This window comes from Musa acuminata, chromosome BXJ2-10 (genome assembly GCF_036884655.1).
Source record: "Musa acuminata AAA Group cultivar baxijiao chromosome BXJ2-10, Cavendish_Baxijiao_AAA, whole genome shotgun sequence".
NCBI lineage: Eukaryota > Viridiplantae > Streptophyta > Magnoliopsida > Zingiberales > Musaceae > Musa > Musa acuminata.
Window position 1 is genome coordinate 4,524,529 of NC_088347.1, and position 72,089 is coordinate 4,596,617.

Here is a 72,089-nt window from a genome sequence, read left to right on the forward strand (position 1 = left end):
CTTCGATCAGGATAAGACAATTAAAACAGGAAGAATCAAGTTGGCCCGGAGGAACGTGTTAGAAGATTGGACGTCAGGCCGGTGGATCGGTCGACATATCGACAGAAGGCTTCGGGCCGTGGATTCGAGCATCGGGCCAAGAAGAGCGGAGATTGTGCCAAGGATATCAGAGTTGCGGAGTCAACTGGCCGATTGGGCAATAGGCCACAAGAGAGGACGATGTTGAATCTTGAATTTTGATGATGAAACCACTTGATATGTGTTTATGATTTAAAATGCATTTTGAGCGATGCAGGTCTACTCGATCAAGTTTAGACAGTTGACGCAGGAGGAATTGACGTTGCGCCGGAAGAGATCACGTCAGGATATTGGATGGCTGAATGCTTCGGACGTCGGGCATCGGGCCAAGGAGAGCGAAATTGTGCAAAGGATATCGGGGTTGCGGAGGTCAACCGCCGATTGGGGCAACAAGCTGCAAGAGAGGACGATGCACCGAAGAATCGGACGAAGCGCCAACCAATGACGTGCCGGGCAACAGAATGTCAATTCGCGTTGTAATAATTATCTAGATCAGAGTTGAGTTTTGGTTTGTGTGTGCAGGATTAACTACGATAACGATGAAGACATAAAGTGAAACAAAGTGCTGGAGTCAAGCGCGAAGGATTCGTTGGGAGTTCGAGAGTTCGACGGAAGTCCGAAGGTTCGTCGGGAATGCTGCCGGAACTAGCCGAGAATGAGTAGGGAGCTTGCCGAAGGGTTTTTCGGAAGCTCGCTGGAAGGTTCGTTGGAAGTTCGCGGAGCTCACCGAGAAAGATCGGAGCTTACCGAATAAGCTCGTTGGAACTCGCCAAGATCAAATCGTGAAGTCTCTTGCCGGGAGTCCGCAGAATGGTTTCCGAGAGTTTATCGGAAGACCGTCGAAAGTTCACCGGAAGCTCGTCGGAAGAAGTCTTGACTTATGGACTTTGTAATAGCTTAGAAAATGTCTTTAAATTCGTAGTTAGCATGTTAATTAGGGTTAGGATTAGGTGTTAATCCTATAACCCAAGTAGGGGCCAATTGGGCCCGAGTTCGGACTGGTTTGGGCTAAGTTTGGAGCCCAACAAGTGAGATGAATTGGCCTAGGCGGTGGCACCTCCTAAGCTGGGCAGTGGTACCGCTTGACTGGGTAGTGGCACCGCCCAGCACTGTCAATGTCTGACAGTGACAGGCGGTGGCACCGCCACTGACAGGCGGTGGCACCGCCAGCATCGGGAACCCAAAGAGAATTCAAATTTTGGAGCCCAAATTTGAATCCTCTTGAGGCCTATAAATACCCCTCAAGTGCAATATGCTTAACGAAGAATCCTATACAACACTCAAGAACAAAACATATTGATATTAGACATCACTTTATACGAGATCATGTTACTAATCATAATGTAATCATAGAGTTCATTGATACTAAACATCAACTAGCTAATATTTTTACAAAACCTCTAAATAAAGAATAATTTGATTTCATAAGAAGAGAATTAGGAATGTTGATGTGTCCGAATACATGAACTAGTTAAAATTATTTTTCGGACTTTATTGAATGATCAAATCACTTGATTGCCATTACATGCCTAAATAACATGTTGGAAATTATGTGTTGAATACAAAAATTTCCATAACAATAAGCATGTTGTCTTCATGATTGTATTTGAAAATCAATAGCATAGTCTTGTCCGAATGCATGAAAGTGTTAATTTCATTTTCGGATTCGCTTAATAATTGGTATCTTAACAATCGGATTTTCTCATACACTTATGAAAAATATTTTTCTGAAATGGATTTGATGAAATGATTCCTGCTTATAAATTCCATCTTGAAATATGGATGATAGTGTTTTTACTTGCAAAGATTTGTTTCACATACATATCTTGATCAATGAAGCATGATTTAATCTCTCATCGATTTTAACTTCACTCAAAGTAAAATCACAAATAGCCTTCCTCCTTCATGCAAAAAGATTATAACAAATAAAAAGGAAGAAGTATTCAAAGCAATCTATGTATCATGCTTTCCTTTATATGCTTGGAAAATAACATGTAAAGGCATGAACAACTATCACACTTATGCTCAAAATTCGCTTATTGTTCTCCTACTATCACAATTACCATGCTTTTTGTTGATGACAAAGGGGGAGAAATATATGAGTATTAATGCCATGCTTGCATCACCAAGAGATATATGAATTGATGCTATGATTGCTATAATTTGCATTATGCCTTGTTTGTATCATGTAATGATATCAAAATCTTACTTCGTAGTTTTACATGTTTAAATCTTACAATATGATGAATTGCTACTATTACCATCATTCAAACCTGTTATGTAAAAATTTGAAAATGAATGTCAAGCCTTGACATCATCTTCAGAGAGAAACATCATGATGGGAATCATGATGGGAGTATTGATAAGTTTAAATGATTTTAACTTATCAATATGTCTCTTGAATTCAAAGGTTTTGAATTCAAGAATGACTTATCTCAAGTATGGCATATAGATAGAGGGAGTTAAAGTTAACTCTATTATCAATTGATTGTCATCATCAAAAAGGGGGAGATTGTTGAATCTCGGATTTTGATGATGAAGTCAATTGTCATTTGTTATCTAATCTATATGTTGAGATAAGTGTGCAGGATTAACTACGATGAAAATAGGAAATGCAACAGGAGTTACGCCGGAGTCAAGACAATGATCACATTGGGAGTTCGAGAGTTCAACGGAAGTTCGGACAATCGTCGGAGGTTCTGAAGGAACAAATCCGAGAAGTCCATTAGCTTGCCAAAGAAGCTCGTCGGAACTCGCCAAGTGGATCATCGCAAGTCCAGGAGTTTGCCAGAAGTCCACAGGAGCATCACCGAGGGTTCATCGGATGATCGATGGAAGTTCGCCGGAAGCTCGCCGGAAGAAGCGATTGACGCACCGGAGCAAGTTGCAGTAAATGTCTTAGGAAATATCGTAGTTAGCATAATGAACAAGTCGGAAATGGGAGGTGATCCCATTAACTTAATCTTGGGGCAATTGGGCCCCTGAAAAACCCAAATTGGGCCGAATGGATCAACCCATTCGGACCCTGATTTCTGCCAGGCGGTTGAACTGCCCAAGCCAAGCGGTGGCACCGCTTGGGCTTAGTCTCCGAGCGAGACTGGGCGTTGCAACCGCCCCAGCCAAGGGGTGGCACCACCTGGGCTCGGTCTCCGAGCTCTGGCTGAGCGGTGCAACCGCCCTAGTCAGGCGGTGGCACCGCCTGAGCTCGGTCTTCGAGCTTTGGCAGGAGGTGCAACCACCCCTGACAAAGGTGGCACCACCCAGAGGCTCAGTCTTCGAGCTCTGCTAGGCGGTGCAACTGCCTCAGTCAGGCGGTGCAACCGCCAGATCCCGGAATTCCGGGAATTGACAATTTTGAGCTCCAAATTCAAATTGGGTTGGGGCCTATAAATACCCCACCCATTCAGCACTGAAAGGCAACAAACATACACCGAAATCCTGATCTTATTCTGTGATTCTTAGAGCTCAAAATTGTTATAAAGGCCAAAAGTCCTTCTCCCTCTTTTCTTCCAAGTTATGATCTTTAAAGAGAGGAGAGAAAATTCTGTAAGGGTTGTCTCCTAAGCTCGTCAAAAGGAGTGAAACTATAAAAGGGTGGTTGGCTTTTGCCTATTGAAGGAAGGCCTCTAGTTGACGTCGGTGACCTCGTCGGTGGAGGAAGCCAAAAGTGGAGTTGGTCAAAATTGACCGAACCACTCTAAATCTCGGTTTGCATTTACTTTGAGCATCTTATCCTTACTGCAAATCTCCTCAAAAGCTTACTACTTTCTGCGCATATACGATTGGGTTTCAAGCTTTGCACTTTCCGAATCGGCGTTTAGACGTAAATCAGTTTTATCGTACAATCATCATATTTCAGTTTGTGTTTTCGTTTTGATTTCTCTCATAACTGCAAACTGCCTTTATATCCTTACTTTAACTGCATCTCGCTTAATCAAGTGATTTACGAATCAGCATTTAGACGTAAATCAGTTTTTTCGTACGAATATCATATTTCAGTTTGCGCCTACTATCTGATTTGAACCATAACTACAAACTGCACTTATATCTTTGCTGCATCTCGCTTAATCAAAAGTTAAAGTGCTTTACGAATCGGCTTTCTTACCGAAATCACTTTTATCGAACGAACGCGATTTTTATCGTAGAAGGTTTTCCGCTGCACTAATTCACCCTCCTCTTAGTGCTCTTGATCCTAACAATTGACTTTCGACATATGGCACACTCTTGAAATCACACACGAAGGCAAAAGTAGTGTAAAATATTCTAAAATAAATTTTTGATGCACAATTTTAAGATGGTTCGAATGGAACCAAGAGAGACTATTGGAGACATGTACACTTATTTTACGGATGTCGTCAATAGTCTAAAAGGACTTGATAAAACCTTTTCGAACTTTGAACTTGTTAGTAAAGTTTTGCACTTAGTCTCTAAAACTTGGGATTCAAAAGTAATCGCTATTCAAGAATCAAAAATTTTAAATACCTTTTTAATCGAAGAACTTATCGGGTCTTTGATGACCTATGAAATAACGTGCAATGCATGTGATGAACAAAAAAACCACCTTCCGAAGAATAGGAAGGATTTGGGACATAGAACATTTGAAGACCACACGAGCATAAGCTTAAGTGATGATGAACAAGAACTACTCACTAAGAAATTTAAAAAAATTAAAGAAACAAAAATTTAAGAACATAAAGAACGGAACTACTTGCTTTGAACACAAGAAGAAGAACACAAAGTAGGATGAATCGAGCTCCTCCGAAGACGAGGAGAAAATCAAGAAAGGCGAGGTGGCAAACTACGCTTTAACGACATTCAACGATGAGGTAATCAAAATGCCTTTAATTTATTTCAAAATTACATGATACTTTTCATGATGCATTTTCCTTTTTTATTTAGTTTAGAATTAATTTTCTTGAAAATTATATATTTAAAAATGAAAATGTAAAAATTATGATCATGCTAGTAATTTTGAAAATGAAAATGACAAATTGCATGTTTTATGTTAATGCAATAAAATGTTAGATATAAATCTAATGATTGTATACCTAGTAAGATTAATCTTATGTATGTGCTTGAGAAGCACGAATGTGTATTTTGATGATTTCCATATTGCTTTTTAATGACAATGCATGGCTTTTATATGGAAGGCTTGATGATTTTTTTTCTTAAACCTTGTCTTTGGTTTTGACATAAGAACAACATTTGAGCATGCTAATATAAAGTAAATCATATAAATTAAAACTAAAAAAGTTTTAGATATCTATAAGAATCATTCAAAATTATGTTCAATGAAACCTTGCTTGATGTTGTAATGAAAATATTGAAGTTTTCGATACCATGATTTGATGATTTTATGCATGAGATTTTAAAGTTATACATGATCATTTTTGTGAGTTATTGGTCTTGATGGTTCTTATGACAAAATTCTTTTTCTGATCTTAAACGTTGATGCATATTTTTGTTTGGCATAAATGAAATAAGTCACATGAATTGAAACAACTAAAAGGAGGAGAACATTTTTCTTGAAAATTATTTTTCTCTATCTTATTGATTTTGATGAATCCATTTGTATTATTTTTATGAATCTCATGGATTATAAAAATGATTTAAATTTAATGGGTTTTATCGAAATCATGATCTTGATTTCTCGCAATTATAATTTAAATTTTCTATTGAATGAATCAAGATTGTTTTCTATGTAAAAGGAGATGTGTGAAAATGAATCATGTCTTTTGGTATTCAAGTGATTTTATCTTTCATGACATGATGTAATTGTATTTATGGCTTGTATGCCTTGAAATGATTAAAATATTTTACACTATTTTGTTCTTCCCTTCTTCTTTCTTGTTTACAATGATAAAATAGGGAGAAATGTTGATCATGCATGGTAGGATATAATTGCTATAATGAGAATTTTACACTATTACATGCCTTAATAACATGTTCGAAATTATGGGTTTTGGATACAAAAATTTCCATGATTATGAGCATGTTTTATCTATTGCAAAACCATGTCCGAATGCATGAAAGTGTTAAATTTCATTTTTTAGATTTTCTTGATCCTAACATGATTTAGTATTTCTCTTCCATACTTAATGTAGCTTTCATAAGCATATGTCATATCGAGTTTGTTTCATATCATTGATTTTTGACATATAGAATCAATTAACAAATGCATCTCTCATAGACTTATCGTGTGAAAAATATTTTTTTTTGAGAAATGGATTTGATAAAATGATTCCTTCTTGAAAAAGGAAGATCTACTTTAACATTTGTAAGGATTTGATTCACATACATATCTTGATCCTTGCAAAAATGAAGCTTGATCCTTGCAAAAATGGATTTGATCCTTGCAAAAATGAAAATAAATATTTGTATCATGTTTGATGATTTTACATTTTAATAATATGCATGATGAGTTACAGTGATGATTGATTTAATTTTAATATCATGAATGAAAAAAAATGAAATATAAGGTTTTGAAAATGTGCATGTTTTAATTTGAAAATATCAGGATGCACAAATAAGATTGATACTTAACCCTTGTCATGATTTGAAGATTATAGTAAAGGAAAATGAATTACACTATTGTATTGTTATTCCCTTCTATTTGACAATGACATAGGGGGAGCAAATTTTGCTAGCTTGCTAGCTAGCTTGCAAATCTCAAGAGAAGCAAGTGTGCTAAATTACACATTTTGAGAAGAAATTGCTTTCTTGAAACATCACCAAGAGTTGCTATCTTGTCTATCTCAAGAGGCAAAAATGCTAACTTGCACATCTAGCAAAACTTGACAAACTTGCATATTTCAAGAGGCAAGAGTTGCTTTCTTGAACATCTCTAAATTGCTAGCTTGCATGTTCTAAAATGTTGTAACATTGCTAGCTTGCAAGATGTAGAGCTTGCTATCTTGAACATCTTAAGAAACAAAAATTACAAAAGTGTTATCTTGCCTATCTCAAGAAGCAAAACATGCTAACTTGCGCATCTAGCAAAGTTGACAAAATTTACATATTTCAAGAAGCAAGAGTTGCCTTTTTGAACATCTCTAATTTGCTAGCTTGCATGATGTAGAAGTTGCTATCTCAAAAGAAGCAAAAGTGCTATCTTGTATGTTGTAAAACTTGTATATCTAAAACTTGATAGCTTGAATGTTCTAAGCATGATGTAACACTTGCTAAATTTTCTAGCTTCAAAATTGCATGATGGTAGAACTTGAAGATTTTTCATGCCACAATTTGAACTAATATCTCAACACCTATAAGTGGAACTTTTCTTTTTTGTTGATGACAAAGGGGGAGAAGTATATTGATGTCATGCATGATTTGATCATGACATTTTGCTTAGATTTTTGAATCCAAAAGTTTCTATCAATATGGCATATTGATAGGAGTTAAGGTTAACTCCGTCGTCGATTGGTTGTCATCATCAAAAAGGTAGAGATTGTTGAATCTCGGATTTTGATGATGAAACCAATCAATATATATTTATGTTTTAATCTGCGTTTTGAGTGATGCAGGATGCTTCGATCAGGATGAGACAATTAAAGCAGGAAGAATCAAGTTGGGCCGGAGAAACATGTCAGAAGATTGGACGTCAGGCCGGTGGATCGGTCGACGTATCGACAGAAGGCTTCGAGCCGTAGATTCGGGCATCGTGCCAAGAAGAGCGGAGATTGTGCCAAGGATATCAGAGTTGCAGAGTTAACTGGTCGATTATGCAATAGGCCGCAAGAGAGGACGATGCGCTAAAGAATCGGACAAAGCATCGAGGGACCAATGACATGCCAGACAACTTAATTAGATTCTTAGGATTAATTGTCTAGATCGAAGTGTGTTTTACATGTGTAGGATTAGCTACGATAGCAAGACATAAAGCAAACTGAAGTCCCAGAGTCAAGGACGCGACATCGTTGGGAGTTCGAGAGTTTGTCAGAAGTCTGGATGTTCTTTGGAGGTTCTGGCAAAACCAGTCGAGAAGTCATGAAGCTTGCCAAGAAGCACATTGGAACTCACTAAGTGGATCGTCACAAGTCCAGGAGCTTGCCAGGAGTCCGCCGGAATATTACCGAGAGTTCGTCGAAAGTTCGCCGGAAGATCGCCGGAAGAATAGACTTACGGAGTTAGTTTAGCTTAGAATATGTCTTAGGAATCGTAGTTAGCATGTAATTGGACTTGGATTCGGCCAACCCAATTACGGGCCAAATAGGCCCATGTAAGAACTGTGTTGGGCCCAATAGGAAGCCCAAACAGTGCCCTAAGAAGACTCACTATCATGGCACAGTCTTCGAGACTATGTCAGGCAGTGGTACCACCAGTCTGGGCGGTTATACCGCCCCTGGCAGGGTGCCAGGCGTTGGTACCGCCTAGCACTGTACCCTAGGTGGTGGTACTGCCCAGGACAGTGTCAGTCAAACTGACATTAGGCAGTGGTACCGTCCAGCACAAGCGGTGGTACCGCCCATGCCCGGGGAACCCGGGATGAGATGTTTTTAGACTCCAAGTTTGAATCAACTTGAAGCCTATAAATATCCCTCTCATCCTTGGTTAAAATACACAAGCACAGAGAGTCTAAAAGCAAAGAAACGCTGCTGCAATCTCTTTAGAATTCCCTCCTCTACTCTAAGTGTTAGATTTATGTAAGAGAGGAGTGTGAGTGCTTGTAAGGGTTATCTCCTAAACCCGGTAAAAGGAGAAGAGGGGTGTAAAAGGTGGTTGGTCTTCGCCTATTGAAGGAAGGCCTCTAGTAGACGCCGGTGACCTCATCGGAGGAGGAAGCCGAAAGTGGATGTAGGTCATGTTTGACCGAACCACTCTAAAATCTAGTTTGCATTTCTTTTGTGCTATTTATCTTAACTACAAACTACCTTCCTTACTTTACTTCAAATACGTTTCTGTAAGCTTTCAAAGTTATTATCTGCACGAAACGACATTTATGTCGAAATCGGATTTCAACATATGAACGTAGTTTTAATCGTCAAAAGTTTTTCGCTGCACTAATTCACCCCCCCTCCCCTCTTAGTGCTCTTGATTCTAACACAAAGAAGAAGACGCTCCAAGCAACGTGGGATGACTCAAGCGCATCCGAAGAAGATGAGTCTAACACCGAGCAAGTTGCTCATTATGCACTCATGGCCATTGGAGAGGAGGTATCAAATTTAATTGATGCATATTTATCATTTAATGAATTGTTAAATATTTTTCATGATTTATTTGATGAATGCAAAACAATTAGTAGAAAATATAAATTATTAAAAAAGGAGCATGATATTCTTGTTAGTAATTTTGATAAATTAAAAATTAAACATAATGATAGTTTAGTTCCATGTACGAAATGTCATGACTTAGAAGTACTCCAAAAGGAGAATTTGCTACTTAAGGACACCTTGAAGAAATTTGAGGTTGGTAGCAAGTCCTTGAATATGATCCTTACCGATAAGGGTCACGTTCCTAAAAGAAGTGGAATCGGATTTGTGAGAAACTCTCACCAAAATCCAACCACTTTCATTAAAGGCCCTATCTTAGATCTTTCGCATCAAAACAAGTGCAACTTTTGTTGCAAACATGGACATAGAACTTATCATTGTCCATTCAAGAAAATTAGTCCTAACAAATTGATTTGGGTTCCTAAAGGAACCATAATAAATTTCATGCAACATGACAAATAATTTAGATCGATTTTTGAGGCACCCAAGATTAAATAGGTACTTAAAATTCATCCTCTTTTGTAAAAACATATATCATCATAAGCTATGAGCAAGAGATGGTACCTTGATAGTGGATGCTCAAGGCCTATGACCAAGAGATCCAAAATGACTCATAACATTCTCTAGCAAAAATGACAAAAGAGGATCAATAAAATTAAAACTATCAATTACAAAATGATACTGATACAATCCTGTTTGATCCCTCAAATTTTGAAACTCATGATTTTCCCTTCACACATCCTCTAGAATTTCGAATTCATTGGATACATTTCTTCTTCAAATTTTTCTAGATCCAACTATATCTTATAAGATCATGAACTTACGACTTGCAAGCCAAGTCTGCATACAAATCATGAACTAGCAAGGCTTACAAGCTTGCATGACAAGTCATGAACATATTGAAAACTCTATCATAAACACATTTGAGTAGAGTATGCATTTCACAAGATCTATCATGAACGTACAAAATTTCTCATCTTGTGATGAAAACTTTACATAATTAAGGTTGGCTGCTCCACAAATAAAAACTCTCTTCAAATTGAAAGCACTCACATCAGCCCACACAGCCCTGAAAGCAGTGCTCACTACCTATAGGCAGTGGCACCGCCCAACTGGCGGTAGCACCGCCGGCTGTCACGGGTGGCAGGTAGTTGCACCGCCTAGCCAGCGATGCCACCGCCCGCAACCTGCCCCTTTTTAAACCCGAGCTAGGGCCGACGGTAGAACCAACCCCAACTCATTCGTTTCTCCTCCTTGTAGCTCTAAACTCTCCTTCAACTCCATTCCTCCCCTTTAGCTGTCTCCTTCAACTCCATTCCTCCCCTTTAGCTGTCCAAAAACTACTTATTTCCTGCAAGATCAAGAATCAATCCTACTTCCTCTTGAAGATCTCGACTAAAGTATTCTAAAAAGAAAACCTTTAATTTCTCTTTTGTTTGATCTACTGTTACTCATTATTTATCTTCCTAAATAGCAGTATTTATAGGTTCTAGAATATCCTCTAGGGTCGAAGGAAAGAGGGGATTAGAAGAAAACTTTGATTCCACACTTTTTGATTCAAATCTACATGCCCAAAAATTTACTTTCATAGAATTTAGAAATGTTCATAAGGGAAAGTATGTTGATCTAGATGAACTAAGTGATTTAGAGCAAATTCAATGGTTTGCAAATCTAGATCTTCTCCTAATCCTACAAATAAGTGAACCCATCTACCCTAGACTTGTTAGGTTGTTTTATAACAATCTACATGTAGATGAAGAAGAAATTGTGGCTACCTATCTTCTAGGATATCACATATCCATTACGGATAGATCCCTTTGCGACATCATAGGCATCCCTGTAAAAGATAGAGGTTGTTATTTTAGAGGACAATGGGATGATGAAACGGTTGGGACCACGTATGTTGATGCCTTAGGAACAATTTTCGATAATCCCAACTTAATGGTACTTCCTAAAAGCTATGAACATCTATTACCATTAAACACCAAAATACTTCATCACATCCTAATTAGTATCATTTTTCCTAAATAATATCATCATGATGAAGTAAGTCAAATGGAACTAGGAACTATGTACTGAATCATGAAAGGATTTAACAATTGTTTTGGTTACCTTATCCAACAAAATATGATAGAGATATCTAAAAAGGATATGATGCTTCCATATGGTCGCATAATCACTAGAATACTTAATGCCTACGATATTGCAATACCACCTGACGAAGAGGTTATAAAGGTAGATAGATTTAGCATCATAAATAAAAATCTACTTCGTCGAATGAGATGCATATTTAGAAATGGTATGTGGGTTAGAATGCCTAGAAGAACCGATCCCCCTTAACCTGAACCAGAATCAGAAACACCAATCTTTAGGGGTAATCAATCTCTTCCAACTAGTCCCTTTAAGGAATCACACCCAATTGAGCAAACTCTTTCATCATCTATCGAAGACATAGGGATTTGGATGGATCGCTTTGAACAAAGACAAGATCGACTTGAACATCACCAAGATCATACCCTAGACTTGTTAGGTTGTTTTATAACAATCTACATGTAGATGAAGAAGAAATGGTGGCTACCTATCTTCTAGGATATCACATATCCATTATGGATAGATCCCTTTGCGACATCATAGGCATCCCTGTAAAAGATAGAGGTTGTTATTTTAGAGGACAATGGGATGATGAAACAGTTGGGACCATGTATGTTGATGCCTTTGGAATAATTTTCGATAATCCCAACTTAATGGTACTTTCTAAAGGCTATGAACATCTATTACCATTAAACACCAAAATACTTCATCACATCCTAATTAGTATCATTCTTCCTAAATAATATCATCATGATGAAGTAAGTCAAATGGAACTATGAACTATGTACTGAATCATGAAAGGATTTAACAACTGGTTTGGTTACCTTATCCAACAAAATATGATAGAGATATCTAAAAATGATATGATGCTTCCATATGGTGGCATAATCACTAGAATACTTAATGCCTACGATATTGCAATACCACCTGACGAAGTGGTTATAAAGGTAGATAGATTTAGCATCATAAATAAAAATCTACTTTGTCAAATGAGATGCATATTTAGAAATGGTATGTGGGTTAGAATGCCTAGAAGAACTGATCCCCCTTAACCTGAACCAGAATCAGAAACACCAATCTTTAGGGGTAATCAATCTCTTCCAACTAGTCCCTTTGATCGAAGACATAGGGATTGAGCAAGCTGAATCACACCCAATTGAGCAAGCTCTTTCATCATCTATCGAAGACATAGGGATTTGGATGGATCGCTTTAAACAAAGACAAGATCGACTTGAACATCGCCAAGATCAAATCCTATCTGAGCTGCAGCAGATTCATCAACAGTTTAACACTTTATTTAGACATTTTAACTTTCCACCACCTGAATTAGCATATGTATGTATTTAGAAAAGGTGGACACAATTCTTTCTTGTCATGTTGTAAAACTATGTTGTTGTAAACCTTTTTATGCTACTCACTTTGATCGCAATACAACTTAATTTGATGATCACAAGTCCTTGATATGTTTAACTATTTGTATCTATGACTTGATGTATTATTTGGTGAGCATTTACAGAGTTACGAATATTAATGTTGATTGAAATTAATTTTCAGATTTTCCTTATTCTTTGATCACTTAAATTCCGTGCTGAAAATTTTATATGAATTTGACATGATTGAATGCTTCAATAATATGTTTACTTTAAAGTTAAAAATTTTATGCCTTGGTGCTATAAGTTTCCATGATGAGTATGTTATATTCTCATTGTGATTTGAGAAGGTTCATTCATACATCGGATTCTTAATCTTTGAGTACTACAAAACACTAATAATTTTGTTTCATAATTGTGATTGAAAAGCTATTGCAAAACTTTGTCCGAATGCATGAACTTATTAAATTGGTTTTTCAAACTTTCTTGATTCTATAATCAATCACTTAATGCTGAAAATCTTATGATACAAATTTTATATGACTATATGCTTCAATAACATGTTGGAAATTGTGTGTCTTGATTTCCATGATGATAAGCATGCTTTACCTTCATAATTGTGTTTGACAAGCTATGGTAAAACTGTTAGGATCGAAGTGGCACTAAGGGAGCGGGGAGGGTGAATTAGTGCAGCAGATTAAAACGTCGGTTTTGAAAATCTTTCATATAATAAAAACCAAACTCGGAAGTGCTTAACTTGAAAGCGTGTTCATAAAAGTGTGCAGGAAAAGTAATGAGGTAGTAAAGCACGTATAAATGTTTGCAGTAAGGTAAATAGCAATAAGTAAATGCAAACCAGAGAACATGCCAATTTTATAGTGGTTCGGTCAAATGACCTACATCCACTTGCGAAGCCTTCTTCGATGAGGCTCCCAACTTCCACTAGCAAATCACTTTGAAGGGGAAGGACAAATACCCATTTTACAACCTTTTACAAGTGGTTCACACTCTTACAGATTTTCAAAGAAAATGAGGGAGGTGAACACTTAAACTATTGAAAACAAGACTTGCTAAAGACTTTGCTAAGGCTTTATCTCAATCTCTAACTTCTCAAAAGTTGTATTCTCAACTGAGAATTGAGGGGTATTTATAGGCCCCAAGATGATTCAAATTTGGGCTCCAAATTTTGAATTCTCTTGAGTTTCTGAGGCTGGCGGTGCCACCGTCTATCGGTGGCGATGCCACTGCCTGTCAATTTCAACATTAACAGAGTTCTGGCGGTGCCACCGCCGGAACTCTCGGGTTTTAGGCGGCGCCATCGCCCGAACTCTCGGGTGCTGGGCGGTGCCACCGCCTAGTCCGGCGGTACCACCGCTTGATACTTCAGGCTCTAGGTGGTGCCACCGCCTAGTCTGGCGGTGCCACCACCTACACTATTTTAGCTCACTGGTTGGGCTCCAAACTTGGCCCAAACCAGTCCAAACTCGGGCCCAATTGGCCCCTACTTGGGTTATAAGATTAACACCTAATCCTAACCCTAATTAACGTGCTAACTACGAATTTAAAGACATTTCCTAAGCTATTACAAAGTCCGCAAGTCAAGACTTCTTCCGGCGAGCTTCCGGCGAACTTCTGGCGGTCTTCCGATAAACTCTCGGAAACCACTCTGCGGACTCCTGGCAAGCTCCTAGACTTCACGATTTGATCTTGGCGAGTTCCGACGAGCTTCTTCGGCAAGCTACGATCTTTCTCGGCGAGCTCCGTGAACTTCTGACGTACCTTCCAACGAGCTTCCGAAAACCCTTCGGCAAGCTCCCTACTCATTCTCGGCTAGTTCTGGCAGCATTCCCGACGAACTTTCGGACTTCCGTCGGATTCTCGAACTCCCAACGAATCCTTCGCGCTTGACTCCGACACTTTGTTTCGCTTTATGTCTTCATCGTTATCGTAGTTAATCCTACACACACAAGCCAAAACTCTACTCTGATCTAGATAATTATTACAACACAAATTGATATTCTATTGCCCGGCACGTCTTTGGTTGGCGCTTCGTCCGATTCTTCAGCGCATCATCCTCTCTTGTGGCTTATTACCCAATCGGCGGTTGACCTCCGCAACCCCGATAACCTTGGCGCAATTCCGCTCTCCTTGGCCCGATGCTCGATGTCCGAAGCGTTCTGCCGTCCAATATCCTGACGTGATCTCCTCCGGCGCAACGTCAATTCCTCCTGCGTCAACTGTCTAATCCTAATCGAGTAGACCTACATTACTCAAAATGCAGTTAAACATCTAAACACAATCAATTAGTTTTATCATCAAAATCTGAGATTCAACAAAAACTTTGTCCGAATGCATGAATTTGTTAAACTTCATTTTCAGACTTTCTTGATCCTACCAATGTATGATTTTGTATTTCTCTTCCGGATTAAATATATTTCTTGAATGGAGCTTTCATGAGCCTATGGCATATCAAGTTCATTTCATATCAATGCTCCATGATTTTTAACATATGAAATTGTTTAACAAATGCATCTCTCATGGATTTACCTTGTGAAAAATAATTTTTAATCGAGAAATGGATTTGATGAAATGAATTCCTTCTTGATGAAGGAAGACTTTTTTTTTTAATGAACACTTGCAAGAATTTAATTTCACATGTATATCTTGATTCTTGTAAAAATGAAGCATGATTTAATCTCTTATCATTTTTAACTTCATTCAAAGTTAGTTCACAATGGCTTTTCTCCTTCATGCAAAACGTTAATGATAAATAAGGAAGAAGTAATGAAAGCTATCTCCTTAATAGACTTTTGAATGATACCATGTCATGATTGCTTGAAAAATAATTTGTATGAATGGGTATCTTATGGTTGAAAAATAACATGAATCTTTACCACATTTATTACTATGCTTGAAATACGCTTGAATCGTTCTCATTTTTGTTGATAACAAAGGGGGAGAAATATGTGGTAAATTGATGATAGAATGAATTGCTATGATTGCCATATTTGCATTAATGATAAGATATCTAGAGCTTACATTCTAATTTTACAATGTTGATATCTTGTCATATGATGAATTGCTATGATTGCCATATTTGCATCATGTTAAGATATCTAGAGCTTACATTGCAATGTTACAGATTGATATCTTACCATGTGATGAATTGCTATGATTGCTATCTTTCACATATGAAATATAAGACTTGAAAATGGATGTCAAGCCTCGACATTATTTTCAGAAAGATACATCATGATAGGAATCATGATGAGGGTATTGATAAGTTTAACTGAACTTAACTTATCAATATGTCTCTTGAATTCAAAGGCTTTGAATTCAAGAATGACTTATCTCAAGTATGGCATATAGATAGGGGGAGTTAAGATTAACTCCGTCATCAATTAATTATCATCATAAAAAAGGGAGAGATTATTGAATCTCGAATTTTGATGATGAAGTCAATTATCATTTGGTTATCTAATCCGTATGTTGAGATAAGTGTACAGGATTAACTATGATGGCAGTAAGACATGCAACAGGTGTTAAACCGGAGTCAAGACCAAGATCACGTTGGGGGTTCGAGAGTTCGTCGGAAGTCCGGACGGTCGTCGAAGGTTCTGAGGGAACAATCCGAGAAGTCCAGAAGCTTGCCAAAGAAGCTCGTCAGAACTCGCCAAGAGGATCATCGTAAGTCCAGGAGTTTGCCAAGAGTCCGCCGGAGTGTCGCCAAGAGTTCGTCGAATGTTCACCAGAAGCTCGCCGAAAGAAGCGATTGATGCACCAGAACACGATCTACAGTATTGATGTCTTAATTATCATAGTTAGTATGTAAATTAAGTTAGGATTGGGAGGTGATCCCATTAACTTAATTTGGGGCCAATTGGGCCTGACCCAAATTAGGCCGAATGGATTAGCCCATTCAGACCCAGAATTCCTAGCCGGCGGTGGCACCGCCTAGGAGACTCGATCTCCCAGGAGTTCTGGGTGGTAGTACCGCCCCTATCAGGTGGTGGTACCACCGGTAGTTATTACTACTAGCGGTGGTATCGCCCTTGTCAAGCGGTGGTACCGCCTGAGCTCGGTCTCCGAGCAATGTCAGGCGGTAGTACCGCCCAGACTGAGCGGTAGTACTACTCTATGACAGATAACAGGCGGTAGTACCACCCAGTTATGGTAGTGGTACCATCAGGACCCCGGAAATCAGAGAATTGACACTTTTGAGCTTCGAATTCAAACTGATTGGGGCCTATATAAACCCACCCTTTCCTGCATAAAAGTAAACCGAAAGCTTACTTTTATTCTGAGTATTTGAGAGCTTAAAAGTGTTGTAAAAGGCTAGAGTTCCTCTCCCTCTTTTCTTTCGAAGTCTTGATCATTCAAGAGATGAGTGAAAACTTATAAGAGTTGTCTCCTAAGCCCGTCAAAAGGAGAAAAGTTGTAAAAAGGTGGTTGGTCTTCGCCTATTGAAGGAAGGCCTCTAGTGGACGTCGGTGACCTCGTCGGAGGAGGAAGCCAAAAGTGGATGTAGGTCAAGATTGACCGAACCACTCTAAATCTCAGTTTGCATTTATATTCTTCTCTTTATCTTAACTGCAATCTGCCTCAGTTACTTTACATTAACTATATTTCCGTTTGCTCTCAAGTTAAAGATCTTTCCTAAATGGTTTTTGTACAAAGTCTTTTTGAACCGACGAAAGTTTTCCGCTGCACTAATTTACCGGCCCCCCCTCCTCTTAGTGCTCTTGATCCTAACATATGGTTGTATACCTTTTGTCATGATTTGAAAATTGAAAATTGATGTAAAGGGAAAAGAATTACAATATTGTATTCTTCCTTTCTATTTGACAATGACAAAGGGGGGAGTAAAACTTGCTAGCTTGCTTATCTAAAAAAGGAAGCAAAGATGCAAACTTGTACATTACAATGAGAGGCAAAACTTGCTAGCTTGCTCATCTCAAAAGAGAAGCAAAAAGTGCTATCTTGCATATCTAAAGAGAAGCAAAACTTATGTATCTTAAGAGAGACAATACTCATGATATATGTTCTAACTTGCACATCTCTAAAACTTGCTAACTTGCATGTTCTAAAATGATGATATATACAATGATGTTTTAAAAACTTGAAATTATGTTTATAATATAATTATTTAAAATTATATCTCGAAAACTTGCTAATTGCACTTCTCCTTTTTGTCGATGACAAAGGGAGAGAAGTTATTATGATGATATGAAATTATGCATGAAATACTCATGATTTTATTATGATGATGCATAAAATGAGAAGTTATGATCATGGTGGGATGTAATGTACTTTGATACCATAATGATTTGAAATATTTATGTTTTGGAATGATGCATGCAATACTCATGATTTTATTATGATGATGTATTGCATATGATGTGATTAAAATCATTTCAACTTGGATTAAAAGGTCATCATTTATTTGAATGATACTTTATTTCAATATGATATATTGATAGGAGGAGTTTAGTTTAAACTCCGTCATCAATTGGTTGTCATCATCAAAAAAAGGGAGATTGTTGAATCTCGGATTTTGATGATGAAATCAATTGATGAGTTTACAATCTAATATTCCTTTTGAGTGATACAGGACTAACTTCGATCAGAAAAGGTAAATTAATTAAAGCATGAGGAATCGAACATAAAGTGAAACATGTCAGGAGGTTAGACGTCGAGCCGAAGGATTGGTCAATGTGTCGGCCGAAAGACTTCGTGCCATAAAATCGGGCATTAGGCCAAAGGATCAGACATTGCTCTAAGGAGATCGGAAGTTACGGGAGTTAACATGCTGATTGGGCAATATGCCGAAGGAGAGGACAATACGTTGAAGGATCGAACGAAGCGTCAGAAGAACCAAAGAAATGTCGAACAACATATGATTCATGCTTTGTAATAATTTGTCTAGATCAAGTTAGTTTAGGTCTAATTGACTCAGTATTGGGGTGAAACAATATAAATTCAATTATGAGCCAATTGGGCCTAAATTATGGCTGAATTGGGCTTGCTATTTAACCTATTCAATGTCCAGTAGTAAGGTTTGGCAGTGGTACCACCCAAACATAGTCTTCAAGACTATGTCAAGAGGTGGTACTGCCAGATTGGGCGATGGTACCACCTAGACATAGTCTTCAAGACTATGTCAACTGATGGTACTACTGTTAGGATCAAGAGCACTAAGAGGGGGGGGGGTTGAATTAGTGCAATGGAAAACTTTCGACGATTAAAACTGCGTTCGTATGATAAGAGAGATTTCGGTAGAAAAGCCGATTCATAAATCACTTTAACTTGTGATTAAGCAAGATGCAGTTAAAGCGAATTTATAAGGGCAGTTTGCAGTTATGATGGAAATCAGAATGTAAGCGCAAATTGAAATATGATGTTCGTACGATAAAACTGATTTACGTCTAAACACCGATTCGGAAAATACTGAACTTTGAAACATGATCGTAAATTCGTAGAAGGCAGTAAGCTATTGAGGAGGTTTGCAGTAAAGATAATATGCTCAAAGTAAATGCAAACCAGAGAGCACTGCAATTTTAGAGTGGTTCGGTCAATCTTGACCTACATCCACTTCTGGCTTCCTCCACCGACAAGGTCACTGACGTCCACTAGAGGCCTTCCTTCAATAGGCGAAGGCCAACCACCCTTTTACAGTTTCACTCCTTTTGACAGGCTTAGGAGACAACCCTTACAGAATTTTCTCTCCTCTCTTGAAAGATCAGAACTTAGAAGAAAAGAGGGAGAAGAACTTTTAACTCATACAACACTTTTGAGCTCTAAAAATCACATAGTAAGATCAGGATTTTAGTGGTTTTGGTTGCTCTTTAATTACTGAAAGAGTGGGGTATTTATAGGCTCTAACCCAGTTTGAATTTCGAGCTCAAAACTGTCAATTTCCATAATTCCGGGGTTTGGCGGTTGCACCGCCTGACTGGAGTAGTTGCACCGCCTGGCAGAGCTCGAAGACTGAGCCTCTGGGCGGTGCCACCTCCTGTCAGGGGCGGTTGCACCTCTTGCCAGAGCTCATAGACTGAGCTCAGGGGTTGCACCTCTGTCAGAGGCGGTTGCACCGCCCAGCCAGAGCTCGGAGACTGAGCCCTGGGCGGTGCCACCACTGACCCAGGCGATGCCACCTCTAGCCAAGAAATATGGGTCCGAATGGGTTGATCCATTCGGCCCAATTTGGGTCTGTCAAGGGCCCAATTGCCCCAAGATTAAGTTAATGGGATCACCTCCTATTTCTAACTTAATCATCGTGCTGACTACGAATTTCTTAAGACATTTACTACAGCTTGCTTCCGGTGCGTCAATCGCTTCTTTCGGCGAACTTCCGACGAACCTCCGGTGATGCTCCGACGGACTTTCGGCAAACTCCTGGACTTGCGACGATCCACTTGGTGAGTTCCGACAAGCTTCTTTTGGCAAACTCCTGGACTTCTTAGATTTGTTCCCGCAGAACCTCCGATGACCGTCCGGACTTCCGTCGAGCTCTCAAACTCCCAACGTGATCATAGTCTTGACTCCGGCGCAACTCATGCTGTATATCTTACTTTCATCGTAGTTAATCCTGCACACTTATCTCAACATATGGATTAGATAACAAATGACAATTGACGTCATCATCAAAATCCGAGATTCAACAACTACTAAACTGGGCGATGGTACTGTATAGTGTTAGGGTGTCAGGTGGTAGTACCATCAGAGTTGGCAGTGGTACCGCCTAGTACTAGCAATGGTACCGCCCAGTACTAGCGGTGGTACCACCCAGTACCCCGAAAACCTAGGGATTTGATTTTTGACTCCAAGTTTTGAAGCTCTTTATGATCTATAAATATCCCACAAATTCCTGCTTATAATACACACGAAAATAGAGCAAAAACTTTGTGATTCCAAGGTTATAAACTCTTTTAAGTGTAGAGTCCCTCCTTCAAGAGCTAAGTGATAGTCCTAAAGGAGGTGTGTAAGGGAACACTTACAAAAGAAGGGTGTAAAGGTTCTCTCCTAAACCTGTGAAAAGGAGATAGAGTGTAAGGGTAGTTGATCTTCGTCCATTGGAAAGAAGATCGATAGTGGAAGTTGGTAACATCGAGTGAAAGGAATCAGGAGTGGACATAGGTTACGATGACCGAACTACTATAAATGTGGTGTACTCGGTTTGCATTTATGTTCTACGTTTTATTCTTATATTGCAAACTGATTTACTTGCTTACTACTTGCTTTATCGAACGATATTTTCGAATTAATGTAATTTTTCATAAGCATTAATTCACCCCCCCCCCCCCCCCCTCTTAATATCGATCATGATTCTAACAGCACCCATGTCTCATGGTCTCGTGTCTTTATAGATGAGAGCATAGAGTCTAGGATAAATAATTATGAGAGTTCCTCCCATCAAGATATCTCTTAAGAAATTCTATCATAATTGAACTTCCTTGTAATTGACTGATAATTATCATCATAATTCATTCATATATATAATATATCTTATCCAATTAGATAGTGTCACATAATTCTTAACTATCGATAATCTATCGTACTACAATGATACTAATTGTATATTAGACACTATATTGGTCTATACCATCCATAAATAATCACAAAAAATTTAAAATGAATGATATTTACAAATATCGAACCGCTGTTATTTACATGCTTAAGCGGATAGATATATGACAGGATCGGATTATGAATATTCGAGCCATTAATAAGAATTTGCCTTCTCAATTTGCAAATAGTCGAATCCCATCGTCTCTTTGCAATTGCATGCTGAGGTTCTTCATCTTACATTCCAGCTGCTGACTGTTACAAAGGACTTTGAACAGGTTCGGTTTGTAGTGATGAACTCAGAAAGACTGATCGATAATGATCAGATTTTGCTTGTGTTGTCGCTACATACACCCAATAATTTAAGCTAACATTAAAAACCCAAATCTATACTTCACTACAAACTGAATCTAGATCAAGTGCAAGATGAAATAATAAGTGAAAAGACTAATATACTTTACACATACATGGATGAATTGGATACAAAGAAAGAATGTCCCGAGGCCATAATTTACTGTACTGCTTCGATAAGAATTTGACTGGATTATAACAAACTCCAAAAGCTTAAGCCAACACAAGAACCAAATCCATACTTGCAAGATGATGGAAGTCAGTCAAAAAGGAGCATAAATACTCCATCAATAAATCAGACAGGATTCAAACGCGTGATGTATTTTCTTTTTTGTGTCACTAAACCCAAAGGCTTAAAATGACAATAACAAACCCAAATCCATATTATACAAAGATGACAGAGATGAGATCCAGACCACTAATGTGTTCTTATGCATGTAGCTCGAGCCGATTCACTCATCACTCATTAATTATTTTTTCATACAAGGAAACTTTCAATTTGGAGGACTGTAGCCGATAGAAACATCCCACGAAACAGCCTCCTCCTCCTCCCTATTGCAGCCAAGGTTCATCATCAGCTTATGTACAATGATAAGGAGCACATGAAAATTGAATTGAGTTAAAACCAGCAGCTAGTAACTTGAGCCATCAACCTTAGATGGCATGGGCTTCGTCACTGGGTAAGATCTAGATAGCATATTTAGGAGATTTAAGCGATCTGATTTTATTGTTACTTGGGCCAGTCCGCTGTGCTGCGCTTCCTGTAGGATTGCAATTAAAACTTCTCCCTCCGCTCCGCTTATATTGGTGAAGTCATGTTGAACTAGATAGGAAAAGAAATAAGGGTATACACAAAAGAAGAATAGGACAAGGTAAAATATTTTATTTTTCACTCAAAACTCTTTTTAATTTTAAAAAATCTGTATTTCATGACCCAAACATTATGGGGGTTATATTATCCCCATAAATACATTACATTAATTATATTTAAAATGAATCACTTTTTCTCATAAATACTTTCAAGATTCAATAGTCAATTTCATTTGTCCATCTATAAGCATTTAATCCATTTCTTCTCATGATGCAATGAACCTCTTTATGATACCTTGACAAATTTAATTCCAACAGTCACATTCTCGTGTATCTCATAACCACCAACTACTTTTGTCTACGTAGAAACTGTTTCAAATGAGTTATCACAATCTAAATGAAACTCATCCCAAATTCATTATTTCTAAGAAAAAATTAATCGATAACCTTGTTAATACACTATTGACCTAGCAGTTGCAAAAATAAGATCATTTCTAGCTAACCTTAAGTGTCACAAGGAAAGTACAACTAGACATCTAACGTAGGAAGTTTTTAGAGAGGCTGAGCTCCCCTTTCTTTTAGCCATGTCTCTTTTTTTTTTTTCTTTTTTTTTTTCTTTTTTTTTTATTACTGACAGTGAAAGTTGTCCCTACATGAGCCTAGGGATGAGCTAAGTCTCTTCCACTCATGGGAAGCACTAGGCTTGTTATATATGTTCCAAAGTTCAAGAGGACTATGATTTGCAACTAGGACCTTAGCTCATAAAGAATCTCCTCTATTAAATAGGGGTATGACTCTTCCAATATAGATGGAATGCTTAGTAACCTGGATATCTCGTATTCTTATGCCCCCTACCCTCTTGTGTGCAGTAATAATTCCCCCAAGGCTGAAACACCTAGAATTTGGAGAGTTATTCCAGAAAAATTCTCTAGATTTTGGTTCAAGTTACGAAGGGTTTGGTTAGAAACATTAGAACTCAAGAAAGAATAAATGAGGATGATATTGATCACCGAATTGTTTAGGACCATCATACCCGGCTATGAGATATAGCTTTGCTGCTAGCCCTGCCTTGTCCACCAGGCTACGTTGAAAGTAGTAAGATATTTGATACGTCAAAATCCCTGCACACACCGTGTTTTTCGATAGGTGCGCACTGGGCAAGAGAGGAGTTTGCTCTGAAGGCAACCAAATCATCATTGACGATGACGATGAATAACAAGATTGTGCCAGACCAAATCATCCAAAAGGTCTCGTTGGACAATGATGAAGTAGCAGGAAGAGACGAAATCCCATCAAATCCATACATGACCCCTCAACCAATCCGATTGCACTCAGTAATATTTTGCTCATGAAATCCACGATGAATGTGTCCCATGGGCCCACGAGAGAACTTTCTGCATTGAGTAATCCAATGCTAGCTTGGAATCCCTAAGAAATATGGGGTAACATGAAAGAAACTGAAAATGCAATGCTCAAAGCCTTTGAACCTTGCTCATGCCCACCCAATCATAGAATAGTTTCCAGCGATACAAGTGACTGCGAAGTCGCAAATATGTGAGAAGCACATTAGAATAGCAGCGTAACAGTGACATTATTCTCCAAGTGTGCATCCTCTTGTAACCAATGGTAGTGGTGAAACAAAATTCCAAACATCAGCTGTTACATGCATGACCGCACAGAACTTGCTGCCTTCATTATCCATCGGCTTCTGCAGCAATTTGCTTCGTAATCACAGGCTTCTGATAATATAATATGGATCTTTCTTCAAAAAGATGGTACATCTCCCAGAATCACAATCATCTTCAATAAGGCCGAAACTTCCTTGCAGCTCGCAGCTGTTGTATACGCTTTTTGTCTTGCTCAAATTTGCTCTGCAACATCATGACCTCTGCAAAAAAAAAAAAAAAAATGACAGGATGCTTAATTAGAAAGCACGATCCCAAGGTACAAAATACTGGAACCAACTTTGTCCTGAGTATACACAAGATGATCAACTAGCTCCAATGGAGTGGATTTTAGCATCAAGATTAAGATCATTCTGATGTTTTAATTAAATCTAGAAATTGGTTACCATGGCAATTAAGAACATCTTTAATAAAGAGCAAACTGGGGGTAGAGATTTAAAAAAAAATACCATATAACGAAAATCACTGGTACAAACCAAATAAATTAAACCACTTATCATGTTTTATATATAATCTAGCAATGGTGACCATTGTTATAACGAACACCTTAAAGGAGTGTGAATTGGTGATAGAAATAAAAAGAATACTAGAAAAGAAATACCACAAGGACAAACCTAATGGCAATTTCAATACAGAATAGACAGGCCTTATGGGTAAAAGTGAAAATGCTTCTAAACTCTTATCAGAAATTATTAGAACTTAGACACAGGTTTCTTGCTTCTTGTTCCTCTCGGTCACACTTCGAAAGGCCCCTCCTTGCGGCAAGCATTCTTCAGTCTTCCAACTACCTATCCCTGTGATAAAGTTTCCATCCTCTATATATGCTTATCACGAAGCATCCCAGCAACTTCCAAGTGTTCTTACTGTTATTCTACATCATAATCCAAGCAACAAATTTAAGTTTCTGATTTCACACGAACTCACCACATCTGGTGAAGTCACATCTACACTTAGTAAAACACTACCCAATTACATTGGTATTATACAAGAAACGCACATCACAAACAAATCTCAAAAATGATCTATGACATTTGTCAATAACATAAGTGAATTGGGTATTTAAAAGCTACCCAATTCACTTGTTCACCACTAACATTTTCTGGTGAAGCCACATCTATATTAGGTCAAACAATAGACATAGATATGTAGAGGATGGAAAAATGCAAGAATAAATCATCTGGGGGACAGATAAACTGCAGCAAAAGGGTGAAAAAAAAAAAAACAGTCCAGAACAAGTTTCAGCCTGTTCCATTCAGATGACTTGTTTGCCAATCTACATTATTGAAATAGAAGAAAGTATAAAAAGTATTTTTTTTTTTTAAATCTCTCCAAAAAACTAACTTTTCTAATATCTGATTAGATGAATTATTGGAGTTCAGTGAGAAAAGGTAATAATGAATACAGACAGGTTGATGGATTATTGGAGTTCAGTGAAAGAAAAGGTAAAAAGGAATGCAATGGATAAGGTGTACAGCTCATTCAAATACTAAATAAGACTTTAAATCCAGACATCCAACAAAAATAAGCACAACTAAAACATACAGTAACTCCAACCTTTGTAGCAACTCAAATCTTTAAAGTTTGAAAATAGCCAAAAACACCAGCAATAAATGACAGGCAATGGCAAGTGTAGTAATTTACCACTCGAGCTTAATGACTTGTATAAACATGTTTTGCACCAGGAGATATCAGAATCACTTGGTGACTTATAAATCCAAAGGTATACCATTAAAAACCCTGATTCCAACAAAAATGAACTCTGAATTTCACATGATCAATGACCCACTGGTTATGAGCAGTCAGACATCCATTAAGCATGTATCATGTAGGGACCTCATATTAATGGCATAAAAATGATATGGCTCATAGTTCATGATATGGCTCATAGTTCATGGCATAAAAATTTTGTTTGACCATCCAATATGGCCATTGAAGGGCATGGTGATTTACAAATAGTCCAAGGATCAAATTATTAACTGCACATTTGTCTGAAAACTGGATACTGGTAAAAAATGATATATTAATTTCAACTGTACGCCAATCCTGCTAATCTAGACATAAAATAAATAGATTTTCAACAAAACACAACCTGCCTAGAATTCCTCTGTCGATATGATTCCTTATTACTACTGAATAGAAAGGATACATGTAGCCACCACCAAGAATTTGGATCTGAAGGCTTTTTGTTGGTGCTGGTTGAACATGCAAAAGATCAGCCAACAATTTAATCTCAGACCTAAACCAATCTCATAATCGGTTGGACCAGTACAGTAATAGAATATCGGACAGTATATGAACCAGTATCACTGAAAAAATTAATAACAACTGGTAACAACCTATATGGTCTACTCTCGCACATTGGTCAGATCAGTAAATACCAAATTGTATCAGTAGGTACAACCAAAATTTGATTCCTTGGATCAACTAACCATTATCATTACATAATTACCATAGCATAATCAAAAGCAACCTGCATGCATATCTGCATCAACAGGACTATAGTTACTGAGGAACTTTGGGATTCATAACCAAATCTTTGTATAGCCTCCTCATGAAAGAGTAGCATAGTGTAACATGGTTAACGTAGTTACAAAAATAGATATCTTTTGTTACATTAGTTTTTTTCAACCACTCAATTGGCATCAACCTCTCAATTAGCAAGATTCAAAAAATATTTGCTGTTCAGAGGTCAAAACCTTGAATATTGTTTTGCCATCAGTGTAAGGGGATATCTAAAAAGAATACTAGTTTTGGTAACACATGCAGAATTTAATACAGAGTCAAAAGTAATCACAACCAAACTTCATATCAACGAAGATCAGACACCAAAATCGACGAAACTAGTTTCATTACCAAATTAAGAGACTGAATTGTCAAGAAAGGTTTCTTAATTAGATAAAATGCTGTTAGAAAATTAAAAAAGAAAAATGAAGTTTAAAATGAAACAATCAATAGAAGAATAACTCTGATGCCTTAGTTTAACAAATGCATTTTTATATCGCATCTTCAAAGATAACATATAAAATCATTATTGTACTTCTTTGGTTTATTATTACAAACATAGTAGGTAATAAATAGTTGGTTTTAGTCCAAACATGTATAATGGAAAAGGCAAACTCACCACTTCTCTGTGCTTCCTGTTTTTTAAATCTGTAAAAATCTAGAGCAACTTCTTTGTTTTTCTTTCTAGCCATGTTATCAAGGACAGCAGCTTGAGCAACAGAACCCACAGTTATCCCACTCTCGGAATCAGTTGTCTTCTTCCTGCCTTTATGGTGCACCACAACTGTCCATCCTCCTTCTGCAGCAATTGCTTCTCTTTCTCTCCTTTCCTGGATATACCAGTTCCAGAACTATAAGATGGAGTGGATATATTTCCAGAGTGACTATATTTACAATTAAATCAAGCAATCGAGGATGAGTAAACATGCATGTCAGTAACTGAAGCAAAATAAAATGCTTTATTTGATATAAAAAAAACACAAAATGTTTTTTTCCAATTTTGTTAATCAACAATGAAAAAAATGCAGAGTATGCTAAGGCTTTGAGCCTGGCGAGGATGTCATCAGGTATCAAGCATATGCCGCTTACATGGCAGATTTAGTTCCATGATGTTCCAAGAGAAATGCAATGTATATTGAAGCAGTTCATGATATGCACCTGCTCCTGTTGTGCTTCATATGCAGTTATGAACTCGTCAATTCTTTGTTGCAGTATCTTCAAGCCTTGTCTACTCTCTTTATAATTAATAAGCCACTCTGAAAAGCAGAATTCAAATTATCAACAGTCCACAGAAAGGCCTACTTGTTATTACAATAAAATAGTATACTTGAAAATGGAAAAAAATGTATGTGGTGGAGTTCAGTAAATGCAGCTGCAAACTTTGGAAAGATAATGCAATAATCGAATGAAAAAAGTATAACTACAAAGGAAACTTGTACCATCAGTCCAGAACATTAAATTGAATCAGAATCCAGTAGGACTCACATGAATTCAGCAAAGACAGGACATGATGATCGTAAGTACTTAATCCCTTATCTAAGAAAATCTTGGTTCACACATAAAGCATGACCACCAAAGTCATAAGGTGCACTATAGACTTGCAATTGATGACTTAGCTTTTCTTCCAAAGTGAACCAGCATATTTCTATTAGTTCTTCAACTAATGTTATAGAAAAAAACACTAGCAATTAATTAACCTAAACTTGCTATTCCAATCTGACTATATATTCCTAGTGAAGAAGGTATATTCATAATAGCCAAAACACCCATAGGCTAAATTGCTATGATCTGTATGCATGATAGCAAGTACATAAAACTGCCTTATCCAAAAATGAATGAGTGCACATAAAGCATGACCACAGCAGACCTAAAGTAAGATTAGGTATGTCATTGGTGACTTAGGTCTTCCAAATGAACCTGCATATCACTAACAAAGTACTTTAACTAATATTAGTGTAAAAACACAAGCAATTAGCTAACTCTTCTATTAGCTTCCTGTTTTGGCAAAATATCCCAACTTGATAGGATAACTAACCTATCAACTTCATTGAGCCCAAACCAGTAGTCAAAATGCTTAGGCTAAAGTTGATGGTAGTACACTCATCATAGCCTTATAAGTCAATCTTAGTATTAACCCACTTTCAATGTGAGACTGATCAGGGTGTTACAAACTCCCCTACTTAAGGGCTTGATGTCCTCGTCAAGGCCTAACATAGCTCAAATCAAACTCTAGCATGATGCATGTGAGACATAACCCAGTGGTGACTCCACTGTCGTGATGAGTCCTCTAACTCTATCCACGGGTAGCCCTTCTCTGATATCAAATATCACAACTTGACCTGATGGGATAACTAGCCTATCAACTTTGTTGAGGCCAAACCAATGGCCCAAATGCTTAAGTTGAAGTTGATGATTAGCACTCATAGACCCTTATTAGCACTCAACAGCCCACTTCCAATGTGGGAGTAATTGGGTGTTACAAACTCAATGATGAAAAAGATAAATGTGTGATAGCTAAAAATCTCAATAGGTTTCTTAATTAATGGGATCTATGCACCAAGCTAATCTAGCAAGCCTAAATTATCTAAATAATCAATCGGGACCTTCGATTTCAGTAATAAATAAACCTGTCATCATAGCTTCAGACCATGAGAACTGATTAAGTTTTGCTTTCTACTGTAGCAAATACATTTACATAATGGCACTCATCAAGTCAACCCTAAGTTACAGTAATAATCCAGAGTTGTGTCATCCATATGCATGGATGGATTCACGAAACCCATGCTCAAGTTTGCATGACCAGGCAATATGGATGAGTAGAATCAAGTTACCTCCTGCAATGAAGTTCAGAGAAAAGCATAAAAGATGCTATGACAAAATCAAGTTGGCAAATTTATGCCATATGTTTTGCATTAGAAACGAATTGATGTATGAGCTATTATGCATTTATGCTATCTGGCCTTCAATCAACCTTCTAACGAGAAAAACCTCCTTGTTGGCATCACAGCCAGGAGGCTGAGGGCAGCAACCAAACACATGCACAGGCATACTAGGGTGACTGGGTCCTAAGTCACAGCCTCTCTACTTGCAAAGATAATGAATATAACCATCCCTAGACCCCGCATTGGTAGAGCCTTGTACACTAGACCACCTTCATCATATGGCATCCTGATTAGGTCATACAGTGTAAGCTTCAACAACTGGGTACTTGTATAAGAAAAACATCCAACAATTTTGAAGAACTTTCATAATCTAATTTCTCATAGGATAAACATGATCTCTTTTGTATAAGAAATTAGCGGAAAGCATATATATGACAGAGAAATTATATATCAGAATATGATCAAAGCCAAAGATGAAAAGCAACATACTTTTCATTCCTCTGGTACAATCTTCATCCACTGATGAAATCTCATCGACCTTTTCAGAATCCACTTCAGCAAGTTTTTCCAATTTGACTTTTTTTTCTGATACATGATCACTCCTTTTGCTCTTTCCAACCCTCTTTAGCTTCTCTGTTAAAACAAACATAATAAATTAAGACCATAATCATTCAGCAACTGTGTGTAAGTATTTAAAAAAACAAATATAGAATCTCACTGGTTTTAATTCTTTTTCCAATACAAGCTTCCTCAACACCAGAAGAACCAACAGTTTCACTATGTTCTTTAACTTCTACAGAGCCATTTTCTGCTGTCTGGCCAGCTATAGAAGTAGATCCAATATAAGTAAATCAGCATAATGAAAGCAATACAGTTGCAGATGAAATACAGTAAAGGAACTCCAAAAATATAAGTTCATATATATTCATCCATATTAACAGTTATTCTTTGAAGGCAAAAGTTGGCAGAAATAATAAGAGCTAAAATTGTAAGTCAAAAAGAAGAAACAAAAGAGATACACATAAGAGCATTATGTATAAGAAAATAGTACATGACATCATTAAATCCAAAGCTAATAATCATAACTCATAAGTTCAAATTTGTTGCAAAATACTAAAGATTTGAGCCAACATCACCATCATCCAAGACTTTCCCACTACTACGGTATATATACATATCGAGCAAAACTCAAAATAGAGAAAACACACTCAAGTTCAAGGTACGCACCGTTCCGAGCATGAATAGGGATGTGGACTGCCCCCATTAAGGTGGTCCAAGCCATTTTATTTATTTACTTTTTAAATCCAGGCTTTGGGTTTTAGTGCATGCACACAAAGTCATGACTTGCACTGCCACCTATTGCTACCAAACCTCCCAGAACTCCTTTGCCTCCACTGTGACCACCACCACCTCCTCTTCTCTTCCGATTTATTTATTTACATTTTAAATCCAGGCATTGGGTTCTAGCACATCATGACATGAAAAAATATTATGATGTAGAATAGAGTAGGGAAGTAGAGAGAAAGCGAGGGGAAGAGAAAGAAAGAGAAGTGTGAGATAAGAGAGGAGATGTAATTCTTTTCATTCAAATCTAAAGTGCTTCGTCCATTGACAAGCTCCACTATTTATAGGGGTTTAGGAGCATTGGTATAATCAATGGAGACAATAATTCTCAAGAGTAACCCCCTAAGGAACTTGTATGTCTTTAAAAATCCCAAATGTGACTTCTAGAATATCTAAATAGTAAATGAGTGCACTTAGTACAAAATGAGTCCCTAGATTAGTTAGCACTTAGAAAAACCAAAAGCCTTTTCAATTTTCAACACAACTCTTAGAATTTCTGGAGTCTGGACTAACTAATTGATGACTTTTTGTTGATTTCTTTCCCTAGAATAAACTTTTCTAAAATTCTTTGTATAAACAAATTGTTCTCCATCATTCTCTCCCGATGGAAAAGAACTCGAGCCTTGAGAGTGACTTGCAAGATATTGATCCAATAAGTCTAATGCAAAGTCACAAAGTTCCTCAAAAATAATCCAAGTGGCATCAGAAGTTGGACAATTACACCACTTGACAAAAGAAGTATTGAGTGATGCTAGTGGCATGGGAGAATTGGTGTTTTAATAAGGCGATCATCAAGAATGGCCTCTACGCCATCACTGTGTTATGGGAGAATTGGTGTTTTACGAGGATTGTCGATTGCGGGAACACCGATAGAGACAGAGAGGAGGCTCAAAAGTTAAATCCTCCACATTAAAAACTGGACTAATATTTAAGTCGAAAAGCAAATCGAGCATATATAAATTAGATCCCAATATTTAGAAAATGGGGAAAGAACTAATGGCTTAGGCATGCAACTTCTTGAATGAGTTTTTAGGGAATCTCTCAAGGTGAATGTGAACCAAGACATAATCACCAACTTAAAACTCTCGACTTCTATGATATGCAACTTCTTGAATGAGTTTTTAGCAACAAGTTTGTACCTTTCATTACTTATGATAATTTTACACCAAATCTCAGCATACAAATCATGAATATGTTGAGCGAAAGAGTGGGTTGGTACTAAGGTACGATAATCAAGCGGAAGGAGTGCAAGGTCAATAGGTGTGCAAGGAGTATAGCCGAGGACAACTTCAAATGTGCTTCTTCTAATGGAGCGATGGACTAAGTTATTGTATGCAAGCTCTGTTATGGATAAGGCTAAGTCTCAGTTTCCCAATTTCTACCCAACTAGACATCTAAAAAGATTTCCTAAGGAACGGTTAACAACCTTAGTTTGACCATCTATATAGAGGTGAACGGCTAAAGAGTACTTCAATGTTGTGCCAAACAGTTTCCACAAAGTTTTCCAAAAGTAGCTAACAAATTTCACATCTTTATCAAACACCATATTTGAGGGTAAACCATATCATTTAATCACTTCTCGAAAAAACAATTTAGCAATATACGAGACATCATTGGTCTTGTTACATGAGATAAAGTAGGTCATTTTTAAAAATCGATCAACAACAACTAGGATCGAGTTATAGCCATAGGCTATTTTGGAAAGCCCAAGGACAAAATCAAAACTCACATCTTGTCATAAGGAGTGTGAAATGGGTAATAGAGTGTATAGGCCAATAATATGCTTGTGAGTTTTTGCAATTTGACAAGTGTGACACTATGACACTACTCGAGCAATATTTCACTATAAGGAACGTCAGTAAAATCTATTCTTGACTAATACAATGGTTTTGTCTCGGCTTAGGTGACCTGCTAATCCACCTGTGTGCATTTCCCAAGTAAGAAAGTCTTGAAGGGAGGATCGGGGAACACACAACTAGTGGATCGAAAAAGTTAACCACCCCTAAGAATGAAGTTCATATGTTCACGATGGTTTCCATCTAGTTCTTATTGATAGATGTGACTAAAGTTTGGACATTGGGTATACTCTTCTTTTAATCGCTCGAATCCTGTAACCTTGACACTCATAGTAGATAGGATTGTAGAAATTTGACTAAGGCATCAACAGCCTTGTTTTGAGTGTTAAAACAATGTTTAATTACAAAAAAGTATTCGTTGAGAAACTCATCCCACTTGGCATGTCGGGCATCTAACTTCTTTTGAGCATTTAAGTCCTTAGGGCCCAGTGGTTCGACAACAAGACAAATTCTTGCGACAGAAGGTAAAAGCACTAATACTTAAGACATTGCACAATCGCATAGAGTCCTTTATCATAGGTAGAATAAGTTTCTCAATTAAAAAGGTGATAGGTTGACCCTCGACTTAGAATTCCTCTTATGCCTATACCAAAGGCATCATAAGTGACCTTACAGGGTTTACTAAAGTCAGGGTGCCTAAGAACAGGAGCAGTGGTAATTCTTGTTTTGATGTCAGCAAAGGCTTTGGCAGTGGATGGGTCCAAGAAAACTCAACCTTCTTTAGGCAATCAATGAGTGATAAGTGTCATGATAGAGCTAAACCCTCTAATGAATCTCCTATAAAAAGATACTAATATATAGAAACTTCAAACCTTAGAAATAGTTTTAAGCTCAGGCCACTCTAAAATGACATGGATCTTTAAGGGATCAGTGGCAATACCTTGGGAAAAAATGATGAAGACTAGGAATAGGACATCGGTTTGCATGAACGAATACTTTTTCAGATTGACATATAGCTTAGCAACTCGAAGGGTAGTAAGAACCCTTTGAAGATGTTCTAAATGATTCTCTTTAGCCTTACTAAAGATCAAGATGTCGTCAAAGTAGACTACGTCACTACAATAAATTTGCCTATGTAGGGTTGTAAAACTTGGTTCATGAAGCGTATGAAAATGCTTGGGGCATTGGATAAACCAAAGGGTATGGCAAGTCATTTGTATAGGCCATCTTGAGTTTTAAATATTGTTTTTCATTCATCACCAAGTCTGATACAAATCTGGTAATATTTGCTTAGATCAAGTTTTAAAAACCAACTAGATCCTGCAAGAAGGTCTAGCACATCCTCAAGTCAAGGAAATGGGAAGCGATAGTTGATTGTTATTTTGTTGATCGCTCAATAGGCAACGTTGCCGAGGCGACGTCGCCCAGCTTGGGGAGAAAAGAGAGGCGACGTCACCGAATTATTATTATTATTATTATTATTATTATTATTATTATTATTATTATTATTATTATTATTATTATTATATATATATATATATATATATATATATATCGAACGATATACCGAACTGTATACAGTACCATACCGTACCGAGCGAATGTCGAAACTCCGATACAGTACGATATTTCAATCCTTGAGATAAACAAGTAAGTTGAAGAACTTTTGGCTAAAGTATTTGTACGACATAGCCTCAGTCTTTGCGATGTTCCTACCTTGTTAACCCCTAAGAAAGATGAGTTTTGTAGGATGTGTTGATAGTTATATAAAAGTAAAAAAAATCTTTTATACATATATTTATATATAAATATTTATCTATAAATATATATATTTATATATATAAGATTTTTTTATATATAATTTTTTTATAAAAGGCAAAGTCTCCCCGTGTGGGAGAAGGGAAAGGCAACATCACCTTATATATATATATATATATATATATATATATATATATATATATATATATATATATATATATATATACCGCTCGATAATGGGCGATCCGTGTATCGGTCTGCTGACGGACCGGTATATACCGCTTGTATCGAACAGTATTATTCGAAATTGAAGACCTTGGTTTATCTCGACTCCCTCCTTAGGATTCATCCTATAATGTGGGAGATTCGGAAGCTGCAATACTAAGACAAAGTCAATGGCATGTTAGATTTCCCATAAGGGTGGCAGTCCACTAAGTAATTCCGAGAGTATGACATCAAAAAATTCATCTAACAAGGATTTAACCTTAGAATTTAGGTCATGAATAGTGCAAGGGCTAGGAATTTCTTTAGCACTAATGGTCACAAAAAATTTGTTGTCTAGGCTCGCTACTTCAAAAGATTTAGGATCAAGTTAGTGGATTACCTTGGTGGTTGGGGCTTGTGGAAGAGACTTAGGAGTTCCTGATTTGTCCTTTTCTAACGGTTTTACTGGTTACAGAATGATGTTTTTACCTTTGTATCAAAACGCATAGGTGTTTTCTCTTCCATGATTGGTAACATCAAGGTCATACAACCAAGGCCAACCTAAAAGAATATGGACAATGTCCATTGGTAGGACATCATAATAAATTTCATCCTGGTAATCGTCTATTTTGATTGGAACCAAGCATCTCTCGATCACGGGTAGAGTGGTTTTATCAACCTACGCTACTTAGAATGAGGTCGGATGTGACTCTACCTTAAGGTACAGTCTCTTGGTAGCTGATTTTAAAACTACTTCCATAGTTCTACCCCCATCTATAACCAACTTGCAAGTTCTCTCCCCGCTTCGAATAGAAGTATGGAAGATACTTGTCCTTTTCCATTCATTGGAATCACTAGCAATAAAGAGAATAATGCAGAAAACATTGACATAGGCATCTTCAATTTCTAGTTCATTTTCGTCACCTGAGTAGGCTTCGAGTTCAAGTACTTGGTCTACTTCCTTGATTTGATTCTGTGGTTCTTGTTTTAATGTAAGGTTACGTTGAGGACAACAAGAGACAATGTGATCTTTATTATAGCAATAATGACATTGGATTGAAAATGAACTAGTTTGAGAATCAATGATTAAACGAGTTGGACGATTCATGGTTGGGTCAGAACTATTGTTAGTAGTAGGGATTTTTGGCTTACAGAGCCACTACTTTGGGGTGGATTGAGAAATAGTTCTATTATCGAGAGATTGAGAAGATGCTCGACGACTTGAATAGAGTTTAAGGTACTTCTCAATCTCGAGGGCTAATTAGGAAGCTTCCTTCATGGTGTCGAGGAAACTAAGGAAGACTTCCCATTGGATGTTAAACCTCAACCCATTAACAAATCTTCAAACAGTGATGATTTGGTCGTCTTATATTTCATACCTAAGCAAAAGTTCCTTAAATTGGGCCAAACACTCTATCACACTAGAATTCAACTGTTTAAGGTTTAACAATTATTAAATCAATTGACTTCGAAAGTAGGTTGGCAATTTTTTTCCTTTTGTTTCATGACTTCCCATTAAGTGATGGGAAGCTCTCGACGGTATTCAAGACTATATTGAATATGTTGCTAATATTTCCTAGTAGACCCTACCAATTTTATTTTTACAAAACGTATACATTTAATATCAATCATTCCATACCACTCAAAGTAATCCTCTATACTATCTAACTAGATAACAAATACATTTAGGTCAAACCTACCATCAAAGTTTGGCACATCCACTTTGACTCTTATAGCCATTCTCCCCAGATTATCAACACACCGAACTCGTTGGCCCATTACTCAAGATTGTGGATTTCTAGTGGGTTCTAGGAATTCATCATTAAGGGCAAAAGCTTAGTCAATTAGGAATTGTTGAAGCATGACTGTGAAAAGGTGCCTTATAGGTAGACCTACGATTTGTTCGAAGTGGGGCTTGAGTAGATAAAATTCCTTTATTTGAAGTTATGGATTGTAGAGAATGAACTTGTTGCCTTACCAACTCATCAATCTCTTCATTTATGGGTTGTTTTTCAAGGTTTTGGAGAGCTCATAGGACTTGGGTCATCTAGTCACATAACTGGATCTACTAGTTTGGTCCTAACAGTGTCTACCTCACTCTGTTGGTTTTGGGATTCATCAAGATTGTTTTGGTTGTCACCTCGTGTAGTCATGATTCTAATGTTATTTATAAATTGCCTTTTGGTAATGCGGTTGTTAACTGTTGCAATGTACAAGATAGAAATGCAATGATTCAAGTAATTCTCTCACCTTTCTTTTTTGGACAACTTTCAAGGTTTTAAATCTTAATGGTACTATAGTTATAGTTAAAGGAGAGAGAGAGGGTGATGAATAGAAAAAAAAAAGAGGAGAAAACAAGGGGAGAATTGATAAGAACCATGATCTAATGAAATTATGGTTTTTCTTTCTGACAAAAATACCAAGAAGTTTTCAAAAATTAATAGGCACCGAGAGCTAAGTGGTCCACCAATTTCGTAAGGGCAATCACTCCAAAGTCCAACTCCGCACACAAGTGATTAATATTGGGAGTGTAAGGATCCGTGAATGATACCAAACTGATATCAAGGTACAAGGTAGGTTTCTTGATACACTCTGATACCAAACTAGTGTAGAATAGAGTAGGGAAGTAGAGAGAGAGAGAGGGAAAGAAACGAAAGATAAATGTGAGATAAGAAAGAGTAAGAGACTAGAAGACAGAAGATGCAATTATTTTCATTCAAATCTGAAATGCTTCATCCATTGACAAGCTCCACTATTTATAAGGGTTTAGGAGCCTTGGTATAATCAATGAAGGCAATGATTCCCAAAAGTAATATCCTAGAGAACTTATATACCTTTTAGATATCTGAGATGTGACTTCTAGGATACCTAAATAGTAAAAGAGTGCGATTATTACAAAAGGAGTCCCTAGGCTAGCACCTAAAAAGGCCAAAAGACTTTATTTTCAACACAATCTCAGAATTTCTAGACCAACTAATTGATGTCTCTGTTGATATTTTTGCCTAGAATAATTTTTTTCGAAACCCTTTATAAAGCTAGATGGTTCTCCATTACATTATGACGACAGTTTCAAGTTTATACAACCTTGACACATCCCCATAATTCCCTTCGACATAAGAAAAAGGTCTAGAGGAAGTGGTCAATAGCAAGTTGGCTTAAGTAGAATATCTCTCCCACTAGCACAAATATAAAAAAAGAGAAAAAGGAGAAAAAAACTGCCATTACTTCTGTTGATCATCAAAAGCTTTTGTCTGCAAAAGACCTTTGTAGCTATTCTAATATTTCCCTAGGTTAGAGGACCTGGTGATGGAGATTAAGAAAATTTAGCTTTCTTGTTGGTTAATTTAGATGACTTTACACATTCACTAATATTCATAGTGTAATATTGATGTAGAACAGAAAGAGAAGTAGAGAGAAAGCGAGAGAAAGAGGAACAAGATTAGAGAGGAGAGTAAGAGACTGAAAAGATAAGATGCAATTCTTTTCAATTAAATCTGAAGTGTTTCATCCATTGACAAACTCATTATTTATAGGGTTTAGGAGCCTAAGTACAATCAATGAAGACAATGATTCTCAAAAGTAATCTCCTAAAGAATTTGTATGCTTTTAAAAACCCAACTTGATTTCTAGAAGATCTTAATAGCTTTAAAACAATTTAGTATAGCTGAGAAGAAAAAGAGTACACTTAATTTAAGAGTGCACTTAATACAAAAAGTAGAGTTCCAAGGTGACCAAAAGACTATTCATTTTTTAACACAACTCTTAGAATTTCTACGTCAGCTAATTAATTACTTTTTACTGATCTCTTTGCATAGAATAAACTCTTCTAAAATCCTTTATAAACCTAGATCATTCTCCATCGAATATACTTGATATATTACTTGCTCCTTAAACGAATATGTTTTTCTGGATCATTCTGTTATTGTTTTTTCACTTCCACTTGATCCAGGAAATTACTATGAGCTTTTCCATACTGTGCAACTAAATTTGGGGCTAGTTGATTGTAAACTGTAAAGTACAACACAAACCATATATTTCATACGCTAGAAGTTAAAACTACTTACAGGATGAACATAGTTCATTAGCAAAGGATATGATAATACATAGGGGTATATGAAACTCAAAAGCACAGAAAAACTCACATGTGCTTCTCCATAATTTGCAAATAAATTTGGGATTAGATGATTGTAAAGTGCTACATGAACCACTCAATTCATAAAGCTACAAGTTCAACAACTTACAGGAAGAAAACAACTTGCAGGAAGAATATGATAACACTTAGTGGTATATGAAGATGATAACACTGAGTGGTATATGAAACTAAAAAACATGGAAAGAACAGAGTTAGGCATGCAAATCTAGTTACTCACAATTTATTAGATCAAAAACATGGTCATCCTTGTTTAGATGTTGACCGCCATTGCTAGTAAAACTTTTGTTATCTTCCCCTCCTTTTTTCGTTTTTGACAATTTGCCTTTCTTCTCCATTGGTTTTGCTTTATTTTTCTTATGTTCTAAAACCATAAAAGTATGCATAAAATAATTGCATCAGTAATAATATATCATCAGTTTGAGATTAGAATCATAGAAAATATGCTGAATAAAATATAACAGTGCTCTGAGTTCAATCAAGAAAAAACTATATCAATGCTTTGGGTTCAATAAAATGACCTTTAATCATAAAACCATAAAAATTAACTTAACCACATGCAAAGATTTAATTGTTGCTCCAATATGGGTTTCGGTGATCATTTGGTACCAGTACATTGGATAGGATACAGACTCATATTGCTCATTACCATTAAAGAAAATAATAGCTAAATATAAAGGAACAGAAATGTATCAATATCGAGCTATACATGTCAATACTTATACTTCATCAGACCACTAACCATTGGTATTGAAAAAGTATCAGCCCTATCAATATTCAAAACTATGACCACATGTTGAAGCTTGCTAGACTGGATGCTACAGTTCATGTCTAGATCAAGTAAATTTGTTGCAAAGTGTCGAAAACCCACTCAACCCACCTATAATCAAGCTAGGGCCTAGGAGAGAGATAATTGAGTCTTCTCTAGGTCCTAATAGTAATAGGTTTAGATTTTTTCACTTTCTTATTAATTTGGATCTTTTTCATCATTATTTAGTAGCTACTTTAGAAAGTACGTTTCCTGCTTTTGAGGATATGGTGTATAAGTATCCTATGATATAGGTTAAATAGGTTGTTTAGCTATTAGGAACTATTTGGCATGTTAAAGGTCACTCTTTTGATGGAATTTAAAAAGGTGTTCAAATTTCCATAAAAATAAAGTTTTCTCCCACAAGACCTCCTAGCTATAGTTATGTACATGTCATAGGAGTTGGCTATGAAGAAATAAGCTACAGTAAATGCACACTCAATTGCTCTTCATAAAAGCAATTTTAATTAAAAATAACAATCAATTAGACCCGATAATCAGACTACAAATAACCTAGCACCTGTTATATGACAAACTATATTTTACCAGAAACAGGTTTTCATTACAAATTCTAATAGATCATGGTTCCTTAGGCTTCCACTACAAGAAGTTCAACAGATAAGCCAGCAACAAAAGAGACATCTGCAAGCAAAGGCCAAAAGCTTCTGTCCTTTATTTCTTCTGCAAGTGTGACAACTGACAAGATTAAAAGAAAATATAGTCACATATCCTTTTGTTTTCATCTCTCTTAGAATCAATCAACTGAATACATTTATTAAAGATTACAATTCTAGATTTATTGCTCTTTTTGCTCTCATTATTCTCTTAATTTTTGCATCAGTCTTGGAGTGATCCATACCCACTTGTTTATGGAGGACTAACTTAAAAAACAGTTTGGAACATACAACAAAACCAACTTTTCAAATTGTTTCAACAAGTATGTTAACCCTTTGTAAAAGCAATAAAACAAGCACCAAGTGATGGATGTTTGTCATTATTTAAACATCTCTTTTGAGTGCATCAATACTTTATAACAGCAATTTCAATAGGCACTCAGGCGAGGCAAGAGCGCCTCGCTTCATGTCCAGGCGCCTCACTTCAAAGATGCGCCGCCTGGGCGCTCACCCGAGCCCAGGAGCCGGGCGTGCGCCAGGTTAAACCAGGCAATCGAACCAGTGTTTTACGTCTGGTTTGGTCTCTGATGCTTTAGTTGGTTCAATCGAACCAACTAAACATCGATATCAACCTCCCAGCATCCCTCTCACGACTTCCCCAACCCTAACCCTGCACGCGATTCTGTCGCTGACATTTCCTCTCTGTTGTCGATGCCTTTCTCCGTTGTTGCTGCCTCTCTTCGCTGCCGTTGCTTGTCGTTGTTGTCGCTGCTACCGCTGCCACTATCGCAGCTCGCTGCTCCCGCTCTTGCTATCACTACTACCATTGCTGCTTCTCTCAGTAAGCAGCCTCAGTCTTACTCTTACACTGCGCCCCCGCGACCGCTACCGCTGTCGTTGCTCGCTGCTACCGCTGCCACTACCGTTGCTTGTCGCTACTATCGCTGCTCGCCACTATCGTCGCTCCCACTCCCATTGCCACTGCCGCTACTATTACTCTTACTCCCTCTTCTCACATCGACTTGATAGTATACTGTTAACAGTATATTAACAGTACACTGTTAACTATATACTAGTAACCAAGGATTGAAATATCGTATCGTACCAGAGTTTCGACATTTGCTCGGTACGGTACGATACTATATACCGAGCGATATACCATTCGATATAAGAGTATATATATATATATATATATAAAATAAAAATTCGATGATGTCGCCTATATAAGTATGTATGTATGTATATATATATATATATAAGTAAAAAAAATCTTATATATATTTATAATTTATATATAAATACTTATATATAAATATATATTTATATATAAAAAAATTTATATATAAATATTTTTATAAAAGGTGACATCGCGTCACCGAAAAAGGCGACGCTATATAATATATATATATATATATATATATATATATATATATTATAAAAGGCGACGTTGCGTCACCTTGGCGACGTCGTCGAAAAAGGCGATGTCGCCCCGCGTGAGAGAAGGGAATGGCAACGTTATATTATATTATATATATATATTATATTTATATATATATAATATATATATATACCGTTATCCGGCGGTATATATATATATATATCGCCCGGTAATGAGCGATCCGTGTACCGATCTGTTGACGGACCAATATGTACCGACCGTAACGGGCGATATTATTCGAAATTGAAGACATTGCTAGTAACAATATTTTTCATTTATTTGATTAATAATATATTATTTTGATTTTAATACTGCTAATTTTTATTTATTTGAAATTATTGTTATTGTTTTGAATTTTGATATTTTTGTTAATGTAATATTGTGATTCTATAAGTTTTTTTTAATTTAATATCATATTTCTATTTAAATAATTATATTTATTAATTATATTTTATATTTTAGCGCTTCGCTTTGCTCGAGCGAGCGCCTAACGCTTTTTAAATCATTGCTTTATAAAATCTGAGTAGCGCCAAAAGAGAAAAAAGAACTTAGAGAATTGTAGTTGCTTTTTTCTTTTAGAATTATGTCTTCTGATTTTTAGTTACACATGTTCAAGATTTGATTCTTTGAGTGTTTGGGTCTGCATAACTTCTTAATTATTTTAAAGCTAACTCTTCATTATGTCAACAACATGTATTCATCGTGTAAAAGATGGTACATCATATGGTAATAGCACTATACCAAAAACCCATCAACAACATTTTTTCAATCAGCTAGCATCAATAACCCAAGATTAGCAGACAAAGCAAATACACCAAAATAATAATCATATTGGAATATAATAGTATCATGAGATGTATAGTTGATTAGAAACTAATCCCATCGGGTACTGCAATATTCATACCAAAGTTTTTAATTTCGTACCGTACCAGTGTACCGAGCTTTGCTCCGTATAGTATGGTACAACGTATCGAGCGATATGCCAAGGCGTACCGAGCGGTACACCCTTCTTTTAAGAAGAAGCCTCGTATGCGGGCGAGGATGGTTTCTTCTTCAAAGAAGAAAAAGCCATCACCCCCTTTCCGTTCCATCACCCCCTTTCCATCTCGAGAGACGGAAAGGGGGTGATGGCGGAGCAAGCGAGGATACGACAGGTCGTCTCCATCCCCAACTTGAACTCATCCCCCGCGAGGCACTCCGCAATGCTCCCACAATGGTCGGATTCGACGGGGATCCAGCCCAGGGCAAGCTCATCTCCTGCTCCCCCGCAGCTGTCGCCCTCAGCGACTGTGAGGAAAAAGACCAAGATGATGGCGAGAGCAAGAAGGGGAAGCAACAGTCCTACCTGGGCCAGGATCCCTTCCTTCGCTATCGATCGCGACCTCCCCGACCACAGCGACCACGATCCCTCCGCCCCCTACCACGTTTTGCCCGACGGAACGAGGACCCACACCCTACAGTGTTTCGCCCAACGAAGCAAGGACCCTCGCCGTACCATGTTCCGCCCGATGAAGCGCTTCGTCGTATCCCGCCACATCCAACTCTCTCCTCCGTCATGCCTTCTCCGTCTAACGAGCGCCGCAGTCTCGTCTTCCTCGTCGTCGTGCTCCTCATCCTATCCGCTAGCTGATACCGTCCGGTAGCGGACGATCCGCGTGCCTATCAGCTGGCAGACCAGTATGTACCGCCCATACTAGGCGATATGATTCGAGATTCGAATCCGTGATTCATACAATACAAAAGTAGCTCCAAGACATTCATAAGGTGTACATATATATAAATTCATACCTTTCAAAATTCTCAAGTTATTTTTGGCTTCAGTAGACGCTCCTTCAACAGTTTGATCGTCAAAACTTGGGTCTTCTTCTAACTTAAGCTTCTTCTTTCTAAGCTTAACCAAAAGCTTTGAGGTACCCTTTGCTGCTTTCCAAACTTTCTTACCTATCAAGACAAAGAAAGAACATTATATATTAAGAATATTTATCCAAATTCCATAAATGCCTCAATAGATTTATTGTTCCAAATGCACTAATTCAGATGACTTCTTGCTGATAAGAGAGCACAGCCATCAGGTACTACAAACTAATTCAGATGACTTCTTCCTGCTAAGAGAGCACGGTTACAAACTAATTCCATCAGGTACTACCATAGTCATACAATACAAAAGTAGATCAAGACATGCACAAGGTTTATATCAATTTATACCTTTTAAAATTCTCAAGTTGTTTTCAGCTTCAGTAGAAGCTCCTCCGGCAGTTTGATTACCAGAATCTGGGTCTTCTTCTAACTTTAGCTTCTGCTTTGTTAGCTTAGGCAAAGACTTTGTGGTACCCTGTGCTGCTTTTCCAACCTTCTTATCTGTCAAAAGAAAAAAAAAGAACATTAATTGCATTCAGAATATTTATCCAAATTCCACAAATGCTTTAATGGATCTATGGTTCCAAATGCACTAATTCTTGTGACTTCTTGGTGCTAAAAGAGCACAATCATTAAATAATTATTTTATCCTACAATCTTTAAATTACATTTTATGCAGTTCATTAAAGTTCAACAAACAGAAGAATAACATCCAGCAGCATCAACGATTATGGAATGTGGCTAGTGGCACTGTCCAACATACCGGGTGGAACATTATGTACTGAGCAACAGATACTGGTCAGCTCCTGGACCAGGACACAGAGTGACCCTTTCCAGCAGTCCAACTGGGCTTATTTGTTTTTATAAACCTGTCAACTTAGGGTATATGAGCAGACGCAAGCAAGCAGCCCGTACACCCACGACGCAGACCTGCCAGCCTGCCATCAAGCGCCAGTAGCTTCCTCCCTGCCACTAAGTGCCGCCCATTTCCTGCCTGCCATCAAGCACCGCCCGCTTCCCACCACCACTGGACCTCCTGGTATTTCTCCTCCTCTACGCCTCCTCCGACTCCCCCAGCCACAACAAGAAAATCCACCATCCCCCCTTCTTGGTACCGCAGTATGTGCTGGTATACCATATATCAGTATGCCAACAGAGACCGAACCCATACTGGTCCAACCATGGACCAACATGGGTCCAATACCTGGAATTGAAAATTTTGGATAGTGGTTTTGCAACCTATGCCAACCAAATACATACAGTGTTGACATTGTAATCAACCCCATTTTATGAAACATACCATGTGGGTTTGACCTTCTTATAGGCCTTTAACCATGTGTAAATTTTTCATTTTGTTTGTTTAATGGGTAAAGGATCTTATATGCATCATCTAATCCAAAAAAAGCAGATTGTTTGTTTGTTTTTTCCTCTCATTCTTTATTCTCTTTTACATTATAAAATGTTGCATGCATCAGGGTTGACATTTGACAAAGGAGAAAAGTGTACTTGAGGTAGCATCTCATAAATGTCCAAGGGAGAGGCACAAGAAAGCACATGCCAGAGTGAAGCTAGATGCAATTTAGAAAAACAAAGAAAATAGCTTAAATGAAAATAATTTAATACAAGTCTTTTTTTCTTTTCTCTGTAATTTCCCATTAATTGTTTCAATAAATAAATATCCTATTGGTCATACTGGCACAATCAGATTGATAAGCTAAAATACTTCTCTCATACCTTAGCCTTCATTTCATACTATGGCTCATTATCTTAATTCCTAAATAATTTTAGTAACATCAAATATTTCTAGTTCTCATAGATTGACAAGAAAATGTTTTTTGCCAAAAAGAAAATACTTTTGTTTTCAAAATTTCGTTAAATAAATTAGCCAATTAAATAATCCTTAATCTCCTAACCAAGCATCAATTGGGATATCATCAATTCCTGTATTCTTACCTATTTTCATTTTGGATAAATCTTATTTAACCATAATTACCCTTTTTTAAGGACAATTATATGGTTTGTATTTAACTATTTTTTCTGTAAAGCTAAGTTGTCTATACAATTGTCATTACATAATTTATAATAATAATTCCTCCATCATGTATCCCTTGATTAACTTAAAATATAAAATAAACTCATATCAACATTAGTAAATTCTTAACCTCTGAAGTTTTAGATGAGAGCTAGAAAAAGAATTACATATAATAAATCTCCAACAGAATATACAATATGATAAATTTGTTTCATAATGCTTCTACGTATAACAAAGAAGTAATATCAAGAGTCCCAGGTCAAGATATATTCAGAAGTAATACTGGGTTTAGTTGTATAACTAAAGCCTCCCCTTTCTGTCGATTTATTTTCAAAATAACCAATCAACTGTGTTATGTTTTGCTTCAATTCTTTCTTATCTCTAAATCAGGAAGAAAACATGTATGTCATTGAATCACCATTTATATTACATACAGCACTACAAAGTCTGCATATCAAGTGACTTTGCATCACAGAGACGAAGAGGTGATGAGAACATAGATAATCCACTGGGGTTATTTCCAAGTAAGGAAGTATAGTACAATAACAACTAAAAATCAACCACAGCATCATTTGCAAAACAGTCATCGAAGAGAGATCAGAAAATAGAGATTGATCATATCTGAAGTTGGGAAGACATATTATAAGGTATCAATATCAAAAATAACTAATTAACACAGATATGAAAAAAGTTGTGACCTTTTCCCATCTTGTAAAGCTTCAGTCGGTGGAATAATGACTATACAAGATAGCACGGAAACTGAAAAACCATTCCACAAATGAAGTATTAATGATCACTGATGTATCTTCTTTCACCAACGCTGCTTCTCACAGGATGTTGGGATCAAAAAGGGGCAAAAAAGAGTCTTTCCAGCCAAGTATACGGATCTACTTAATCTTCACCTGCATCAAAGAGGTACGATTTACACAATCCTGCTCCGGGAATATATAACGAAATATCATTAAGGCATCAGTACACGAGTCGCTTTCGCAAGCCCGAGAAGCAGGAGAGGAAAAGGCCTGAAAGAAAATAAAGTGCACGCAACTCAAGCCGTCACATTGTGCAATGCTCTAGACATGTGAAGCACGACCATGTCATAATTTTGTGTCAGGTAGACCTAGAAAGCTAAGGGGAGAAGGCAGTCAGCAGTGTTCAGTGAGGGGAGAGAGGAGGCGAGGGAGGTAATTGGGAAACGAGGTCGGCTATGCAGGAAATAGAGGAGGATGGTAGTAATGGTGAGAAGAGTAGAGGAAGAGGACAGAAGAACGTACCAGAGGGATGCGGCTGGTGGCGACGGCTGGATCTCGACGACGGCAACAGATATCGCTTGGGAATAAAAAGGAGAAACGACTGGATGTCGCGGGCGATGACCGCGTCGAGGAATATCGCCAAAGGCAACGGGGCTTGCTTCGCTAGGGTTCGCCGTTGGTTGTCGCGCGCCTGGGAGATGGTCGCGTTTTGTGCCCTTTGTCGGACCTTTTATATCGAACCTGCTTGACTCGACACTATAGACTCGAGTCGACTCGCACGAGTCATCGGACGGGTTTTACCGTGCGAGTCGACTCAAGCCGGAGCTTAAATCCGGTTCAAAGATGGTTAGGTGGCATCACGTACAAAGAACTCCTGGTTCATGGGGATTCTTTATTCCAAGTGAAACCCTTGTTAACGACGCTGCTTTGTATGCGAAGTTAAACGATATGAACGAAGAGCAGCGTTATGAAGAAACTTCCGCCCATATATTGTTCTTGAACGTTGATAGTTAAACATCTATCTTCTGCCCATGAACCTGATTACCTCGTGTTGTTTAATGGATCCCATCTCTTGTTCTACAAATTTGATGAGGTCGGCATTTTCTTTTTTTTACTTAGATTTCTTGATCTAGCCAAATGAGGAATTGTATGACACAGACTAATGTTCAGCTGTGTGTCGATCATCTCATCTCATTCTATCCGGTCATAGGAAAGAGCAGGGAAGGAAAAGTTTTGAGAAATGCTGATGAACGAGGCTTTCGATTTTAGTGTGATGTTGCAATGGGAGTGTCAGAAGGTTAAAAGAGAACTCAGAGTTATTTATTTGTGGTCATGCACATATATCTAGATATATTTTTTAAAAAATTTAGTGATGACCGCCATAGACTCTCGGCTTATAGCAGGGATCTATATAGAGTCCTATTTTATGAAAAATATTATATCAAAACTTTTTAGACTTAAAACTATTCATTTATATTATATAATAACAATAAACATTCGACTATTATCATCATATTAAATTTTTTTTATGTTGAATCAAATATTTTGATGATAAAATTAATTGATAAATTTATGGATTAATATGCTTTTGAGATAAGTGACTCAAAAAATATTTCAATCACGAACTCTAACCATCAAAAGGTAAATTATTGAAATAAGAGAATCAAGCATTGTGCCGGGAAAAATATTATGTTGGAAATTAAACGTCCAACTGAAAGATTGGTCGACATGTCGAAGATTGGACTTGTAAGATCGGACATTGTGTTGGAAGGATTAGGTATTATATCAAAAGATCGAATATCATGAGAAAGTCGATGTACCAATGGATTAGACAATATGTCGAAAGAAATGATAATATGTCGGAAGTTCAAACGAAGTACCGAAAGAACGAACAATATGTTGGAATGGTATACAACATGCTGAAAGCTTCATAATTGTGTCCAATATGTAGTTGGATTGTTAAAGTTTTGATCGAGGCCTTTCTAAATCAAATTGAGTTGGTATTAGATCGAAACTATACCAACTTTTCAAAAAAGCAAATGGGCTTTAAATCAAGGTCGAATTTGGCCCGTTAACTAGTGGCCTAATGCAAGCTTGGGTGGTGGTATCGCTAAGCCCAGGTGGTGATATCATTTGAGTCAGTCAACAAACATAAATAGTGCTTATGAGTACTACCGATGGTGGCACCACCTAGGGCGATGGTAATGCCATCCAAAATTCAAAAATTATAATGGTAGTACCACCCGAAAGTCCAAAATTGCAGCATCAAAAGTCATGACGGTAACACCGCCATATGTCAATGGTAGTACCTCTTGTACTCCGAAATTTCGAGGATTTGAATGTTTTGGTTTCATTTTTAAAGTCTCTTGGGGCTTATATATACCTCGTTTAGTTTTATTGATGGAGTATTAAATTCTATATTGGTAAGGGGTTGTGGCTCTCTTTTTAAATATTGTTTGAGTCTCTTCCTCCTTCTTAAGTTTATAGGTGATTCTAAATTGTAGGAGGTGACAGATCTTATAAAAAAGTGAGTATGGAGGTTCTCTCCTAAGCTTGTTGTTGAATCTCATATTTTGAATATGAAACCAATTGAGAGTGTTTATGATTTAATCTGTGTTTTGAGTGATGTAGGAAGCTTCGATCATGGAGAGACAATTAAAGCAGGAAGAATCATGTTAGGCCGGAGTGAAAAATGTCAAAAGATTGGATGTCAAGATGAAGGATCGGTCGACGTATCGGCAAAAGGCTTCGGGCCAAGAAGAGCGAAAACTGCGCCAAGGATATCAGAGTTACGGAGGTCAACTGGCCGATTGGGCAATAGGCTACAAGAAAGGATGATGCGTCGAAGAATCGGACGAAGCGTCAATGAACCAATGACATGCCAGACAATATGATTCAAGCTTTATAATAATTATTTAGATCGAAGTAGGTTTTATTTGTGCAGGATTAACTACGATAGTGATCAAGGCATAAAGCAAAATGAAGTTCCGGAGTCAAGAACAAGACTTTGTTGGGAGTTCAAGAGTTCGTCGAAAGTCCAAACGTTCATCAGAAGTTATGCTAGAATTGACCGAGAAGTCTAGGAGCTTGCCAAAGAAGCTCATCAGAACTCGCCAACAAGATAATCGTGAAGTCCAGGAGCTTGCAGGGAGTCCGTTGGAACATTGCCAAGAGATCATCGGAAGTTCGTCGGAAGATCGCCGAAAGAAACCTAGACTAACCGGACCAAATTTACTTAGTGTATGCCTTAAATTTCATAGTTAGCATATAATTGGGATTAAAATTGGGCTAACCCAATTAGGGGCCAGTTGGGCCCATGTATGGACTATGTTGAGCCAAGTGAAAGGCCCAAATAGTGACCCAATAAATGGCATCGTCGTGACATAGTCTCCGAGACTGTGTCAAGCGGTGATACCACCCAAACATAGTCTCTCAAGCGATTGTACCACTAGACTGGGCGGTGGTACCGCCCAATATCAATGCTGCAAGTAGTGGTACAACCCAGCACAGGCGATGGTACCGTCAGGACACGGGAAACTCGGGGTGAGACATTTTTAGGCTCCTAGTTTGAATCTACTTGAGACCTATAAATACCCCTCTCATCCACGGTTAACACATACAAGCATAGAGAATTTAAAGTGAGAAAACGCTGTTACAATTACTTGAGAGATCCTCTCCTCTAGCTTAAGTTTAGAATTTTGTTTAGAGAGGAGTTAGTGTTTGTAAAAGGTTGTCTCCTAAACTTATGAAAAGGAGAAAAAGGGTGTAAAAGGATAGTTGATCTTTCTCGTTGAAAGAAGATCGTTAGTGGATGCTGGTGGCCTTGACGGAAGAGGAATCAGTAGAGTGGATATAGGTCACGACGACCAAACCACTATAAAATCTGGTTTGTATTTATTTTGAGTAATTTACTTTCATAGAAAACTTCCTTCTTACTTTGCTTTTAGTACGCTTACGAACAAACATGCTTTCAAGTTAAGCTATCTTTCCGAAATCGACTTTAATCGAACGAAAGATTTATAAAACCAATGTTTTTATCTACTGTACTAATTCACCCCCCATTAGTGCCGAGCTAACACTTGTTAAAAGAAAAAAAATTATAGATTTGTATTGCTTCTCATACTTTTGATTTGTTTCATTGTTGCTTTACTCGTTTATTTACTCGTAACTCTTACTCATATTTTTGATTAATTACATTTTTCTTTTATTCCGATCTTTATAAAGGTTATCATAAGATATTATATAATCATATCAATATTTTTAAAACATATAATTAATTTTATGTTTGATATAAATCATGTGTATAAATAACCAATGTACACAGTGTATAAATAACCAATGTATAGTCAAATAAAAACTAATAAACATGCTTATATAGATGTAAATATTTACATTTTGTCACAATAAAAGGCTGATAAATAATTGCACGTATCAAACAAATTCATAGGTATAAACATGATGGTGACATTTCTATAGAAATCTATAAGAAAATTTGAAATGCCCTCACGTTTCTAAGAAAATTTAACAAACCAAGAAAATAACATATTTTTGCAATATGTATAACATTATTTCATATATGGACCACATGCTATTTTTCTTTCTTAAATTTTGCAATAAGATTTTGATAAGCGTAAACATATACTAAGGCACTCTCAATTCCAGAAAAACTTAACATAAAAAAGTTAATATAAAATTCATGATATTGTATCTGATGGTTTTTCTATCAATTTCAAGTGTTATAATATTTTTCATGATATTTCATATACATCATATTTACCATAATTTATATTCATGTAATAGATCCCAAATAGTTTGTTTATGTTTTCATTATTATCGTTGAATCATATTTATCAACATGTGCATGTTACTTTATCATAAAGTATATCTAATTTTCATGTATCATGTTAGTTTCCCATTTTTTTTCTCCTTTGAGAAAAGTGGGAGGTGTTTTACCAACCAATATTATTAACTTGTATACAAAATTTACAGTAGTAATATATCATGGTAGTATGTAGCAAGAGGCATGGAGCAAAACATAAAAACATGTACAATGTTTGAATTAAAATTTGATATAACAAAATAACTGAAGAAACCAAATAAAACGTGTACAATGTTTGCATTAATATTTGATAATATAAAATAATGTGTAACCACATTATTTCTTGATCAACCTTTGCGGATGCATGAACAGTTTTCTCTTGTTGATGTATGTCACGAGATTAAATATGCTTGTATCTCTAAGTACATTAGCAGCTTTAGATGGAAGAAATGCATGTTTTATCTATTAAAGATGTATTGGCAATGTAGGAAGAGATGATAGAAGTATAGCAATTAACAATCAGAAAATCCACAATACTGCATCAACTTTCTTCCATGTTTGAGATTAGGTCCAAAAATTATGTAGAATTATGTCAACACGTCCAAAAAATAAAAAACTTTGTTATTCAACCACCAAATAGTACAACATGTTTTCACGCAAATTGAATAAATCAAATGCCAAAAAAGATAAATTGAAGAAAAGTCAACAAAGTCAAGAAATAAATCAAATCCAAATCAAGTGGCAAAATAATTGAACAAAGGCTTAGTCCATGGACGCAAGTTATGTTTTCATGATGTAGTAATATCATAGGACAAGGACATAAAATAAAGTTATGTTTTCATGCTGTAGTGATATCCTAGGACAAGGACCTAAAATAAAGTTATGTTTTCATGCTGTAGTAATATCATAGGACAAGGACCTAAAATAAAGTTATGTTTTCATGCTGTAGTGATATTATAGGACAAGGAACTAAAACAAAACTATCAGTAATTCAAGAATCTTTCGTTGTCATACTTGTGCGAGTTGTGTTAAATGCTTTGGTAATATAATATCAGTTGAAAGAACTATTTGAATTTGATTTAGAAGTAACATTACAGTAAAAGAAGTCCACAATAATGTCTTCATGTAATACTAAGATTTAAAGTCTACAATCATGCCACTGGTGACAATATTTAGTCATGTCACATGATTACACTACTACCTAAACCATAATAATAAAATTAAAATTTAAATATAAAAATAATTAAGCAAGGATAAACACAAGATACAACGACTTTAACCTTACCATAATATCTCACCCACAACGAATCAAGAAAATATTTTTTCAATAAAACCAAATCCAAAAAGTTAATGTACAACATCATCATGATTTTTAATATAAAAAAAATATGAACTAAAAATGATTGATATAATAAATGAATATTAATTATCCAATGGAAAAAGAACCAATTCCATAACTTTAGCTCTATGAAAACAATACTAATAAAATTAAATAAACCTCAACAAATTTGCTCCGAACCTTATTCTTCTCAGGTCCTACCTTCGAAAGGGGCCAGGAGCGAAGCCAACTCTGACATATTTGGCGAACCTCTTTTGAGGGGCTCATGGAACTCATGACTTGTTGCCAGATCCTTCCCTACAGCCCAAACTCTTTTAAGATCCAAGAGAACACCTCCCGGGTGGTTGATTTTAGCATTGAGGTGTTCAATGGTGTCGAGGAGGAACGGAGAACGAGTTTATATGATAAGTTTTTTTTTTTAAGGTATTCTGTCATATCTCAGATTTATAAAATATAATAAATTATTATTTTATTATTTTATTATTTATAATTTATAAAATATTTTTTTTATCCTTGAATTTAAATTATTGTCTTTATAATAATAAATATTTTATTAACTTTTTTTTTTTAGGATCATAAGTCTCTTCTGCTCAAGAATTACTTTGAAAATAAATATAAGATAAAAACATATCAGTAACCATGTCGGTGAAACCTTTAAAAAATCATAAAATAATATTAAATATTCATGATATATATATAAATATTAATAATTTTATAAAAATAATAATATATCGATTCATCATAAAACTTATATATTAAAAAAATAATGATAATTTCTTACGTAATAAACAAAGTTATGCATCAGCCACTTGCAACACATACATAATAATGAGATAACAAATACATACACACACCCTCTCAATAATAGATTGAGTGGTATCCCCCATCCACAAAAGTGGAGACACATTCCTCCCAATAACAGATAGAGGAACCATCTAACCATCATGACTAATGACCCACTAATCCCTAAAGGAAATCGTCATACCTACCATCGGGACAAGGATACATAAACATCAATGATCATTCATTTACATTTATCCATTCATTCACCTATGTATCAAATAAATCAGTATGATCAAATATTATGAGAGACCATGTTTGATGTATGATCTATTAAACTATGTTCATTGGTGGCTCCGTATTATGATGAGCCCGTAGCTCTTTTACAGGTGGAATTTCCAATGTGGACCACTAGCAAAATCACATATACTATACGGTAACAATTATATTAATATCATAAGTTTAAGAGCTTAAGTAATAAATCAATAAGTATTTTTAAATAATATCTTTAGATAAAATCTTTAAGTTCATCAAATCATAAAGACATGCAATATTAATCTCTTAATAGTTCTCAATCAACCAAAATCTTAATTGGAATAGCTCATTGACTTAAATCAAACTCAATTCGATTATGACATAATGGAACGAACCTCAAATCCTTACAAAATCAGTCTAGAATCACTTTAGACTGGTCTAATCTAGATTTGATTGATCTCAATTAGGTCAAGTAGATTTGAACTAGTCATGTTGGTTTGGAATCACTCTAAACCGACTTTAATTGATCAAACTTATCAAATTTAATCAATTAACAAGCTCAAACTAATCAAGGAAAAGGAAATCAAACTATGTCGTATATTATTAGTCCAAACCGAACCAACCCACTTGAGTCTTAGACGGGCCATGTGTGTCGTATATGCTTGTCCCAAGTAATAGGTTGGGCTGAGTTACAACAGGTTGGATAGAGGAGCGATGATGTATCTAACACTAATCATATAACTGGGCAGGCTTAACTTTATGGACTAGACTAAGCCTCACTCATAAGTTGGGCTAAGCCTTATCAATGAATTGTGTCATGCTTAGCTTGTGGGCTGGGTTATGCCTAGACACATGAGTTGAGGTCGTGTCTACCACATGTACTTATCCTAAATAATTGGTTGGGCTAAGGTACAACATGTTGGAAAGAGGAGCGATGATGTGTCTAGCGCCAATAACATAACTGGGTAGACTTAACTTCACAAACTAAGCTAAACCTCACTCACAAGTTAAACTAATCCTTACCATTGAATTGGGCTATGCTTAGCTCACGGGTTGGGTCGTGCTTAAACATATGAGTTTGGCTCATGTTTGACTATATGAATATGGTCATACCAAGTTGCATAGGGTACAACCATATGGGCTGGCTGCTATCTAACCACATGAGTTGGATCATATTTTGTCACATGGGCTAGATCGTACTTGGCCATATTAGTGCTTTTGATAAATACAAAGTCGATTCGAAAATATTCGTTCAATAAAGCTTGTATCCGAAAAAGCGTTCAAACTTAAAAACGTTCGTAAGTGATTGAGGGCAGTGAGCAAGTAAATCAGTGAATGATGAGAATGAAAAGCATAAACGAAGACACAGAAAGAAAGCACACTGAATTTATAGTGGTTCGGTTGATGTAACCAACACCCACTTTCGATTCCTCCTCTATTAAGGCCATCGACGTCCACTACCAGTCTTCCTTCAATGGGCGAAGTCCAACCACCCTCTTATAATACTTTTTTCTTTTTCATGAGTTTAGGAGACAACCCTTACAAGCCTCACACCTCTCTTGACTGATCTTAAAACTAGAAAGGGAGGAAGAGAACACTTAGTAATTTTATAACCCAAAATCTCAAGATTTTTATCCATACTTTCGTTACTCTTTCATGCAGGAAAGAATGGGGTATTTATAGGCCCCAATGCTTTAAAAATGGAGCCAAAAAGTGTCTCATCTCGAGTTTCCAGTGTACTGACGGTACCACCGCCATTATTGGGTAGTACCACTATTTATAAACTGACACTGGGCAGTACCACTACCTAGTCTGGGCGGTACGACTGCTTGAGAGAGCTTGGAGACCGGGCTTTGGTGGTACCATCGCTTGATAGGGCGGTACCATCGCCTAACAACATTAACTACCAATAGTACCACCACCTTACGTGGCTCCAAATTGTTGAATGAGCCATCCAATCAGCCCAATTTAGCCTTATTAAAGGTCCAGTTAACCTCTAATTGGGTTAGTAGGATTTCTCTTAAAACTAACTCGAATTGATATCCTAACTGCGATAATTAAGGCTAGACAATTACAATGCAAGCAATCCTAGTTCTCCAGCACGTTAATTGTTCATCTAAACTCTTGGTAAACTTTTGACGAACTCTCTACGATCTTTCGATAAGCTTTTGGTGAACTCCTAGCAAACTTTCAGTGAGCTTTCGACAAACTCTTGGTGAACTTCTGGCGAGCTTTCACTGCATCGACCGATCCTTCGATGTATCCCCCGATTCATCCGGCCCAATACCCGATCATTGACTCTGGCCCAACTTTGATTCTTCTTTAATTATTTTTCCTTTCTCATGATCGTAGTTAGTCCTGTATCACTTATCTTAACACATGGATTAGATCATTAATTCAGTAATTGATTTCATCATCAAAATTTGAGATTCAACAATCTTCCTCTTTTTGATAATGATAACCAATTGATGATATAGAATTAACTTTAACTCCCCTTATCTATATGTCATTTTGAGATAAAGCAAACTTGAATTCAAAAGAAATCATAACCTTTAAATTCAAGTGAAACAATTTCGATCATACTGATCAAAATTAAAATTTCATACATTGTGCATCATCATAGTTTTAAGTCATCAAAGCATAGCATGCACAATTTCATCACTTCATGCATGATAATAAATCAACATCACTTTAGGCATGGCCTATATAATACTGAAGCATTCATCACTTCATGCTTGATAGCAAAATTAACATCATTTTAGTATGATATATGGTACTAAAGAATTCATATTATCATTTTGGGCATAACACATATGATGCTAAAGCATCATTTATCACTTTATGCATGATATCATATTCAATATCATTTTGGCATGATTCTAAACATTTATCTTTTCTCCCCCTTTGTCATTAACAAAAAGGAGAATTATTCAACAATACAAGTATTTTAAACTATTCAAGTAAGTTTTATACCAATTTATCCAAGCTAGCAAATTTGTGAAATGAGAAGTTAAGCAAAAACTTTGCATGATAACTACTTTTGCTTCTTGAAACGAGCAAGCTAACATTTTTGCTTTAGATGTGCAAGCATTTTTTGTTTCTTCTTGAGATGTGCAAGTTTCTTTCTTCCTTTTGTCATAAAAATAAGAAGAAGAGGAAGAAGAATAAGAGAGGAATTCATTCATCACAAGAAAAATCAAATCCATGAAAGCTCGTGTGACATGATATGCATTTTACGTATTCTTTTTGCTCCAGCATGTCACGGACAAACTTCAAAACAGGATGTTTGATGTAATGCTTATGTATCTCCGTGTCTTTTGGTATGTTCATTCTTTACACAACATGTAGAGGGACGACCGAATGCTTAATAGTCCCATTTTAGTTGGGTTTGGTGGCAGCTTTAGGCTTGTAAATAAATATTATGTCATGTGGACACTTATGAGAGATTTTCGGTCTGTAGTGGATCATTTTGACCCTTTGTTGTGCAACTGTTCAGAGCTTGTAAAGTCTATTTGTAAGTTACATTGTCTATGAAGTGTTTCTTGGAATGTTTGCTTGTGGATCCCGAGTGAGGCATTTTCTCTAACCCGTTTTCTCTTTTGTGGGTCCTAAGGGACCATGGGAGGCTGACCTTTGCGGACAGACACGCAAGGGTGCCATACGACTTAGGCAAAACCAGCTAAGGCCATGGCAGATGGTATCAGAGTAGGACAAGTACTCATAGAAATACTTAGCATGCAAATGTGGGGGACCTAGCGGGGCTGCGTTGAGGGTAGTCAGCACATGCATGACCGTTTGGGGGAAAATGAGCATGGAGATGCAGGAAAAAGGAGTCGCTCGGAGGAGCGAGCATCTGAGATTGGCATTTAGAGGAATGGCCAACCCTTCGCGCAAGAGGCACCACGAGAATAGGCAAGCTTGGAAGAATGCGAAGCACACAAAGGTTAGGATGGCTGAGTTTGAGCTACGGTTAAATGTTGACAACTATACTTGATAGTGCTCAAAGCAAGCGAGGCGCTTGGTAAAAGGATGAGACCATTCAAGGTGGAATGAGTTGCTCAGCGACCGTAAGAGTTATGCAAAGCTCACAGAGGTGAGGGGAATTGCTAACTCAAAGAATTCGGTACTTATACATGGGCTTGTATGCGGATGATGGAATGTTCGTGGCCATCCCAAGACGACCGAGACTCGGCGCCATGGAGTATTGAAACTTTCTCTTCGACATGTGAAGGATATGTCCATAGGAGGCTGAAGTGTGCAATGAGTTCAGCATGTTGCTAGGCCTTAAGTGGTGCAGCGGGGACTGTATTGACGTGGAGTCACAATCTAGCAAGTGCGTTTGCAGGAGGCAGAACAATACACAGTTTGTTTAGCAAATTAGAGTAGTCCAAGGGGATGGTGGTCTCCGAAACGAAGAGAGATGTTGCTCCAATGGGATAGTTATCCAGGAGGAATAAGTCCCGACTCTCCAAAGGGAGAATCATGTGGGACGGACCTCACATGTTGAGGAGTACCTCAACAAACAACAACTCCATGAAGTTCAATGGACTGAGCAAATGGCGAGGAGTCGTCGCATGATCTCGCTCGAGAGAATGCATTGGTGGATGCATTGCGAGATCAAGTGGGGGAGAGACCCAAAGCAACACAAATGAAGGAACACTTGGAGTCGATATGGAGATTGGACTCAAGGGAGGGCTAACTCATAGAATGGTGGGCGCAAGGGCCACCATCAATTCAATGCAAAAACGAGGAGCGGAGCAACTTGGGTGTAACTTGGCAATGTATTAGCAGAGGCCACACATGAAGGGATCATAATTCGAGTTCATCCCACAAGGATCAGAATGCAATAGAGATGTCTACTAGTCATAGGTGCCCAGCAAGCCAATAACGTGAGTGATGACACGTGTGACTTGATACAGAATCTTTTTGCTTCTTATATTTTGGCGTATATCACTTTATAACTATTGCATATGTGCATATATATATTGTGATGTCCTTGGATTTGTGCAATGGGAATCGGATCGTGATGAGATCACGATAATGAGATCGATTCACCTTTAAACAAATATCCTAAATAATCCCGGTCATAGATTACTCGAGAGGGACATCGTGATAACCGGATAGACTGGTGTGCTGTATACCCGTCCATATGATGGATGCAGCTGGTCTCATAGTTGCTCGTGTAGGGACACTAGGGATACAGTACAGGTGCTCATTGGAAAATGAGTTCACTGATTGATCCGCTTACGGAATGCTGGATGGTTGATGATGCCTTATTGTCAGACAGCGATTCCGTAGTCCTAGTGGTGTATCTGGTCCTTAGACTTGAGACACCAAGGATGTCCTGTATGAGTGCTCCACTCTTTGATACCAGACTTATAGGTTTAGCTGTCCCAGATCTAGTACAGCTGGTCATTGGGAGTGGTAGTCGACCTTACGAGGGCTATTGAGTGTTGATAGAGGATCATCCACTCTCGGCGTCATGAGAGGAATATCCCATGTGTTCTTGCTCAGACAAATCCCTGGCTAGGGTCATTCGGGTTGAGAGAGAAAGAGTTCTCCGGGAGAATCCGATTAGAACGAGACTCGAGTAGAAACCGTATGGGTCTGACAACACCATGCTCGATATACGGTCTCTGGGATATTAGATGGATGAGGGATTATAGGTACACGGTAACTAAGGACAGACAAGTCCAATGGATTGGATTCCCCTGTATCGTCTGGGGACTACGGCGTAGTGGCCTAGTACTTCCGTAGTCGATGAGTCAAGTGAATTATTACAAAGATAATAATTCACTGAGTTAGATGGAGTTCTGACGGGTATGACTCACGGCCAGCTCGATATTGGGCATAGAAGGTCACACACATATGGTAGGTATTGCGATGAGTAGAGGTTCGGATATGAGATATTCGACGGAGCCCTTATCTTATTGGATGCAGATCCAATACCCACTAGGGGAGGACCCATTAGGGTTTGACAGGGGACCTCTATAAATAGGAGGGATTCAAAGCCTCATAGGCTAGAGCCTTTGCTTGCCTTTCCTATTCTCCTCTTCCTCTCCACCTCAAAGTAGGCCTGGAGTTTTGAGGAGCGTCGTCGCAACCCTGCTGTGTGGATCACCGCTAGAGAGGAGGACGATTGGCCTCCTTCACCCTCTCCTAAGGATCTGTAAGGAAACAGGGATATACGATCTCCCTAGGTAACACAATCTACTTTATACGCAGTTTTGAGTTTCGTGAATTTTGCGCACCAATCTTCGCACGACGATGAACATCTTTTTGGGAATCGGGGATTTTGTTTTCTTGTTCTTCCGCTGCGCATGTGATGTCGCCCCCATGATTTCCCAACAGTGGTATCAGAGCCAGGTTGTTCGTGCGAATGATTGGTTTTGAACTGCGTGTGTTGTGTTTAGGAAGAATATTGACGTCAAAATCGTTAACGCAAAAGCGAGAAAGGGCAACAACAGTTGCTGCCCTCGATCTACGTGCATGAAGCGCAGCCAAAGGCGGGCAGCACAGGGGCTGCGTCTACAGCAGCCGGCCGGCGGCCTGCTTGTAGTAGGGAAGCGGCGTCTGCCGCCGCAACTCTGCGGGCGAAACCCCCCCCCCCCCCCCCCCCCCACAGGGGCGGTCGCCCGGCGGGACAGCACCGCCTGCGGAGGCAGCGGCGCCCGAAGGGGGCGCCCACCCACAGCGGGCGTGCCGCCTGTAGACGAGGGCAGTGCCCTCGCCCCGCCGCACAGGCCGCCGCCGACAGGGTGGCGGCGGCGGCAGCAGCGAAAGGAGGAAAGGGCATTAGGGTTTTCTGGGAAAAAGATAGTTTTGCCCCTCGTAATTTGATAAATTTCAGTTTCGATCTTTTGTCTAAATTATGAAAATACCCCTATAAATTTAGAAATTCCTTACATGTCCTTGATTTCAGAAAATATTAATTAATTAAAAGGTTTAGTTGATTATTATTTTTATTATTATCTAGTAGTTCTACATGATGATGATTATTTATACATGTGATGTATGATGTATGGACGGATGATCATGGACCGTGTGATGTGTGTACTTGTGATTATTATTATTAAGGTCTGCGAGCCTCCATTATATTTCTCGTTTATTGTCGGGCCTGCGTGCCTATGATTAAGTTGTAATCACATGAGGTGGCGCAGCGGGAGCGTGGATGCGATAACGGGACCCACGAGACGGACGATCGCGATGCATGAAGATGCATCAAGATGTCGACGGAACCGATGAGGACGAGATGGACGATCATAGGGCATGGAGATGCACCGTTGCACACATAAATCTTGATGTGAGTGATTAGGCCTATTGGCTCAGGCCTAATCACATTAGGTTGTGGTCCATGATCATATGGTGTAATTGATTATACACATACTAAATAAGTAGATATATTTGCATGCGATGTAGATATATATTAAATATGTATATGTGTGACATGTCATATTAGGAGACCAAATCATAGAAACATCTCTCGATAATATTAAGTCGGTAAACGTGAGACAATTAGATTGACCCACGTGGCCTTCCATCGTTATGAGTAGGAATCGATTCCCGGTGTAGGTTGAGTTGGTCGAGTCCCTCGAGACTCACCTATATCGCGATTTGCTATCTTGCTTATGACATAGAGATGTCACCGGTGACCTGAGGGCATGGTATACTTGGTCGAGTTCCTCGAGGGTATATCATCAAATCAGACTCATCTTGTAACGAAGGTGTTGACTTAACCGAGCATCATGGTTGGTCGAGTCCCTCGAGGCCTTGGTGATTTAGAGGCTGAATAGGATGGGAATCACAAGGAGTTGTGATTGGTAAGAGTTGCCTACCTTTTAGGCTTAGTGTGATTGGTTGAGTCCCTCGAGGTTACACTAAGACGCTGATTGGATCCTGATCCCCACTAGAAGTCTGCCAGAGACTTCCGTTTCACGTGCTGAGGGTGTCGCGTAACTTGTTAGTAAAATAGTGGGAGCATATTAAGATAGAAGTCCATATCTTGATAGTTTATTTTTTGCAAAATCTGCATGTTATTCATTTTTGCTGCATCTTTATTTTCAGAAAATGTCGGTTTCAAATCCCTTACGTGGCATACTCGATGTCAACTGCCTCACTGGTCCAAATTATACGGATTGGCTCCGTAACTTGAGAATTATTCTCACAGCGGAGAAAATCATGTACGCCCTTGATAAAGTGATACCTACGCCCGAAGAAGGGGCAAACGAGGATGAGATCGCTCGCTACGTGAAGTACATTGATGACTCCACTCTTGCTCAGTGCTATATGTTGGGCTCTATGACTCTTGAGTTACAGAGACAACATGAAAAGATGGATGTCAGATTCATTCTCCTACATGTCCGCAAATTGTTTGAGGAACAGGGAAGGACTCAACGATATGAGATATCCAAGAGCCTTTTCCACGCTAGGATGACTGAGGGGACACCGGTTCAGAACCATGTCCTAAAGATGATTGAGTGGATAGAGAAACTCACAGGTCGAGGAATGGTCCTAGAGGATAACTTGTGTGTGGACATTGTGCTTCAGTCCCTACCAGATTCTTTTTCACAGTTCATAATGAATTTTAATATGAACAAGCTTGAGATGACTCTCCCAAAGCTCCTCAATATGTTGAGGGAGGTAGAGAGTACTATTAAGAATGAGAAGCCAGTTCTCTATACTGGTGAGACCAGCAAGAAAAGGAAAGCAGAAAGGTCCCTTAAGAAGGGAAAGGGCAAGGGCAGACTAGGTAAAGCAAAGGTTGCTAAGAAAGACCCAGTAAAGGACAAAGGCCAATGCTTCCACTGTGGTAAAGATGGGCATTGGAAGAGGAACTGCAAAGAGTACCTTGCAGAAAGGGCGAAACAAGAAGCTTGGTGAAGCTTCTGGTACATTCATGATCAATCTCTAATCGTTAGATTTTTGTGATAGTGCATTGGTATTGGATACCAATATTGCTTATCACATCTACAATTTATTGTAAATTCTAGCAAATCTAAGGGGAGATTGACAAGAGGAATATTGCATAAAGGTTTGTTTATGCAAGACACTACTCCACATATCATGAATGTAAGTGTCTAAGAGGAAACGAGAGGAGGTAAATAGTGCATACCTGTGGCATTGTAGGCTAGGTCACATCCATGAAAGAAGGATTCAAAAGTTACTAAATGATGGATATCTAGATCCATTCGACTACGTGTCATATGCAACTTGTGAACCTTGCATTCGTGGAAAATTGACCAACTCTCCATTTAGTGGAACTGGAGAGAGAGTCACTGAGTTGTTGGAACTAATACATAGTGATGTATGTGGACCCATGTCAACTCATACCATTGGTGGTTACTCCTACTTCATTACATTTACTGATGATTTCTCAAGGTATGGATATGTGTACTTAATGAAGTACAAGTCCGAGGCCTTTGAGAAATTCAGAGAGTATAAGAATAAGGTGGAGAACCAGATTGGAAAGAGTATCAAAACTCTTCGATCAGATCGAGGAGGTGAGTACTTAAGTACAGAGTTTACTCAGTTCCTCAAGGACCATGGGATATTATCCCAATGGACACCTCCTTACACACCTCAGCTCAATGGTGTCTCTGAAAGGAGAAATCGAACATTTTTAGATATGGTACGGTCCATGATGAGTTTCGCTGACCTACCCATCTCATTTTGGGGATATGCTCTAGAAACCACAGCTTACCTTCTGAACAGAGTTCCAACTAAGTCGGTAGTGTCTACACCATATGAGATATGGAAAGGGAAGAAGCCTGATCTAAGGTTGTTAAGATTTGGGGCTGCCCTACCCACGTTAAAAGACATAACCCCGATAAGTTAGAATCAAGGACAGAGCGATGCAAATTTGTGAGATACCCCTAGGAAACTTGTGAGTATTATTTCTATCATCTCGAGGACCAAAAGGTCTTTGTAGCTAAGAGAGCAGTGTTCCTTGAGAAGGAACACATTCTTGGCGGAGACAGTGGGAGAATGATAGAGTTGAGCGAGGTTGGAGAACCAAGCTCAAGCACCACTCTACAGCCTGAGTCTGTTCAGGTACCTAATACACAATTTTCAACTTTACGCAGGTCTGATAGAGTATCTCATCCTCCTGAGAGATATGTGGGACATATTAGAGGAGAGGATGTTGAGGATATTGATCCTCAGACCTACGAGGAGGCTAATATGAGTATAGACTACGGGAAGTGGCAAGAAACCATGAATTCTGAGATGGATTCTATATACTCCAATAAGGTTTGAAACATAGTTGATGCGCCCGAAGGTATTGTACCCATCGGTTGCAAATGGATCTTTAAGAAAAAGATCGGAGTAGATGGAAAGGTAGAGACCTATAAAGTAAGGCTAGTGGCTAAGGGGTATCGTCAAAGGCAAGGTGTTGACTACTACGAAACCTTCTCACATGTAGCAATGCTAAAATCCATCAGAATTCTATTGGCTATTGCAGCACACTATGATTATGAGATATGGCAGATGGATGTGAAAACCACATTCCTCAACGGGAACCTCGAGGAGGAGGTGTATATGATGCAACCTGAGGGATTCGTGTCCAAGAACTGCCTAGGTAAGGTGTGTAGGTTGCTTAGATCCATTTATGGACTAAAGCAAGCTTCCCGAAGTTGGAACATAAGATTTGATAAGGCAATCACACCTTATGACTTCATTAAGAACGAAGATGAGCCTTGTGTATACAGAAAGGTAAGTGGGAGCGCTATCACCTTTTTGGTGTTATATGTGGATGACATCCTCATCATTGGGAATGATGTAGGAATGCTATCCACGGTAAAGACTTGGTTATCTAGACACTTCTCCATGAAGGACTTAGGGGAAGCATCCTATATCTTGGGGATTAGAATCTATAGAGATAAATCCAAAAAGGATGCTTGGCTTGTCCCAGTCCAAGTACATAGAAACCATTGTCAAATGGTTTGACATGGAAAATTTTAAGAGAGGTCTCATACCGATGAGACATGGGATATCGCTTTCTACGAGTATGTCCCCAAAGACTCCAAAAGAAAAGGCAAACATGAATATGATACCTTATGCCTCAGCAATAGGGTCTATCATGTATGCCATGCTATGTACTTGGCCTGATATAGCGCATGCTCTGGTGTCACGAGCAGGTATTAGGCGGATCCAGTCTTGGAGCACTGGAAAGCAGGTAAGTGTATCCTTAAGTACTTAAGAAGGACTAAGGATCTTTTACTATGGAGGTAATAGCCTTAAGGTTGAAGGCTACACAGACTTAAGTTTTCAGTCTGATGTCGATGATAGCAAGTCGAATTCAAGGTATGTGTACACCTTGAATGGAGGAGCAGTATGTTGGAAGAGTTCCAAGAAAGATACTACTGCTGACTCGACCACAGAGGCGGAGTATATTGCTGCATTAGATGTAGCAAAGGAGGGAGTCTGGGTGAAGAAGTTCATCACAAATTTGGGAGTCGTTCCGGATAGCGAGAAGTCGACTTCCTTATATTGCGACAACTATGGGGCGATTACTCAAATAAGGGAACCCGAGTCTCATCAGAAATGTTCTGAGGAGGTTCCAACTTATCAGAGAGATCGTAACCCGAGGATATGTAGCAGTGGAAAGAGTTTCATCCGAAGATAACATTGTAGATCCACTGACAAAGTCGTTGTCTCATTTTGTCTTTGAGCGTCATAGGGGTCTGATGGGGATCAGACACATAGGTGATTGACTTTAGGTCAAGTGGGAGATTGCTAGTCATAGGTGCCCAGCAAGCCAATCACGTGAGTGATGGCACGTGTGACTTGATACAAAATCTTTTTGCTTATTATATTTTGGCGTATATCACTTTATAACTATTGCATATGTGCATATATATATTGTGATGTCCTTGGATTTGTGCAATGGGAATCGGATCGTGATGAGATCACGATAATGAGATCGATTCACCTTTAAACACATATCCTAAATAATCCCGGTCATAGGTTACTCGAGAGGGACATCGTAATAACCGGATAGACTGGTCTGCTGTATACCCGTCTATATGATGGATGCAGCTGGTCTCATAGTTGCTCGTGTAGGGACACTAGGGATACAGTACAGGTGCTCATTGGAGAATGAGTTCACTGATTGATCCGCTTACGGAATACTAGATGGTTGATGATGCCTTATTGTCAGACAGCGATTCCGTAGTCCTAGTGGTGTATTTGGTCCTTAGACTTGAGACACCAAGGATGTCCTGTATGAGTGCTCCACTCTTTGATACCAGACTTATAGGTTTGGCTGTCCCAGATCTAGTACAGCTGGTCATTGGGAGTGGTAGTTGACCTTACAAGGGCTATTGAGTGTCGATAGAGGATCATCCACTCTCGGCGTCGTGAGAGGAATATCCCATGTGTTCTTGCTCAGACAAATCCCTGGCCAGGGTCATTCGGGTTGAGAGAGAAAGAGTTCTCCGGGAGAATCCGATTAGAGCGAGACTTGAGTAGAAACCGTATGGGTCTGACAACACCATGCTCGATATACGGTCCCTAGGATATTAGATGGATGAGGGATTATAGGTACACGGCAACTGAGGACAGACAGGTCCAATGGATTGGATTCCCCTGTATCGTCTAGGGACTACGGCGTAGTGGCCTAGTACTTCCGTAGTCGATGAGTCAAGTGAATTATTACAGAGATAATAATTCACTGAGTTAGAAGGAGTTCTGACGGGTATGACTCACGGCCAGCTCGATATTGGGCCTAGAGGGTCACACACATATGGTAGGTATTGCGATGAGTAGAGGTTCGGATATGAGATATCCAACGGAGCCCTTGTCTTATTGGATGCAGATCCAATACCCACTAGGGGAGGACCCATTAGGGTTTGACAGGGGACCTCTATAAATAGGAGGGATTCAGAGCCTCATAGGCTAGAGCCTTTGCTTGCCTTTCCTATTCTCCTCTTCCTCTCCACCTCAGAGTAGGCCTGGAGTTTTGAGGAGCGTCGTCGCAACCCTGCTGTGTGGATCACCGCTAGAGAGGAGGACGATTGACCTCCTTCACCCTCTCCTAAGGATCTGTAAGGAAACAGGGATATACGATCTCCCTAGGTAACACAATCTACTTTATACGCAGTTTTGAGTTTCGTAAATTTTGCGCACCAATCTTCGTACGATGACGAACATCTTTTTGGGAATCAGGGATTTTGTTTTCTTGTTCTTCCGCTGCGCATGTGATGTCGCCCCCATGATTTCCCAACAATGTCACCAAGAGGCGACATGGTATAGCGGATCGTGGTGGAACAGTTCGTGGTAATGCGATGCACATGACATAGTCTTGTGAGGGACTAGATTATATGGAGGTATGATATGGAGCTACTGAAACTCTACTTCAGTGAACAACATGACGACAAGAAGGGCTATGGATTCAAGGAGTGAAGGCCATGGTACCGCAAAGGCGGGTCTTCCGTGCTTGCATCGAATTTTATATCGGATGGAAGCCTTGGTGATCAACATATGGGGGTTGTGTTTCACTAAGGAAAAAGTTTGAATGCAAGTACCAATAAGTCCCATGGGAGGGACTTGATAATGCAGATGTATGATCGAAGCAGCTGGAGAGTTGGACTACTCCAGAGCCCATATTCACTTAAGGTAGCCTGACAAGTCAGAGGACAAGGTCGAGCAAGCGAACATTGCTACCAAGGAAGCTAAGGAGAACAGAATCAGTGCAAACCCTACAACATGATAGCAGAGGCCATGCATGAGAGTTGCGGTATATCTTTCCATCGACCAAAGGGATCTGCTTGGAGAACACCGAGGTGCTGAAGTAGGGGGTCGAAAGGTGTGAGGAAGCGACGACTAGTCCAGAGGGACTTAGCTACCCAAAATCAAGCATCAGTTAGTATGAAGATGGACTCGGAGGAGTGTCACAGAGATATATCTACTGATTGTGAAGAAAAGGGATGCAGATACGAAGCGACGGATAGTAGTGCCATGGGCATGATAGCGCCATGGTACCGCAAAGGTGGGACTTCCGTGAAAGTCATTGATCCCTTGCTCTCATGAAGGGAGAGTGCTTGGTCGTGAAAGAGGCTGAGGAGGTGGAGCATGCAGAGGTAAACTCTGAGTACCGAGATAAGGCTAAAGGGCAAAGGCCAAGGAACTTCGTAAGACCAGTGTCAACGAGCTTCTTATCAAGATAGCCAAAAGTGAAGGACTTCAGGTCATGCAAGAGTGCACGACTAAGGAATGAAGCAGGCAGTATGTGGTGTTGTACCTTTGCTACTCAGTAGAGTAGGCGGCAGGGTTGATGGAGAAGATGGTACAATCTCAGAGGTGACCAAATCTATTAGAGAATTACTCTAAGTTGGGGTGAAAACTTTCTGCATTCCAGAAGTTCGATGGCGTTGAGAAGGTGAATCATAGTAACTAACTCAATGCAAAGAGTGCAAACACTTCAAGTGCTTCAGAAGTGTGAGCAAAGAGCAGGCGAAGGCCAGTAACCAGCTCGATGCATGGAGTACAACCTCGAGGAGGCAGGCGAAGTCAAGTAACCTTTACCTTCTCAACCCTTAAGAGAATGGGCGAAACTGAGTATCCTAATTCTCTTATCTATCCAGTAGAGGAGCTCTGCACAGGTTCAAAGACCCTTCAAAGATATTAGAAGACAATAGTTGTCAAATTCTCACCATTGGTGTTCAATGTTACTGAGAGTAGAGTATCTGCCTCATTTCCCAATAGAATGCTAATCAAAAGCGGAAGTGATGCGAATATACTTGGAAGTGACAACTAAGTGAAAGAAGAGTCGATGAGCAAATTTTGTGGAGGAAGGACAAAAAACATTGGAAGTTTGTGAGGCGATGCTCATTAAAGCTCCAACAAGCATCCACACAGTTCAAGCAGCATGAGGCATCTGAGAGACTGGTGCATAATAAGGATGGTCTTTTTCTTCATTTGGAGGATCCGTAGGAATCAACAAGGATCAACACAACTGAGCCAACCCCACATCAGAGTAAGAGTCATTGGTGAGTTAAAGCAGCATGGCGGATTAAAGGTTCAACTACTCAAAATCAGTAGCGGAGAGCAACTGGGAGCCAAGAGGCACATTGCAACTGGAGCAGAAGATTGAAGACTTAGCAAAAGCAAGGAGTTGCAGTGTTCACAAAGGCTTCGACGAGGATATCGAAGGAATAAGTGGGGGAGAATGTCATGGACAAACTTCGAAACATGATGTTTGATGTAATGCTTATGTATATATGTGTCTTTTGGTATGTTCATGCTTTACACAGTATGTAGAGGGACGATCGAAGGCTTAATAGTCCCATTTTAGTTGGGTTTGGTGGTAGCTTTAGGCTTGTAAATAAAGGTTGTGTCATGTGGACACTTGTGAGAGATTCTCGGTCTATAGTGGACCATTTTGACCCTTTATTATGCAACTGTTCAGAGCTTGTAAAGTCTGTTTATAATTTGCATTGTCTATGAAGTGTTTCTTGGAATGTTTGCTCGTGGATCCTGAGTGAGGCATTTTATCTAACCCATTTTCTCTTTTGTGGGTCCTAAGGGACCATGAGAGGCTTTGGGAAGGTTGACCTTTGTGGACGGACACGCAAAGGTGCCGCACGATTTAGGAAAAACCAGCTAAGTCCGTGACAAGCAAGTAACAACTTTTGCTCCATTACCTATCTCGAGGTCTATCTCACCTCTCGCCAATCTCTTAAGTTTTGCTAGAACCTGGAATTGCAAATATGATAAGCACTACCGGTGTCTAATACTCATGTGTTCTCATAAGAGTTTGACAAATGGAGATTGATCACGGATGTACCTAAAGCTTCTCTAAGCTTTGTTTCACCCTCTTTACAATATACTCTTTGTAGTTCCTCTTCCAATGCCCATCTTTGCCGTAGTGGAAGCATTGGCCTTTTCCTTTGCCGGCTCTTTCTTAGTAACCTTTACTTTACCCGGTCTGCCCTTGCCCTTGCCCTTCTTAAGAGACTTTTTTGCCTTTCTTTTCTTTCTAATCTCACTAGTATAGAGAACTGGCTTCTCTTTCTTGATAGTGCTCTCTACCTCCCTCAATATATTGAGGAGCTCATGGAGAGTTACCTCAAGCTTGTTCATATTAAAATTTATTATGAATTATGAAAAGGAATCTAGTAGAGACTGACGTACAAGATTCACACACAAGTTATTATCTAGGACCATTCATAGACCTATGAGTTTCTCTACCCACTTAATCATCTTTAGGACATGGTTCTGAACCGGTGTCCCCTTAGTCATCCTAGCATGGAAGAGGCTCTTAGATATCTTATATCGCTAAGTTCTTTCCTGTTCCTCAAACAGTTTATAAACATGTAGGAGAATGAATCTAGCATCCATCTTTTCATGCTGTCTCTATAACTCAAGAGTCATTGAGCCCAACATGTAATACTAAGCAACATACACTATTTTATCCGTCGTGAGAACAATTCTTAGTTTGTGGAGTCAATCTGCATAATTCGGACTAATGAGGCGGTTAATATCAAGTATGCCACGTAAGGGATTTAAAAGTGATATTTTTTAAAAATAAACATATAGCAGAAATATATAATATACAAAATTTATAAAAATAAACAAATAAGATATTGACTTCTATCTTAATCTACTCCCATTATTTTCTCACGAAACACATAACTCCTTTTGGCATATGAATTAAAGACCCCCTGTGGATCTCTAGTGGGGATCGAGATCCAATTAGCGTCTTAATGTAACCTCGAAGGACTCGACTAATCACGCTAAGCCCGGAAAAGTAGCAACTCTTGCCAATCACAACTCCTTGTGATTTCCATCCTATTCAACCTCTGAACCACCATGGTGTTCGATTAAGTCATCACAATCATTACAAGATGAGTTTGATTCGATAATATGCCATTGAGTGACTCAACCAAGCATATCATGTCATCAGGTCGCCGATGACATCTCTATGTCGTAGGCAAGATAGCGAATCGCGAAATAGGTGAGCCTCGAATGACTCGATCAACTCAACCTATGTCAGAAATCGGTCCATCCCTATAAAGATAGAAGGCCATTTGGGTCAATCTAATTGTCTCATGTTTATTGACTTAATATTATAAAGAGAGGAGATTTTTTATTTGGTCTCATAATATGACATGTCACATACATACATATTTAATATATATCTATATCACATATAAATATATAAACATATCTAGTAGGTGTATAAGCAATCACACATCACATGAGCAATCATACTAGATGATCATGGACCATAAACTAATATGATTAGGCTTGAGCTAGTGGGCCTAATCACTCACATCAAGATTTATATGTGCAACGACGCATCTCCATGCCCTGTGGTCATCCATCTTGTCCTCGTTTGTTCCGTCGTAATTGCACATCAAGGTCATTAATGATTAGCTCTGATACCAAGGTACTAGTAGAGTTTAATCATATTTCGACTTGTGAAACCACATCCGATATTTGACATACTTTTGAAATCACACACGAAAGCACTAGTAGAGTTAAAGATTCGAAGATTAATCTTTTGATGCATAATTTTAAAATATTTTGTATGAAGCCAAGTGAAACTATTATTGATATGTACACCCATTTTACGGATGTCATCAATAGTTTAAAAGCACTTGGTGAAAGTTTTTTCTAACCTTGAACTTGTGAATAAAATTTTATGATCTCTTCTTAAAAATTGGGATCCTAAAGTAACTGCAATATAAGAGGCAAAAGACTTAAACAAGTTTTCACTTGAAGAATTTATTGAGTCATTAATGACCTATGAAATAACGTGCAAGGCACATGATGAAGTTGATGAATATGAGAATAACCTTTTAAAGAACAGGAATGATTTGAAACTTTGAACAATAAAATACCACTTGAGTGATAACTCAAGTGATGATGATGACAACATTGAACTTCTTATAATAAAGCTTCAAATATTCTTAAAACAAAAATCAAAGAATAAAAAAAAAAACTTAAAAAGAATAAAATTACTTGCTATAAACGCAAGAAGCTAGGGCACTCCAAAGATGAGTATATAAAACTAAAGAAGAAGTTGCCAAACAAGAAGGAAGCACTCAAGAATGAATCGAGTGCATCAGAAGACGACAAGTAAACCAACAAAGACGATGTGGCCTTTCACAATAAGGTATGTAACTCACCCGAAATGTATTTGCCTTATTTTAAAATAACTTGATGCATTTCATGAGTTGTTAGTTTAGAAAAATTATATATAAATTATTAAAAAATTTTATCATGATAATTACATGTTTTATGATAAAGGAATAAAAATGTTAAAATTAAATGTGATGCTTGTACACCAAATAAGATTAATTCTATGCATGATTTAAGAAGTAATAATATATATCCTATTAATTTCCATATTGCTTTTCGATTATAAATGATGATGCATTACTTTTGTATGGACGACTAAGCATGAAGAGTTAGATTCACTTAATCATTTTGATTAAAAATATATTACTACAAAAAAATAATTTTGATTAAAAATGCCTTATGTTTAATGAAATCATGCTTGATGTTTTAATGATGTAATGATGTAATGATGTAATGATGTAATGAAAATATTAAAAGGTTTGATACCATGCTTGATGATTTTACATTATATATGAGGAT

At 38.0% G+C, this 72,089-nt stretch overlaps 1 protein-coding gene across 2 annotated transcripts; it reads right to left on the reverse strand.

Annotated features, from left to right (window-relative positions):
- Positions 1–23,932: 23,932 nt before the first annotated feature.
- LOC135585275 (uncharacterized) lies at positions 23,933–46,991 on the reverse strand. 2 transcript variants are annotated; one of them, XM_065130619.1, is made up of 10 exons: positions 46,816–46,991; positions 46,243–46,446; positions 43,861–44,013; positions 43,444–43,596; positions 39,016–39,159; positions 30,262–30,366; positions 30,033–30,176; positions 27,820–27,917; positions 27,281–27,491; positions 23,933–24,362 (listed from the first exon to the last, which is right to left on the reverse strand). In XM_065130619.1, exons 2-10 carry the CDS (start codon positions 46,250–46,252, stop codon positions 24,277–24,279), a joined length of 1,104 nt encoding a protein of 367 aa, XP_064986691.1. In that variant the 5' UTR covers positions 46,253–46,446; positions 46,816–46,991; the 3' UTR covers positions 23,933–24,276. The 2 variants fall into 2 exon arrangements, with proteins under 2 accessions (XP_064986691.1, XP_064986692.1); XM_065130620.1 differs by lacking the exon at positions 39,016–39,159.
- Positions 46,992–72,089: the final 25,098 nt, after the last annotated feature.

What these genes read in the sequence shown, in the direction of transcription:
- LOC135585275 (XM_065130619.1), bottom strand. An exon ending in TAACTTGAGAATTTTGAAAG is followed by an intron (nt 39,160 to 43,443) that starts GTATGAATTTAT and finishes TTATGGTTTTAG; the next exon opens with AACATAAGAAAAATAAAGCA. An exon ending in TGGAAAAAGAATTAAAACCA is followed by an intron (nt 30,177 to 30,261) that starts GTGAGATTCTAT and finishes TTGTTTTAACAG; the next exon opens with AGAAGCTAAAGAGGGTTGGA.